We start from the raw sequence: 70423 nt of genomic DNA, 5'->3' as shown, positions 1-70423 counted from the left end.
TGAAATTCCTAAAACGATATTTACCTGTACTTTAAGAAAATACCACAATTGTTAACAGATATTCATACTGTACGATAAAGAATTCTGATAGAAAGGGTCACACACATGCCTGTTACATTGATGCAACTCTTTGCAAAGCTCTATTTCTTCCTGTTTTATTATTATCACCTCATTTTCCAATGGTAAGATATATTAAACGTTTAATTTATCAAATGACAGTTTATACGACAAAATGTTAAATCTGGAGAAGGCTTTAACTTCTGTTGATTTAGACACGTTAAACGAAATTATAATTTCGGCACAACAAAAAGCATTATGTACAAACATCAGCAGAATCGTACTACTTTGAGTGAAGATGAAATCATGTCTCGTTTTAAAAACGCATTTAAGGCTTTTACTAAACGCTCCATGGACACACCTCGATATGTTTGTGCATCATGTGAGAGACTTTTATATAGAAGAAGTGTCTCTGAATTTAATAAGCTTAAAGCACGACTAGATATTCCAATTTGGAGAGATTTAATGGCGCATTTAGAAAAACATAATATTACTCCGCAATACATATGTCATTACTGTGAAAAAAAATTCCGTGACGGATTAATACCTGCGTATTGCATTTTAAATGATCGTATTGTACATGATCCACCTGAAGTAATATCATGTCTTAACCAGTTGAAAAATTCTCATACAAGAGCTAAAGCTTTTCAAACTGTCGTTACAATGAAACCTGTTAGTACAAGAAATTGCCTCACAGACAAATGGTACAAAAAGTAAAAGGTAGAACGTTTCATTTACCGTTACCTTTACAAGAAACATTGAATAAAATATGTCCTGATACTGATCCAATTAATACCAATCACGAATTGTACTTTATACGTGTTAGAGGTATTCCGACAAAATCAAAAATGATTTGGGAAGAAATGGTAGACGTTAACAAGGTTTTTGACGCCTTAGTGTGGTTAAAAGAACATAATCCTTTATATTCTCATATTGTATTGCCAAATACTTGTAAGGAGTTTTATTTACAAACGTCATTATTATTCGATCCAGAGTTTGAAGTACAGGAGACAGAAAATGCTACTGAATCTGATTTGGATGACAAACGCGAATCGAGCCCAAAAAGTCCAACGCAAGAAAACAATGTACGCTACTTTAAACAATGAGCGTAAGGCAATGTTAACTCAGGTTCTTGAGGAAAATAATGATGATTATTACGAGCAATATACTATTTATCCTTTATATGAAAAAAAATTATGTAAAACTGATACCGCCTTATATCAAATGTTAAAAATAGCCGATTTGCCCTTGGACAATCGTGAGGCATCTTTAGATCTATTGTGTTTTCCAGATTTATTTCCTCTTGGTATAATGGACGACACCAAGCTAGACGGGTTAAACTTCACGACCATGAATTTGATAAATGTTGTTTGATGTCCAAACATCCACAATTCAGATTAAATATACAATTCGTATTTTTTCTGTATAATCTATACACTTTTCGTCAAATAAATCGTGGTATTTATAGCAAACTATGTACAACTAAGCGTTATACGGCTTCAGAATATTAGAAGCACTACATACAGATGTATTAGAATCTGACTTGAGTACAATATTCGCCACTATAAGAAATACGGAACAATACTGGCGTATACCAAGGAGTAATTTAAGATGTATGACGCAAGAATACGGACCTGCGACATGGTTCGTAACATGGAGTCCTGCTGATGGCTGATGCCTGACTTAGCTGCGTATCTTCGTGAAGTAAATGGATGGCCTGACGATTCGACGCCCATTAGTGTACTCGTTGCTAAGGATCCCGTGTCAACGTCAAGGTTTCTTGATAATAATTTAAAGCATTCCTTGATTTTATTTGTTCCAAAGATAACCCGATCGGAAAAGTAGCGCATTACTTCTGGCGACGAGAATACCAAGGTAGAGGTATACAACATTTTCATTTATTAATTTGGATTGAAGGTGCGCCAATTATCGGGAAATCTTCTGTTGAAGAAGTTTCTCAATTTATTTTGCAACACATAACTTGTGAAATGCCAGATCCAAAGATTTCACCATTGTTATACAGGCGAGTCAATACGCATCAACGACACAAACATAACGATTATTGTCTTCGTTCTAAAAAAGTAGGACGCAAAACGATTCGTGTGTGTCGTTTCGGGTTTCCTCGTCCTGTCACGGAAACGTTGATTTTGAAAGATGTCATAAGTTCGATAGCAGGTAGGAAACGATTGAAACATAGAAGTAGGCTTTATCATGTTCCTCGAAAACATGATGAGATCAATAAAATGATTATCATCCTGTCTTCTTACGGTATTAGAAGGAAATGTCGATATACAATACGTAAGTGAAACATCCACGTTGCTTACTTGGTATATTACTAAGTACGTAAATAAACCAGGAAAATGTGAAATATCTGATGCTGTCCTTGATAGTAAAATAAGAAAAAGAAATCATTGCGTCAAGAACTTTGGAATTTTACTTTGCGAGCCACGAGTAATAGGGAATGTGGATCTCTTGAAGCCTGTGATGGAATGTGTGGTATTCCTTTATGGGGGACTGATTCAAAAACGACTATAAAATGGTTAGATGTTAATCAGATAAGACGTAAAAAAGTTAAAACTTATAAGGAAATTGAAGCTCTTGACGGAGATTCTACAAATATATTTTGTCCATCTATAATAGATGAACATTATCCACGGAGACCGAAAGAATTGGAATCTATGTTTTTATATGAGTTTGTACAGTGGTATGATATTTTGAAAAATAACCACGAGGTAAAAATATTGAATACTACACGATGGAGAATGGTTATTATCTAAAACGGCGACAGCGTGGATGTCTTATTAATCACTATAAATATAATGTCAATACGCAGCCGGAAAATTATTTCTTTTTATTACTGCTCATGTTTAAACCGTGGCGGAAAATGGAAGATCTTAAAGATGGATGTGATACATATACAGAAGCATTTCACAAGGGAAAGTTATATCTTACGGAAGCATTGCAATATCATGAAAAATTAGAGGAAGTGCAAAAAGCATTTGAAACTGCGAAGCAATTAGTTGACCAATATTTAAATGATTTGGAAAAACAGCATGAGTCTCAAGATGATCCCGATAATCCAATAGGTGTTCAAAATATTGAGGCTGGTGAAGCGATGCAAGATTTTAAGGATCTTGGTGACAAATTAGATCAGGAAATCGATGTATCTGAAATGATTTCAAATATGAACGCAGATCAAAGAAGAATATTTGACAGAGTGATCAACGCTGTAACGATATCGCCGGATGATGAACAATTTAAACAATTACTATTATACGTTAGCGGAGAAGGAGGTACTGGTAAAAGTTTCTTAATTAAAACAATTAAATGCTGGATAAAACAAAATCTCAACAAGGATACTGCTGTAACAGCACCTACTGGTATAGCGGCGTTTAATATCGCTGGTTTAACAAATCACAGGCAATACCAGTTACCTGTTGAACATGCCAAAGATCAGTCTCCTAAGTATACACTATTATCTGATCACGTTTTGAAAGTTTTACGGGCAGATCTTAAAGATGTTAGTCTTATTATAATTGATGAAGTGTCAATGATATCTAATTAACTTTCATGTATATACATTTACGACTATGTCAATATTTGATACCATGGATGACGATTTCTTTGGTGGAAAGCATGTTCTTTTATTTGGAGATCTGCTTCAATTACCTCCTGTACGTGAAAATTTTATCTTTGTTCCACTATTAAAAGCAGAATTTGATAAATATATTGGCAGTGTGGGGACTACTCCTGAGGAATGGTTGTGGCAAAAATTTCAATATGATGAATTGACGATCAATATGCGTCAGCAAGGAGATAGATCTTATCGTGAATTACTCTCGAGAGTTCGTGTTGGTTTATTGACAACTTCTGATTCTGAGATTCTCGAGAAAAGAAAAATATCATTGAAAGGTCAGTCTTTCGATGCAAGATTATACGAATTGTGTAATTTTATTGATAATTTGCCGCCTGATACTGTTTGTTTACTGCCTACTCGTTATTTGTGCGATGTTCTTAACACTGCAATGCTAAGTCGTATTGCTTCGAAAGAAATATTATTAATTGCTGAAGATACGGTTGACTGTGATAAATATATTAAACGAACAGTACAAAAGCGATTGACGGATAATGAAGACGATGATACTAATACAGCTGGGCTTTTGAAACAAATTACAATTAAAATTGGAGCGAAAGTTATGATAAGACGCAATATTGATGTCACTTTGGGCCTCGTAAATGGTACAATTGCTACAGTTATTTCTGTTGTGCAGGATACATCTACCGATTATGTAGAAAAGCTTAAACTTTTCTTACCGTCTGGTTTGGAGTATTCTATTGAAAGAGTAAGTGTCAAGTTTAAAGTAATGGAGAAAGCATATGTTATCAGAAAACAATTTCCCATAACTCTCAGTTATGGCATAACCGTTCATAAAAGTCAAGGATTAAGCTTGCGAAACGCTGTTATGGATATAGGCAATTCTATATTTAGTTGTGGTCAGGTATATGTTGCGTTATCCCGAGTAACGTCTCTGGATGGATTGCATTTAATTAACTTTGATCCTTCATCTGCAACGGCAAGTGAAAGAGCTATTACCGAATATAATCGGCTAAAACGAAAATTTCTACCGAAAGCACAAACGATTACTATTTCGAAAAAACGTTTTCGAAAAGTAAGAGATGTTCCGTGGACATTGTCGAAAATAATCAATGCCGGTCAAGAGTCAGACCAACAAGCTGGAAAAAGTACTGCTGAGCCGATACCTGCTTGCAAAATAAAGATGGAGTTTCATGCTACGCAAATTCAGTAATACAATGTTTCTTGCAGTCAAGTATTATTAGGAAAGTGTTGCTTAAAGTTGATAAAGATGATTTAAGTATATTAGCGCATAAATATGACAAACGATTACCTAATTTGAATGCTGATGCGATACGGACAGATTTAGGAGAGCGCTTTACGAGTCGTGATGAAAAACCGGCAAAACGAGACGCTTTTGAATTTCTTATTGCCATTTGCACAAAATATAATTACATAAGAAATTTGGTCGGACATCAAGTTACTTGTACTACTAAGTGCATTAGCAACTCATGTGGTTATACGACAAAAATTATTACTGATAACAACATAGTTGTTCCAATTTCTATTAATAATTTGAAGAAGAAAAGTTATAATCTTAATAATTTATTAAAGGATACATTTTTAAATTGGGGTCCATTATACGGAAAAACATGTCAATCTTGTGCAGGAAATCTAGTATTTAGAAATGAATTAACGTTGACGAAAGAAATAGTTATCATTCATTTAATTTTGTTCTCGTCACAGGATAATAAATTAGTGAAAATACCACAGACATTTAATTTAACTGCCATACCAACGACTAAGATATCGATAGCTAAACAGCAGTATAAAGTAATAAATACTATATTTCATCAGGGTACATCTATTGAAGATGGTCATTATACAAGTATGTGTAGAGAAAGGACATTTTGGATTGAATTTGATGATGGAAAAATTATAGAAAGAAAACGATGGCCTACAGGTGCTAAAGGTATTTATATATTATTTTTGGAAAAAGTTGATAAGAAATAATTTATACAAGCAACATAATATATAATTTATACAAGCAACATAATATATAATTTATACAAGCAACATAATATAGATGCATATTTTACATAAAAGCAATGTCCGGCAATGTATATATATATATATATTAACAACTTCAGACACATTTCTTTATAAGGTGTAATTTTTTTCTGTTAAGATTAAGATGCGTAACACTACAAAAAGGCGTGATATCCGTACAAAATTACCTTTTTCAAAAAAAGGTAAAAAAATGCGCCAAGTACACGCATAGTAGTATATATGTATTATGTTGTTACGTCGAAAAAAACAAAGTGCTAGTATTATACCTCGAAATAACACCCTGTACATACTGTTTATAAAATGCGTAATACTACAAAAAGGCGTGATATCTGTACAAAATTACCTTTTTTAAAAAAAAGGTAAAGAAAGGCGCCAAGTACACGCATAGTAGTGTATATGTTGTTACCTCGAAAAAAAACAGTGGTAATATTATACCTCAAAAAAATCTAAGTAACAAGTGGTAGACGTAATCTTTGTATCTCGAAAAATCTCGAAAAAACCTAAGCAGTAGTATTTTTACCTCGAAAAAACCGAAGTAACAAGTGGTAGACGTAATCTTTGTATCTCGAAAAATCTCGAAAAAACCTAAGCAGTAGTATCTTTACCTCGAAAAACCCGAAGTAATAAGTGGTAGACGTAATCTTTGTATCTCGAAAAATCTCGAAAAAACCTAAGCAGTAGTACCTTTACCTCGAAAAAACCGAAGTAACAAGTGGTAGACGTAATCTTTGTATCTCGAAAAATCTCGAAAAAACCTAAGCAGTAGCATTTTTATTTCCAAAAAATTATAACTCAAGTGATACACATGACAAAATAATTACGTTACCTTATCAAAGATGAGTCGCGCTTCAAGTGATCTATTACAATTACAAAAAAGAAATGATATCTCTTTTAAATTACAGCGCCAATTACAGAGAACATACACTGAGAAAAAAAAGTGTCATCCCAAGAAATATTTAGTCCGATACGTTCAACTAAACATTTAGTTACTTAACTAAACATTAGGTGAATTAATTATTCTTGATTAAGGAAACGAAATAAATTGTTGAAACAACTAATATTTAGTTAACTAACTAAAATGTTTAGTTGAACGTATCGGACTAAATATTTCTTGGGATTAACAATTTTTTTTTCTCAGTGTATTTTTCGAGATACAAAGATTACGTCTACCTCTTGTTACTTAGGTTTTTTCGAGGTATAATATTACCACTGTTTTTTTTCGAGTTTAAATACAAAGTTTATTTTCAATAGAATAAAAGATTGAATCATGAAGAATTACAGAGGTAACAGTACAAAATACAAATATTTTATTAAAATATTTAAACCCAACAAGGGAATACAAGGTATTTAAATACAAAGTTTATATATGTATTTTAAAAGATTTAATCGCATCGCAAAGAATTACAGGGGTAACAGTACAAAATATAAATATTTTATTAAAATACATAACTTTTTCTTGTCAAAAAACTTGGCGCTGCTAGACCTGAAAATTAGGTAGGCGTGGTGTGTATATGCGAGCGAGTGATGTGGGTGTGGATGTGTGTGTGTGTGTGTGTGTGTGACGGTGAATAATGCGGCTTATGATTAAGTATAGGATAAGTTTAGATTTTTAAAGCGATTAGAATTAAGTATAGAATAAGTATAGAATAATATTTACATTTGTAAAAGGTCTCTCTCTCTCTCTCTCTCTCTCTCTCTCTCTCTCTCTCTCTCCTCTCTCTCTCTCTCTCTCTCTCTCTCTCTCCTCTCTCTCTCTCTCTCTCTCTCTCTCTCTCTTTGTGAGTATCATTGCTTGTCTATTCTCTTTGCTCCTGCTTTAAGCGAATCTATTTTCTGCCGTAAGCCGCCTTCGGGCCATTTTGTTGCAGGTATTAGCAGGTTTTTTGTTGCTTGTCACGTGCTATCATTATCTTTCTGGTGCTTGCTACCTAATTAGAAGCATTTCTGTGGCAAATATCATCGCTTGTTCTAACCTAATTCTTGGCTGTTCCTGTGGAAGACGTTGATCTCAGCTGCGCATGCGCCTATCGTTGCCGATCTTCCCTATCTACATGCTATTTTCTGAACACGTGCTATCTAAGTGACGGCTGACTCTGCGATATTTCTTGTGATCTATACGGAACACTCTGATTGCGGATCGATACTACAGAACTCTACTTTTAAGTGATTAAGCGATTGTAGATAACACATGCAGCGTACGTGTGTTAAGTGTACTAAACGGATTGCTGGTGAATCTGTTTCATGTGCTGAGTGTCATAGAGCATTTCATCCGGGTTGTGTCAAAGCTTACGTAGGTACGAAGTCCGCTAGTGCTTGTTGTGAATTACAATTTTTAAACATGCCATTTACTAAAGTATCTAACATTGTTGATGCCTCGCTTGGCGGTGCACGTATGCATTCCACTACGCATGACACTATGCATGACACTATACATGACTCTACCAATGATCTTTTGCGTGGATTGATTGCGAAGTTTTTCCGCTTTTATGGACGGTCAGCAACGTACTAACAAAGAACTAAGTGATAAACTTAATCACTTGAATCGGCTTGCTGACACCGTTAGTCAGAATAGTCAGCGCATTGCCAAATTGGAGCAGGATAACGCTGAACTTATTCGCGAAATTCACGACTTAAAATCTGCTCAGTCATTTCAGGGAACTCATGGGGGAAATGAGTTAATCATTTCGGGTTTACCATTGGCGTTATCTGTTGCTCCATCTGAGCTTGCCAGGAATGTGCTAAAGGCATTGGACGTTCCTGACTTGTCTTGCCATATTCTCGGTGTCAGAACTGTTAAGAAGGCACTGTCGGCGACTTCCACTGTTGCTGCATCTTCCGGCTCAGTCGTTGTTACCTTGGCCTCGAGTGCCGTGCGCGATATGGTTATTTCAAAAAAAGCGGGCAAAGGGTGTTCTCAAATGTAAGGACGTATGCGGTGGTAACTCAGATCGTTACATTTATGTAAACGAGTTGTTATCCAAGAGCACTTACGACATGTTACAACGGGCTAAGAGTGTTGCTAAAGAGAGGTCGTATAAGTATGTCTGGGTAAGGAACGGTCAAATATGTGTTAGGTCTTCTGATGGTCAACCTGTTATTCATATTGATTCCGACACTGATCTAGCTAAGCTTATCTGACTGGTCCGACCGGCTCGTTCCTTGTTCTTTGATCGTTCGGCTTAATCAACATGTAATTCTTCTGGAATACGTTTTGCTGAACTCAACGCTTATTCCTTTCGTGGACATATCGACTTGCTTACACGTGAAATTGGATAACATTGTTTCTGGTATAGAACTTCTAGTGCTTTCATTCCTTATTATTAGTTCATAAATTGCGCTGCGCCTTAGTTCTTAGTTTTATATACACTATTTAGTTCTCTTTGGTAATACTGCTCCTTATCTTATTCTTTTTCACTGTACTTATTATTAGTTAAGTTGCGTTAGTTCTTAGTTTTTTTTACATGGTATATTATTGAGATTGCTGCTGCTTGCCTTATGAGAGAGAGCATGCACATCATACTAACTTCTGACCGCTATATTTCGCTTTTGTTTACATCTTATTGTATCTCTGCATCTTGTAACTGCTATATTATTGTAATTGCGATATTATTGTAACTGCTATATTACTTTTTTGCCCTTTAGCCTTTGCTTGGGCATAATAAATTATCTCTCTCTCTCTCTCTCTCTCTCTCTCTCTCTCTCTCTCTCTCTCTCTCTCTCTCTCTCTCTCTCTCTCTCTCTCTCTCTCTCTCTCTCTCTCTCTCCTCTCTCTCTCTCTCTCTCTCTCTCTCTCTCTCTCTCCTCTCTCCTCTCTCTCCCTCTCCCTCTCCCTCTCCCTCTCCCTCTCCCTCTCCCTCTCCCTCTCCCTCTCCCTCTCCCTCTCCCTCTCCCTCTCCCTCTCCCTCTCCCTCTCCCTCTCCCTCTCCCTCTCCCTCTCCCTCTCCCTCTCCCTCTCCCTCTCCCTCTCCCTCTCCCTCTCCCTCTCCCTCTCCCTCTCCCTCTCCCTCTCCCTCTCCCTCTCCCTCCCCTCTCCCTCTCCCTCTCCCTCTCCCTCTCCCCTCCCTCCCTCTCCCTCTCCCTCTCCCTCTCCTCTCCCTCTCCCTCTCCCTCTCCCTCTCCCCTCTCCCTCTCCCTCTCCCTCTCCCTCTCCCTCTCCCTCTCTCCCTCTCCTCTCCCTCCTCCCTCTCCCTCTCCTCTCCCTCTCCCTCTCCCTCTCCCTCTCCCTCTCCCTCTACCTCTCCCTCTCCCTCTCCCTCTCCCTCTCCCTCTCCCTCTCCCTCTCCCTCTCCCTCTCTCCCTCTCCCTCTCCCTCTCCCTCTCCCTCTCCCTCTCCCTCTCCCTCTCCTCTCTCTCTCTCTCTCTCTCTCTCTCTCTCTAGCAGCGCCAAGTTTTTTGACAAGAAGAAGTTATGTATTTTAATAAAATATTTATATTTTGTACTGTTACCTCTGTAATTCTTTGCGATGCGATTAAATCTTTTAAAATACATATATAAACTTTGTATTTAAATACCTTGTATTCCCTTGTTGGGTTTAAATATTTTAATAAAATATTTGTATTTTGTACTGTTACCTCTGTAATTCTTCATGATTCAATCTTTATTCTATTGAAAATAAACTTTGTATTTAAACTCGAAAAAAAACAGTGGTAATATTATACCTCGAAAAAACCTAAGTAACAAGAGGTAGACGTAATCTTTGTATCTCGAAAAATACACTGAGAAAAAAAAATTGTTTATCCCAAGAAATATTTAGTCCGATACGTTCAACTAAACATTTTAGTTAGTTAACTAAATATTAGTTGTTTCAACAATTTATTTCGTTTCCTTAATCAAGAATTAATTAATTCACCTAATGTTTAGTTAAGTAACTAAAATGTTTAGTTGAACGTATCGGACTAAATATTTCTTGGGATTGACACTTTTTTTTCTCAGTGTATGTTCTCTGTAATTGGCGCTGTAATTTAAAAAGAGATATCATTTCTTTTTTGTAATTGTAATAGATCACTTGAAGCGCGACTCATCTTTGATAAGGTAACGTAATTATTTTGTCATGTGTAGGGGAGACCGGGGCTAAGCCGACACTATTTTTTCAAAGGCAATTTTTAATATTTAATTAAAATTTTTAGGCAAATTCAATGGTACATATTTAAAGAGTGTTTCTTCAGGTACAAAATTGATTCAGGAAGTTTTGCTGTACGTCGCTTTGTTTTGCCGCCAGGAAAGGAAAAGTGACGCGAAGACAAATTTTCGAATTGAAAAATGCCGGGGCAAACTCGACACTCCGCCGGGGCAAACTCAACACTTTGTCTGATCGACACAATTTGATCTGGAACTTATTTTTTACTGTCTGAAAATGAAAATACATTGTTTATTGTGTATTTAAAAAGTACAAAAATTCGGAATAAAGTAGCTAGAACAATCATTTGAAATAATGAGAACAAAAATTGTTGAACTTTCAATTATCTTCATCTAAACTCATGTCTGAAAAACAATTAATGCAGGTAAACTCGCGATCGGACGTGCGCATACATTTGTCATGAGCTATACGGCTGCATGACAAGCATCGTTTGTTACTGGGAGCCGACGAAACGGCGTGGTGTTGACTTTGCCCCGGACGTCGTTTTTCACTTTTGTCACTTCAAAAACATGAAAATTTTGAAAATATCCAAAAACGATTATCGGATTCATATAGAGCATCAAATTTCCCATCAAAATCACTTACCGGTAGATTCGCAAGAGTAAAGCTCGATGAAAGAGTAGACATTTTCGAGAGATCAGAAAAATTACTTTTCACTATCAAAAACGCTTATGTCGCGTTAAAAATTACACTATAACTCAGAATGTTACCAAATTCCGTTGATAATACTGGCACATAAAGACGCATTTACAGTAGGAAAGGCAAGTTTCTACGATAGATTTAAATTGGCAAAAAGCCTAGTGTCAAGTTTGCCCCGTTGTCGGCTTAGCCCCGGTCTCCCCTATCACTTGAGTTATAATTTTTTGGAAATAAAAATGCTACTGCTTAGGTTTTTTCGAGATTTTTCGAGATACAAAGATTACGTCTACCACTTGTTACTTCGGTTTTTTCGAGGTAAAGGTACTACTGCTTAGGTTTTTTCGAGATTTTTCAAGATACAAAGATTACGTCTACCACTTATTACTTCGGTTTTTTCGAGGTAAAGATACTACTGCTTAGGTTTTTTCGAGATTTTTCGAGATACAAAGATTACGTCTACCACTTGTTACTTCGGTTTTTTCGAGGTAAAGATACTACTGCTTAGGTTTTTTCGAGATTTTTCGAGATACAAAGATTACGTCTACCACTTGTTACTTAGATTTTTTTGAGGTATAATATTACCACTGTTTTTTTTCGAGGTTTGGAATACTGGGTCGCAACTTTCCAACTCCCTTAAAAAATCTCTTCATTCTCGCATCTTCTCCCACTTCTGGACCCCGTAATAAGGCTATTGCAGATCTACATCTGTTAGTGTAGATCAGTTGTGAGTGTACCATAAGAGGCTCTACCTTCTTGGAACTCTTCTGTTAAAAATTTTAGGACCTCTGTTAATGTTCCTTGAAATGGATTAACGTTATTGTCTTTACAGAATTTCCACCATTTTTTGAGACAAGAGTTATATTGCTTAATCGAGGACTCCGTCAGTGAAGACAGCATGATGTCCGTCGCCTCTATTGGTACCTCTCTTAGTTCGAACGCTTTCCTGACAGCACCCCGGCTACCAGGGTAATCCTTTTCCAAAGAGGATGCGGTCTCCTGTCGATAGAGCACAACAGATATTTATTTGGTTTCAAATAAAGAGGTTCAGAGCCCAACATTGACATGTACACCGTGTACCATGCCTGAGCCGGCCATTTAGGGACAACCACGATACCTCTTAAACTTTCCGCCCCTCATCTTTTCCAAAACTCGAAGAATAATCGAGAACGGAGGAAATGCGTAAAAATGAAATGCTTTCCAGTCAATTGTAAACGCGTCGATAGCTATCGCCTCTGGGTCTCTTACCCACGAGATATAATGTGAACATTTCGCATTTGTTCGAGATGCAAATAAGTCAATATCTGGTGTCCCATACCTCTGTGCTAACGTTTGGAACGCTGTATTTGATAATGCAAACTCCGTTTCTGGCTCAAGGCGTCTCGACTCAAAATCTGCCTCGACATTCTCTTTGGATTATATATATGATGCGAAAATCCAAAGGTCCTTCTCTTCGCACCATCCCCAGATCTGTTTTGCCAACTTGCTCAGTTTTTTAAACTGAATTCCTCCCATTTTGTTTATATACGCGATCGCAGTATCATTGTATTATCAATACGTAACAAGATATCGCTACTACTAATTTTTGACGCGAAACATTTAAGACCAAAAAACGCTGCCAATAATTCGAGATAATTAATATGACATTTCTTTTCTTCATCATTCCAATATCCGTGAGCGCGTTGGCCTTGGCAAAAAGCACCCCAGCCTGAGGATGATGCATCTGAGAATATTTCTAGAACAGGTTTAAAACTTTTAATCGGACATTTTGCAGCATTAATATGTATGGTCGTGGCCAAAAAAGTTGTCCGACTTTTTTTTATAAGTTTTGGAACGCACTCTGTCATGTGAGAGTTGATGGTCCCTGCTCACGGCCATAACCTAAAGTTTCGCAGTGACACATTATCGGAGCAGACGGGCAGTCTATACAAGGTGTCAGAAAAGTTTAGAATACCAGCAAAAGTATAATAAGCACGTGTATTTGACGTAAGGAACAAAGCCCGTCATAAAGAGGAAAAAGGAGAAGAGGAATATGAGCAGAGAATGGTAAGTAAAATGACCAGTGACCAATATTAGAAAAGAAATGTAAGATATATTAATAATATACCTATAAGAAAGTATAAATAGATATTTTAATATAGGGGAGACCGGGGCTAAAACGTCTACGGGGTAAATCCGTCTAATCAAATATCTCGGAACCTGTATATTGTGCGAACTCGCTATTAACATTGTAAACGCTGCTTATGGTACCCATGTGACCAACGGAGTTTTGGCAGGTTACCTGCCGTGTTATGATTTTTACGAGGGCAAACGTGTTTTCGTGGTGAAAAGTGAAATTTTCTGCGCGTGGAAATTTTGTAATATCTGCAATAATATTTGCTCTCTAAATCTCGAGGTACATGATTATAAATGCATGCTGATTATAAAGAATAATGCATGCTGAACACGAATCCAGTGTAGATGTCTAATATTTCATGGGCGATCAAACCTGAAACTAATTTACCCCGGGGGGTAGACGGTTTAACCCCGGCATTTTTGAGATTTCAATTTTTCCACCGTTGTCGTTTTTGCTCTATACCGGTTAAACAAAGCAACGTAGACAAAAATTTTCTATATAAATTTTGTAGCTAAAGGTTCACTCTTTACAGTGGTATACCACATTTGACTACAATTGTTTATTTTGTTGTTAAAAATCGGCACTGAAAAAAAACAGACGGTTTAGCCCCGGTCTCCTCTACCTGTAAAAAAGAAATTTATTGAAGTATAATTTGTTTAAACTAATAGATAGAATATGATAAAATCACATTAGATTTCAATGTAAATTAATAAAAGTCTTGTTAACATTAATTGAATTAAATTGAATGTAATGTAATCCTGTCATGTTCTATCTGTTATGTCGAACAGTATATTTTATTACAATTGGAAAAATAATATGCATGAATATTACAGAGGAAACAGTGGTTCGAGCTGATCAACTTGTATAGCAACTTCATTAGCTTCCTCGATAGTATCAGCTCCTCCAAAAACATCGTCGATGTATCTACCTTTTCTCATAGTGGGGATAGCCAGAGGGAATCTATGTCCCTCATCTTTAATTAATTGCTCAAACGTGCGGAGAGCTAAGTTTGGCGAACATATAAGACCATATATGATTGTTGTTAAAACGTAAATAATGATTTCACCTAAAGAGTTCATCCATAAAATTCTCTGAACATTCCAGTCATCAGAATGCAACCGGATTTGCCTATACATTTTTTCCACATCTGTGAAAAACACGTATCGGAATAGTCGAAACCAAATTAACACATTAAAAAGATTGTTTTGTAATTTTACCCCCTGATAAAGAATCTGATTAAGCGAGATACCGGATGTGGTTTTACTAGAACCATTAAAAACGACTTTTAATTTTGCACTTGAACCTTGTTCTCTATAGATTCCGTGATGAGGGAGGTAGTAGACTTTATTTGGTTCGTTTTGAGTATCTGTGACGCATATGATCAAGGTCTTTATACTCTTTAAGGAAGTCTGAGTAAGATTTCGCGTACTGTGGGTTGTTAGAGAATTTATCAAATACATTGTTAATTATTCTAATAGCCTTAGTTTTGGAATCTCCCAATTTTTCAGATGGTTCTTTGAAAGGAAGGTTAACGACATATCTTCCTTCTGAGTCCCTAGAATGAGTCTTGATAAAATAGTCCTCGCAAGCTTGTTCGTCAATTGATAATGCCGAGGTGTTGGATGCAGAGATTTCCTCAATTTCCCAAAAGCGTTTAATTAAACTGTGTAGTTCGTCATTAATTGTCACGTGATACCCGTGAATTTGATTATTCCTACCCGTCGAGTTTGTCAGTCCCGATATAATCCACCCCAGTTTAGTAGATTGAGCAACTGGTGTGTTTATGGTTCCTCTAACTATGCCTTCTTCTATGAGATATCCATATATGTCGGCTCCTAGAATTAGATCAATGGAACCTGGCTTAGTGAAATTAGGATCTGCTAGTCTAAGATCTTTTAAATGAAGCCATGCTTCTTTATTATGTTGAGTTGAAGGGAGTGAAGAGGTTAAACGTGGTAAAATATATGAATTTACTTGGATTTCAAACTCTGAATCGAAATGCGGTTTTAAAGTGAAGGATGTAAACCCTTTTGTTTTATTGGACTTTTGTGCGCCTATGCCTATTATAGACGGAGAGCTGGCTACAGAGAAGGCGACATGCCTCGGTCCACGAAATATCTTACCTGGAAAAGGTTCGATTGCTGCCGGCAAAGCGAAAGCTCGATCGTCAGAAGGCGCGCTGGGGGCTAAGTGGGTGGGCCGCCCGCCCAAACGTGTAAATTTTTCGACCAAAAAAACTGTCGACCGGCACGGCTGAAAATTTACATAGGTATCGAAGAGTACGAGAAAAAGCAGGGAAAAAATTGTCAGAAGAGTAAGTGGGGGCTAAAGGGTTGTCAGAAGCTGCCAAAGTTGCGAAAAATTTCGGCAAATTTACATGTTAAGCGAAACTTCTGACAATTTGCATTTGTATTGTTTACGTATAGAATAAACTAAGTGCAAAGTGTCAGAAGGCAAAGTGGGGGCGATCGTGAGAAAATCGGGTGCAAAGTGCGAGAGCGTCTTTCGGCGCGCGGCGCAGCGCCCAGTGGACCGATCGCTTTTCTCTTGATTTTCACACCGTACTTACATATTTCATAGCACTACTGACAATTTATCTGAATATTCATAAAGGAACTATTACTAAATGTCAAAAGTCAATTAAGAAGAATTAATAAATTTAATTAATTTTTTATCGTAACCTTAGCAACATTTTGCGTGATTTTTATTATCTTTAATAAAAGCATATTGACATGTTGAAATATAAATGAAAAATAAATTTGTGAATTTTCGAGTTCGAAAAGTATGAAATATACAAAGAGAAAGTTTTATGAGGGGATTGTAGATGAATATCTCTGAATGTCGTTTGGCCGTTGACCTGCGTTTCAGGTACACGAAGCGCGCAGGTTCTTGCGAACATCTGCTCGTTTGTTTGCTGCCTCCCTTCTTCTTCTTCCCTCTCTCTTTCGATCCTTTGCTCTGAAATGACCGTTTGCCATTTGAAAGCAGAAACCAGGGCGAAAGACGCTTTCGGAGGAGATCGAGAAGGCAGTTTGGTCTTGTAACTCAGACGCTGCAACACGGTTAGCCCGGAGATTTAATTTTTCTTTTTTATTTCGTATTTGTAAACGACAAAATGAGTTCTAAGTTATCTTGTGTTTTTAATTGTGAAGCTGTTTCCGGTAAAATTATGAAATTTACCGAAGAAAATTTACAACAGTGCCGCGAAAAACTTCGTATTCGTGTTACATTAAACATGAAATACAACGACATCGTTTTTCCTGACTGTGTGGACGATGTTCATAGATATCACTCCTCTTGCCGAAAAAATTTCATGGCAATCCCGAAAAAATATATTGACAAATACGAAGAACTTCAAAACGAATCTACCGAAATAAATGCTAATCCCACTGTAGTTGCTGCAGCCTCGACGTCATTTGTAAGTGTCTCAGGTAATTTAAATACTTACTGTAACAGTTTACAGCATGTCTAAACAATTTTGTATAAAAATTAATTTATTAATTTATTAATACATTAATAAATTAATTTATTTATTATTAAATTAATAGATTAATTTATTAATTCATTTTGTTTGCGATCGAACAAAAACCAGCGTCGGTGAATTCATACCGCGAATCAAAGAAAATCGCTAATTTTAAATAATTTCGGTTTTTCTGCCTTTCAGTGTAAAGTCGGCTAAATTCTATGTCAAGAATAGATTTGTTCGAAGAAATATCCGAATATTTCCTGGTAAACTTGAAGGGCAGAAAAACAGAGTTCAATTGTTGCCTATGCTGATTCACTCCTTTGTCTCGGGTGCTCGGTACGCGAGGCATACCTCGGGACAAAGCGAGCGAACGATATTCAAAACAGCTGATCGGCGGCCGGCTTCGAGTTCAGCGTGACATTCATTAATACGAATTTCTCGAGACGTCGACAGTTGATTGGCTCAGTTGAATTTTCAGCTCGTTACCGGGGGTCGCGCACAATTTATTTATTGATTTATATTTTTTATAACACTTTAAATTATTCAGATATTTATATTTTGTCAATATTGTAGAAGTATTAATAACGGTTTTTTTATTACCACGATACGTAAAAAAAATTCATATTTTATTTAAACATTATAATTTATACATTTTCAGACAGCGCCAATATTGAGAAACAAACGGAATCAACGCAAGCTACGTCCATGCCTGTTAGCCAACAATACGATGAACATCAAAACAAATCCAAAGTAAACAATAATCCTGCTTTAGTTGCGGAAGCTTCGACATCATTTGCAAGTGTCTCAGGTAATTTAAATATTTACAGTAATAATTTATAGTATGCGTAACAGTTTTGTATACAAATTAATTGGTACTGTTTAAATTATTCAAATATTTATATTTCGGTAATAATGTAGAAGTATTAATAACGTTTTTTTTTTACAATCACGATACGTAAAAAAATTTATATTTTAAATTATCTATTTACAGACAGCGGCAGTATTGAACAAGGAATGGAATCACCGCAAGCTACGTCAATGACTGTTGATCTTGAAGAGGATAAAGCAAGTGGCAAGCAGGGACCAAGTGTCCAGGAGGAAGCGAGTGGCGATGATATTGTAAATAATGAGGAAAGTGGTGAACAAATTTGTTTTTTTTGCGATAAAAACCGAAAAAAGTATAATTATCGTGCGTTACCCCTTCACTCATCGGTGGTCGAAAAATTTTGAAATGATATTTTTGCAATTGCGAATGCTTGTAGGGATCGCGAAATCGAGAGCAAATTAGACGCTTTAAATGTAAATAGTAAAGTTTATTATCATAACCCATGCAAAAAAACATATATTAAAAAAAACGTTATCGAGCCAGTAACTCCTCATACTGATTGGCATAAAAAACAAAAATTCTATGAATCGACATACGCGGATATTTGCGGATTTGTTGAGGAACATATAATAAATAAGAAAGAATGTCATTTATTGCAATTTGTCACAGAGTGTTATAATGAAATTCTTGAAAGATTGTATGTTCGAGAATTTAAATCTTTCGACGTGAAATATACTTCTCAACATCTTCTAGAAAAGTTGCGCAAAACTTTTGGCGACAAAATTCAAGTCATTTTAATGCGCAATAAAAAATTAATTGCTCCTAGAGATGTCGGCGTTATTACTGAGGAAATTGTCTCTGATTTTCATGATTTCGAATTGCTATCTCGCGCTGCGTTGATTTTAAGAAAAAAAGTTTTATTAATAACGAAAAAAACACTTCCAAAAAATTTGAAAGTCAGCGACATTATTGCAGGAGAATGTGAAATTCCAAAAGATCTCGCGGATTTCATGCGAAATCTTCTATGTGGCATCGATTCGAGGACGCAAAAAAGCTCTGATTGCGCGCGTAAAATAGATTCTATTTCCCAAGATATAATTTATGCGATACATCACGGAAGAATGAAAACCTCGAAACATATGACTCTAGGAATGACGCTTAAAAGTATAACAAGTAGTCGAAAAGTTGTCGATCTTATGAATAAATTTGGGCATTGCTGTAGTTATAATGTTGTCGAGGAGCTCGAGACAGAAGCTACGTCTTCTGCATGCAATGCATTCAACGTTTCTCCTGAGGATGCTATACTAGCTCCAAATTATTGTACAGGTGTTGCGTTCGATAATTTTGATCGTTTTGTTGAAACGACTAGCGGCAAAGATACGTTGCACGATACGGTCGGTATTTTTTATCAAAATATTAGCGAGATCGATAGCTCTGCGCAGAATGAAAGTTGCGATAGTATAAACAGTTTAGAGTATCAATCAGCTGCCAAGAGGAGAAGAAGCTTAGATCCGATTGTGCCCGAATTGCAGCAGTACACTAAAAAACCGGTTTTTCGCGAGAAATTATTACCAATTGATAGCGGTTTACGTGTAGTATCAGCCAGTAAATATGATTTTTATAAACAATTAGATATTGCGTGGGTTTTATCGCACTACTGTAAAGTATCGAATACTCCAATGTGGGTTGGGTTCAATCATAAAATCACTGAAGATAACAGTGTAAAACAAAAAATCTCTTATCTTACGCCGATCAATGCATCTCCCACGAATCCCTCTGTCGTATACGAAACGATGAGACAAAGTCAACAGATTGCTAGAGAATGTCAACAGACTTACATGCAGGTTACATATGATTTAGCGATTACAAAAATCGCCTATCAAATTCAATCAATAGAAAAACCTAATTTTGATGACCTTTTTATACATATGGGTGCTTTTCACATAATGATGGCCTATTTTAAAGCTTTAGGAAAATTCATCGACGAATGCGGATTAACTCATATGATGGTCGAAAGCAATTTGTTGGCTAGTGGCTCGGTAAATGGTTTGATAAGCGGAAAACATTTTAATCGATGCAAACGATTACATCCATTGGTTTCCTTAGGTTTACAAGTTTTACATATTGAACAATTCCTTAAAACTTATAAGATAACTATTTCCGAACATGTAATAGATTGTTTAATAAAAGTGCAGTCAGAAAAGTTATCTAGCGATGAATTGACCGAAACAGAGCTTGTAGTAGTAATTCAAAAGTATTCAGAATTTAAACAAAACACACTGAATGGAATTTATGGAAAGACAGCACAGTATTATGTTATGTACATTGAATTTGTTAATTATTATTTAATGTTTACTAGAAGCATTCGCGTAGGAAATTTTGATCCGTACAAATTTATAATCCCTAAGTTATGCAATTTTTTTTTATGTTTAATCAAAACAATTATGCACGATGGCTCTTAAAATATCATAATAATTTGTTAAAAGTTGAACAAACGCATCCACAACTTGCCGAAGAATTCAAAAGAGGGATATTTGGGATAAAAAGAACATTCACTTCTTTTTTGCGCGCGCCAGTAGATTTAACACTAGAGCAAACCGTGAATGCTGATGCAGCGAGAAGATTGACGGGCATAACGCATTTTACTAATTCGATAAGTGCTCGACAGCGATGGGCAAGGAGTCATGACATAAAATCGACAATAATTTCATATGTGTTTGATATTAGTGGATTTAAAAAAATTCAGGATGCGACATCTAGTTTGAAAAACATCAAATCATGAAAGATTCTGCTAATTTACTTGCATTTATCAATGTATTAAAAAATAATGTGAATCCTTTCGATTGCGCAGAAATGAACAACGATTTATTATACAATATAAAAACTGGTTGCTGCGCGTCTGAAGCTGTGGCTGATTTTCTTCTAAATGTTGAAAAAAAAGGACAGGAATTGCGAGATCAATTTATTTTCGAGTGTTCACAAGATGATTGTCGATTTGAATCTGTCATAAAGCAGAATAAAATAATGAATTTTACAAGTTGCAACAAAAAGCAAAAAATAACTGTTACGTCCTGTTGACTCCACGATTTCTTTCTTTCGTGGGATCGCTCATTTCATCACACAAAACAGACGGAAACCGTAAAATAGCGGTTATCAATTGACGAAGCGGATGCACTCCAACTGTCATCGCTCATTAAATAGTAAATGACGAAACCTTCCAGAAGACTCGAGCCTAATAAAATAGGCAAATTATAGACTTGTTTGTCGCATTCCATTCTAATTCCACGAAATGAAGCACGAAATTTCAATTATCTCGAAATTTCGTGGCATAGGGCGCAACAAATTAAAAATGCCATAAGGATCTGGGTGACCTCTCGGGTCACGGGGGAGCTGATCTCACGCTTTTCCGTGAAACGCAGATTTGACCTAAGACCCACGGCTCGCGGCGATTGATAAAGTTAAGCCTCTGGAAGGGACTGTCAAAGGGCAAGTGATAACGTACTCGCCAATGAATAGCCGCTAATTAGAAATTGCTCATAGACAATGACGATTTTTGGGGAAACTCGCCAGGGGATAGGCGGAAAATCGAAACCGACGTCACGATCAAAGGAGAATTCCACCAATCAAATCAGAATAAAACATAATCCCGCCTCCTTAATTTTGTATAAAAATCGCGACTTTGCGCACTTGGAGGCACTTCTGATCCAGTCCGAGACGTTTTATCTTGAAGCCATATTTACCAGCGTACTTTTTACTCAAACGTGAAACAGATTTCTGTTGCTCCCGCGGTTTCAACAATCGCGAGTAGATTCTGTGCGCGTCAAGATCACGTCGCAGTCCCGAACCGAGTCAAACCTACGTTGGGAAGAATCCGCCGCAGTCACCTCAAATTCCACGATCGCAACCATCAATAGTAAGCCCGAGATACCCGCTCGCTTGTCATTATACATCTTTACATAAATATATATATATGTATATACTATATACGAGAATACATATATATATATAAATTTATCTTTAAAACCTCCCCCCATTTCGGATTCAAAATCATAAACTAATTTTTAGTGTACTCGCAAATACACCGCCGCAAGTCCTTGGGCATAACTATCCGGAATCGGATAAAACGAAACAGGCGCGCTCGTATAGTGGAGCGACAGCTCCTTGCTTCATTTTTAAGACGCAAACAGTCTCCGCATATCGACCACTCTATCCTTGATTCTCCCCTTTCGCCATCTCCCTCACCTGTCTGTTGTTCCCTTGCGTATCGGGTGTTCCCCGATACCCCAGAATCATCCCCCTTTTTGGAACCTTCCTACTCTCCAGTTCCTTCCGAGGAACTTGCGGAGTTCCGGGAGAGATCTCCAACTTTCAATTTCTCCCCGGTTCCTTTCGTATATCGAGAGGAATCTCTAGACAGAACTGGTTCCCCCGCGCTCTCTACCTCGACCACCCTCTACCGAGACCGATCACCCTCTCCCTCCTTCTCCGACTCGAGTATCGAAATACTCGAGGAATTCTCCCCCCGAACCTCATCCCCCATAAAAATAGTTTACGAATATATAAATTTATAGTCAATTAATAACCATTCATTGTACCGTAATCATAATCTTACGAAACCGTAAATTTTAAATAACTATTTCTTTGAAATAATTCTGGATATTCTACACTAATGACTATATTACCAAATTAATGTTTGTTTATTTTATACATTGTCTTTTGTATCCACACATACATAGCCCATACTCTTTCTTCACAATCTGATGTAAAATATTAGTTAACTTACCAAATGTATTCTGGCGGGCAGGATAGCCATTTACTATAGATTCATTTCCCTTAAAATCCTGCTCGATGACCTCCGTACCATTGTAACACCCGCGCCTTCTACACACACACACACACGCCGCACTCACACGCATTTATGTAACACAATGATTTTCCATTTTGTTCTTTTCTTGTAATAAATGTGTAATAATTTTAAAATGATATTGGCTTCCCATTATTTAATTTAAGACCTCGCCTCACCGCTACCTCTCTAAATCGCACAAGGTCCGATCCCCGGTAATAGGGATATTACATCCTTGACCGAAAACAGGACCGCGAGTGCACGAAACTCTCAGCTGGCATAATAGCGTCCCTTCTGGACGTTGACCCATCACTAGAGTTGTCCCGAAAAATGCATTCGACTCGAGGCACGCGCCCTTCTAGCGTGAACCCGAGAGAACATAAAGATCTCGTTGCGTCTTCCCATACCCCCTCCCTTGGATAGCCTTTCCTTCGCTATCCGTCGAACCAATATACCTAAATTCCGGGGTTCTGACGTAACATAACAATCAACCATAAAGTACAGGAAGTTCGCATGCAACGCGATTTATTCGGTCGAATGTTAGGGATTTCTATGAAAGAGGCGACAGATATAGAAAAAATGTTTTCGTTCCCGATGACGCCGATGCCTACTTCATTATGTCATTTAGATGGCACGATTTGTAAAACAGAAAAATCGGCTATGATGAAAATTCTGCGAAATGACAGTGCTTTACCGTCCCACATCGATGTTGTAATTGTAGATGGTTTTTTTTAATTCACTCTATGAAAGATGTACCACAATTGTTCGGCAACATTTTAAAAAAAATTTTACAGATTCTTACGAGTTATAATGCTTCATGTGTGCATATAGTTTTTGATCGCTACTGCTCGCCGTCTATTAAAGATTATGAACGTTCGTTGAGGGGAGGTTTCAGATGTAACCATGAGTACGTCATCTCTGGTCCGGAACAAGCTAGGACACATGATTTTGCCAAAGAACTTAGGAACGACAAATTTAAAGAAGCTCTTGTCCTTTTCCTAATTTCACACTGGCAAAGTAATGATGTAGCCCCTTTTATAGGAAATAAGACTATTTTATTAAATTTTATTCATTGTTATTCGTACAGCGTCAATGTAAATGGTAATGTCGTTTAAGCGCAGAATCCCGATTTTTTTTGTGTTTCGCACGAAGAGGCTGACACTAAAATTGTTTACCATGCGTCTAAAATAAATTCAGATTGTAATGTTGTAGTCAAGTGCTCGGATACAGATATTGTTGTAATTATGTTAGGTAATTTGCATAAAATAACAGCGAAAATTTATATTGAATGTGGAGTCTCCAGTAGTCGGCATGTTATCGATGTAAATGCGCTTCACGAATTTTTAGGATTAGATCTATGCAAAGCATTGCCGGGATTTCATGCGTTTACCGGTTGCAATTACAATCCTGCATTTTTTAGGAAAGGTAAAAAGCGTCCATTTAAATTACTTGCAAAAAAAGAAGAGTTTCAGAAAGCATTCGCTAGCTTAGGAGATACGTCGATCGATATGGAAGATACTTTTGCGAAAATAGAGTAATTCGTTTGTAGCATGTACGGATATGAGTCGAATAAAAAAATCGATAATGTTAGATTTCAAATGTTCCTCCGAAATTATAAAATTAAAAATACTGACAAAGCTTTTTTAAAAAAAAATTTAAAAAACTTCGACGCTTCCTGCTTGCCACCTTGCTACACCGAGCTTCTACAGCAAATGAGAAGAGCACACTATATTGCACACTTGTGGAATAATGCAACATTATCGGATCCAATCAAATTCGAGCCCGATACTTCAGGATGGACATACATTGAAAATAAATATGATTTTCTATGGTTTGAAGGCCTACAGTTGCCACCATCAGTCAAAGATATCATTTTGGATAATGAGGATTCGGAAGGTAATTTTCAATTCGCGACTCTTGATTGTATACATGATTTATTTAATTTATTTAACTATTTATTATTTTCAGTTGATGGCGAGGAGTCCGAATATGATAGCGATGAAAACCCTGAATTTGAAGAGAGTGTGCAAGATACGGAATATGAAACCGATTAATTTTTTTAAAATGTACTTTCTTACAAATAAAATTTATTTTTTTAAATTTCTTATAAAAATGTATATCTACTCAATTGACTTTTGACATTTTAATAATAGTTCCTTTATGAATATTCAGATAAATTGTCAGTAGTGCTATGAAATATGTAAGTACGGTGTGAAAATCAAGAGAAAAGCGATCGGTCCACTGGGCGCTGCGCCGCGCGCCGAAAGACGCTCTCGCACTTTGCACCCGATTTTCTCACGATCGCCCCCACTTTGCCTTCTGACACTTTGCACTTAGTTTATTCTATACGTAAACAATACAAATGCAAATTGTCAGAAGTTTCGCTTAACATGTAAATTTGCCGAAATTTTTCGCAACTTTGGCAGCTTCTGACAACCCTTTAGCCCCCACTTACTCTTCTGACAATTTTTTCCCTGATTTTTCTCGTACTCTTCGATACCTATGTAAATTTTCAGCCGTGCCGGTCGACAGTTTTTTTGGTCGAAAAATTTACACGTTTGGGCGGGCGGCCCACCCACTTAGCCTCCAGCGCGCCTTCTGACGATCGAGCTTTCGCTTTGCCGGCAGCAATCGAACCTTTTCCAGGTAAGATATTTCGTGGACCGAGGCATGTCGCCTTCTCTGTAGCCAGCTCTTAGACTATAAGGATGATCTACCCGAGGAAATTGACTGCTATGTTAAATTAACCATTGCCAATTTACCTGCCACTAAGACTCTCTTAGATAAAATACGCGAAAAGCAAGAATCTGACTTTATTTGCAAGACTCTTACAGATTATTGTTTGAAATCATGGCCTCAAAAGAATAAATTACTAGATGGTTTATTACCATATTACCAGTTAAGAGATAACTTTTCCTATGTGGATCACCTTTTGCTTTATAATTCTAGAATAGTTATTCCTCTTTTGTTACAAGCAGAGATGCTCTCTAAAATACATCAAGGTCACTTTGGCATAAATAAATGTAGAGATAGAGCGAAACAATCAGTATGGCGGCTGAGTTTAAGCTCACAACTGAAGAATGTTGTAGAACTTTGTACGAAATGTATAGAAGAAAAATCGAATTTAAAAGAGCCTTTTGTTAAAGAGGATTTTCCCAGTCGACCCTGGCAAAAGATCGGTATTGACCTCTTTAAATTGAATACCTGGTATTTAGTTATGTCTGACTATTACTCTAGATATTTAGAAATTTTTAATTTAAAATCTTTAACTGAACAGGAAGTCATTGAGAAATGTAAAGCTGCATTTGGAAAATTTGGAATACCGGAAGTAGTCAGGAGCGACTGTGGAACGCAATTTGCAGCTAAATTTAAAAACTTCGCACGAGAATACGATTTTATTCACGTTACAAGCTCACCAAAATACTCACAGAGTAACGGTGCGGCGGAAGCAGCAGTTAAAATTGCAAAAAATATTTTAAAGAAATGCGAAGATGTAAATCTAGGGTTGTTAGCATATCGAACAACTCCTTTAGATAATGGTTTCTCTCCGGCGGAGTTAATGTTTTCGCGGAAAATCCGTTCTACCCTTCCTACTTTATCAAAGAACCTGGGATTGTTTGTAAAACATAAGGAAATTTATCCTAAAGAAGTAAAGAGAAAGGATAGACAGGAAAGAGATTACAATAGAAGACATCGTGTTAGAGAATTATCTCAGTTTAAGTTTAATGATAGAGTTTGGATTATAGATACTCGCTGTTATGGTAGGATAGTAGATAAGGCGGACGGTCCAAATTCTTATTTAATCAAAACGGATAAATGTGGAATATTAAGAAGAAACCGATGGCACCTCGTTCCGGCACCTCCAGAACAGAATACCAGCTCGGAATTTACAGCCAGTCCTCCGGTTATTATAGAAGACAATCCACCGGAAGAAGCAGTAACGCCGGGACAAGAGCCAAATGGGAATAACCAGGCTTTAGAGAACACTTCAGGAACAAGTTTCCAAAATGTCGAGGAAGCTTCATCAAATGCACCCAGGAGGTCCAGTAGAAACACGGGACCACCGCGTTACCTTAAAGATTACCTTGTAAAGTAAAAGGGGGAGATGTTGTGTGAACTAGATAGGTTTGGGAACGCGCTAATTGTAAGACTGATGTAGAGATGGCGTTGCGTAGGCGGGGCACACAGAACAAGCGTAGCGTGCCTTTAGAGAAGTAATACGAATAAAGCCACGTACTTATATTCACTCTCTCCTGATAATTATTACTGTCCTCGGTAACACTACACATTCGGACTCACATTTTCAATCAGTAATCCAGACATCTTAATTCCGTCCTGTAAGATCTAGTTTTTTATTTCAGTTCATTTATTTTCTATTCTATCTTCAGGACAAATTACTGATTTGATTTGCTTTCATTTCAACTAATGTAAAAACTTTTTAGTTACTCTCAATTTCTTTCACGTCAACATATTTTCTTTTTTTGTAAAGATAACTACACATATGATCAGTATATTAGGAACAAGTTGTGGCGCAATTTACTTGGAATATAAAATAACCATTTACTTTTACTTTTAATCATTTATTTTTAATTTAAACGAATTGACTTTGTAAAAAAAATGCATTAATGACAAACTGCAGGTTTCCTAAATCTTAATTACACTGAATCAATCTATGTTAATTAAAGTCTTGGTTATTACCGGTAAAATTGATAAATTTGCTGTAATTTATCACATTTATCACCGTATGTTGAAAATTATGCGTAATAACCGCTAATTATGTATAATTATCGAATTTATCACTTTTACAGTAACATATATATCATATAGAATCAATTTTAGTCGATAAATGCTATCATAAAAAAAAATTTTTATTTTCCGAAGTTGGGACCACGCGCACTTCATTTTTTACATCAAAAACAACTTATCTGTAAAATTTTAGGTTGATCGGGAGCAGGGGTCATTCGGAATTACACCCAAAAGTTTTGTTTGAACAGTTTTTTTCTGCTGTATATTAATTTCTATTACATCAAACACTACAAAATTCACTTCGGTTGCTTGCACCTAAATGATGTATGTTATTCTTTTGTTATTTCTTTCTGACAACAATACTGCATTATTCCATCGTAATCGACGAACTATGCACATTGTGAACATTCGTTTATTTCAATTTTGCATTTTTGCAAATAATAAATCGTGTTTCAAGTTTGAACTAGTTGTTTAAATATGCACGGTAGTTATTATTGTATGATTAAAGAAAGGAAAGTTAGTAGTATTAGGCTTATAAGAATATTGTTTTAGATGCATTTTCATAGAAATTATACTCGTGTTTTCAGTAAGATTCTATAAATCCTTCTTATACCGGCCAATGCATTATCTGCGCACGGAGTATGTGTTCCAGGCATTATATAAGATTCTCGAGTGTTTACAAATATTGTATGTGCTATTGACAAAGTTAAATGTTTGCATATGTCAGTAAATTCACATTGTATAACATTTACTGTAATTAATATATAATTAATTATTTTATTGCCACCGTTAGATTTTATAAATGTCTTATAATGTTTTATAAATATAAAGATTTCTTTTAACATATGTATAAAATAATTTATTGTAAATCAATAAAAAATTATATGCTTTTTATAATTTAATGTTTTTAATTTTCCCTAAAAAAAATATATTTTAGTATTTATTAATGGCTACATAACAAGGCTTGCTGCAATTTGGCGTCAAGCTGTGTCATCAAGATTTGCTCTGTATTTGGTGCCAATTTGCTGTTAAGTATTGTTCTCAAATCTTGTTTGATATTTGATATCAATTTGGCGTCGGGTTTTGTCAACAAACTTTGATAGCAATTTGTCAACAATTTGCTGTTAGATTGCTGGCAAGCTTTGCTCGGTATTTGGTGTCAATTTGGCGTCAAGTTCTTTCGTCAAGGTTTGCTCGCAATTTGGCACTTTGCTGTCGAGCTTTTGTTGGCAAGCCTTGTTCACAATATGGCGCAAATTTGCCGTTGAACTTTTGCTGCCCTGTTTTGCTCGATATTTGGCATGTACACAAGCTTGTTGGCATGTCAAGTCATGTACACAAGCTTTGCTAGCAAAACACAAGCGTATTGCAGACACAGATCGCACCGAATTTGTCGACAAGTTTTGCGCGTATTTGGTGTCAAAATGGTTACAATTTGCTAACAAATTGTTTACTGGGTATATATATATAATGTATATACATATATATAAAGTTATATGCATGTACAAGGTATAGCATTTAAATTAAATTGTCTTAAAAAATTTCAAAATCCCAAATTTTTTCATAACATTAATTTAAAAATTTATAATAAGGAACTCCCCCGATGGGTTCCTACCTTGCCGAAGCCTCGGGGTGGGTGCGCGTGGTTCGCGGGGCGCGGGGACGACGGGACCGCTCGTCGGACCCGGTGATCTCGGGGGCTGCGGGTGGCCGCTCTGAGGCGGGTGGGGGGGCTTAAAGGCGCGCACGGGGATTACCCGCTCAGGGGTGTAACCGGGCGCGCCCGACCAAAAGGAACCCCCCAAGCCAAGGTGTGAGCAACCGTGCTGATGGCTGCGTGGCGCAGGGGGTGCTGCGTCACTAACGGTGCCTCCCGGAAACCGGGCGACCTCCGGGAGTAACCCCTTCGGGAAAGCCAAGCCCCGGGCATTCGCGGTTCTGCCCGGGTGATATCGCGCGACCGCGGTACTCGTGGGATTAAAAATGGAAAAAAATATAAACAACAATGAGTATGAGGAAGTCCTCCAGGGCGTGGCCACCTTAGGTGACGAGCGACCAGAGGAAGCTAGACCGGGCAGCTTGGGGGAGGAGCCGAATAAGGCCCAACCACAAACTGGTAAAAGCCGGAAAAGATATAGTGGAGCGGCACGTCGTCGCTACAGAAAGCAGAAGCAGATGGAGGGGAGCAGCGGCGCTGAAAAGCCCGCTACAGAACTGAACTCTGCTTCTGCAGCAATGCAAGGGACGGGGGAGCGAGCATCCGCTGGGTCGTGCAAACGACTCAGATCGGAACAGAGCACACCCAGTCCCAGCACTGCACAGCTGGAAAAAAGGCCTAAGATCGCTGTAGATCAGAGGACTTTTGCCCAGACAACATCCGGCCTAGTAAGGGTGGCCATGGTACCCATGGAATACCCCGAACGAAAGCTGGACGACAAAGAGGCGGCTCTCTTGAAGGAAAAAGTGAGGGAAAGTATCCTCAGCATTGCAAGGGGTACTAAAGCTCCCACCTTCAAGGGCACCGCAGATAGGGACGGTGCAGTTATTTTTAACTGCACCGATGTAGAAACCGAAGGGTGGCTTCAAAGCCTAACTTCGGTAATAGTTTTAAACGGGTTCCGGCTGCGTGCGATGCGGCTCGATGAATTGCCTAGGCGACATCGAGTGGTAGTGCATGTAGAGGACCCTAAGATGCCTGTCAAGGAAGCGATAGAGCTACTTGACAGGCAAAACGAGGGTCTCCAAGCCGCGGACTGGGTGGTCGCGAGGGGCAGTGAGAGCAGGGATGCCGCGAGCACCCACTTTGCTGCCCTTATTGGGGAGGGAGCGTTGAGGGCTCTTCAAGCGCTCAACTTCAAACCCTTCTGCGGACTCGGCCAGGCGACGGTTAAGTTGCCTGGGGGTGATCGCGGAGGAGCTTCAAGTAAGAAGGAGGACAAGACGGGTACTGCCTAAAAATGACAGACTCGAATGTCCCCTTCATTCAAATTAACTTGCATCACAGCAGAAGCGCCTCGGCGGTACTAGCCAGGTGCGCAGCTGAAATGCACACAAAGCACTTATTCCTCATCCAGGAACCGTGGCTCATTAAGGGACACATTAGGGGCCTGGGTGGTTGTGGTAGGCTATTTAAAGCCGACAATGCAGAACGACCAAGGGCCTGCATTGTAACAAAAGGACTAGACGCTTGTCTATTACCACAATTCAGTGACGGCGACTTGGTCGCTGTAAAACTGAAACTCAAAATGGACGACGGGGGGGTCAGGGATCTGATAGTGGGGTCTGTTTACATGCCCTACGATTCGGAAGAACTGCCTCCCCAGAGAAACATGATAGAGTTAGTGGCCTATGCGAAGGAAAAAGGGCTAGAGCTACTCTTGGGGTGCGATGCGAACTCACATCATCTGGTGTGGGGGAGCACCGATATAAACTCAAGAGGGGAAAGCCTACTTAACTTTGTCATGAACACCGACTTACAAATCCTAAACAGAGGAACGGAACCCACCTTCCTGGACTCTAGAAGACAGGAAATGATAGATATCACACTATGCACAAGGGGCGTGATGGATCTGGTGGCGGGATGGAGGGTCTCGAATGAACCTTCAGGGTCCGACCATAGACAGATTCGATTCAACCTTGTGAGAGTGCGAAAAGAGGAACAATGGGGGAGAAACCCCAGAAAAACAAACTGGGAGGGCTTTAGGGCTGACTTAACTAGTCGGCTAAAAAAGGCACCGACCAGATTCCACACAAGAGAGGACCTAGAGGCAGCGTCAGACTTTATGAGTGATGCAATCAGGGAATTCTTTGAAATGAACTGCCCTTCGGAATTGAGGAATGCGTCGACTGGGATCTCGTGGTGGAATGGGAAGCTATCGGGACTCAGGGCTGAGGCAAGAAGACTATTCAATAGGGCCAAAAATGTAAATACGCCGGGAGACTGGGAAAAGTACAGAAACGCTCAGCGTACTTACAAAAAAGCGATAGTTAAGGCGAAAAAGATGGGGTGGAGGAACTTTTGCGACGGTATCGAGAGTGCTCCAGAAGCGTCCAGACTCTGCAAAATCCTCTGCAAAGAGAGTAACCCACAGTGGAGCTGCCTTAAGCTCCCTAGTGGGGAATTCACCGAAACAACTGAGGAGACTCTGAATCATCTCATGGAAGTCCACTTTCCGGGATTTCGGAAGTCCTCCACAGCCATGGAAAACCAACAACAACCTAGGGCTACTTATAAGCCCAGGGCATGGGCGTTGGCGGCAAAGGTGGTTTATCCACAAGCAGTGGAGTGGGCAGTTCGCTCCTTTGAGCCTTATAAGGCACCGGGACCGGACGGCATACACCCCATACTTCTACAGGAGGGACTGGGAGAAATGATAGGCCCATTGACCAAAATCTTTAGGGCAAGCATTGCTCTAAGACATGTCCCCCAAACATGGAGAGCCACTAAAGTGGTATTTATTCCCAAGCCCGGAAGAAATGGACACACCAGGGCTAAGGATTACAGACCTATCAGCTTAACATCTTTCCTGCTAAAGACCCTGGAGAGACTGATTGATAGGTTTCTCAAGAACGGACCACTAGCAGACCATCCTCTGGCTAGTGCTCAATATGCCTACAGGGAGGGCAGGTCCACGGAGACCGCCCTACACCACCTGACGGGCAGGATAGAGACACAGCTAGAGGCGAAAGGATATGCTATTGGAACCTTCTTGGACATAGAAGGGGCTTTTGATAGCACCTCGAACACAGCCATCAGGGAAGCGCTGATCAGACACGGGGTCCCGGAACCGCTAGTGGATTGGGTAATGAGTATGCTGGCGGGGAGGAACCTAACGGTCACGCACAACGACACTATCATTAGTGGCAAACCGGGCAAGGGGTGCCCGCAAGGAGGGGTTCTATCTCCCTTGCTGTGGTGCCTCGTAGTCAATGACCTTCTGATGAAACTACAAAGAAAAGGTTTCCTGACCTATGGGTATGCAGACGACATAGCCATAGTGATCACAGGATCCTTTCTAAATATTTTAAGGGATCGAATGAACGATGCTTTAAAAATCGTACAAAAGTGGTGCGAGGCCAAAGGTCTGATGGTTAACCCATCAAAAACCAATATAATGATCTTCACCAGGAAATACAAACCAGAACCTATTGAGCCTTTTAAACTCTGGGGAAAGGTTATCCCGTTTACAACATCAGTTAAGTATTTGGGCCTGTTTATAGACACCAAACTTAGCTGGAAAATACACCTTGCAGAAAGCAGAAAGAAATTCTACTCGTGCATGTGGATGTGTAGAAGAGCTATGAGCAAGTCTTGGGGCATCAAAGCTAGTATAGCATTATGGCTATACAGGGCGGTGCTGTTGCCGAGGCTGCTCTATGCGTCTGTGATCTGGTGGCCCAGGGCGAGGAAAGTGGAGGCAAAGAACCTGCTGAAAAGCCTACAAGGGAGTTACCTAAGGGCTGCAGTAGGGGCTATGAAGACCACACCCACGGAGGCGCTAGAAATTGCACTCTGTATACCACCACTGGACCTTGCCGTGGAACATGCAGCCAGGAACACAGCATACAGACTAAAGTGTCAGGGAGAATGGAGGAATACAGGCCTGGGACACACAAGGCTCGACCTACTCCAGAAAAACCCTTTCACTCTAAAACAGGATAGAATTCTAAGGAAATACCAGTTGGTAAAACGTTTTACGATACGAATACCAACCAGAAAAGAATGGACGGACCCGAAGAGAGTCAGGGATCCCAATGTGGATCTATGGTTCACCGACGGGTCGGGCATCAACAACTGCTTTGGAGCAGGATTTTATGGGCCGAAGGATGACCACAGGGAGAGTATTCCTGTGGGAAGCCACTCAACAGTATTTACTGCTGAGATATTGGCTATCCTGAGGTGCACGGAACACCTCCTTAGTAACAACACGAGGGGAAGGAAGATAAATATCTGCTCAGACAGCAGGGCAGCTATACTAGCGCTAGCAAAAACAACCACCGAATCAGCATTGGTTTGGGATTGCATGCTGGCGCTAGAGAGACTAATGCCCGATTTCTTCACCTCTAGATAAGTTCTAGATAACTTTATCCAACAGATATCTCCCAGAATCGGTTTTCTTCACCTCTGTAAAGTTGGTATCCGACGGATAAAGTTATCCTCTACCCGAAGTAGCGGATATCTGGCAGATATTGATTTCTGGCAGATATTGTAACCTAAAAAGTTACAGTTGTAACCTAAACAGTTGCTGTTTTGAGAACGCTTGTGAAAAGACAAACATATAATAATGGATTTGCTCGTGGATCTTATTTTTGAATCTGATGATGATATTGATGATAATGATGAATTTGTCGAAAGAAGACCCTATGTAATAAGAAATAAACCGAACAATTTTCAAGTGTGGGATGACAAAGAATTTTTCGATCGATTTCGTTTGAAAAAGGATACAGTACTTGAATTGTTGCATGCAATTGAAGACCGACTGATAATACTCCGGAACAAGTATGATTCTGTTCGAATAATAAAGTTAATTTATGAGATAATGATGTATTATTACTTAACGAGTAGTTGTTGATTGAAATTTTTTTAATGTAATTATAGGTCAAGATCATTGACACCGATCAATCAGTTGTTGTTAACGTTGAGATTTTATGCCACGGGCAATTTTCTGCGTGCCTGCGGTGATTTTAGTGGAGTAAGCATTAGTACAGCTTCCCGAGTCATCGCAAAAGTATCCATGGCCATAGCTTCGTTATCAGCAACAATGATCAATATGCCTCAATCTAATGTGGAAATTCGTACAACGCAACAGGCATTTTATGATATGTACAAATTTCCAAGGGTAATTGGATGCATCGATGGAACCCATATTAGAATACAATCTCCCGGTGAGTTTATAAAACTATGAAATATAAATTATGAACTGTAACAAAATATATAAACTATGTAAACTGAGAATACTGTATTTACTGTACTTACATTAAGTTCACAAAATAATTTTGAATTCTTATTTACTCCTTTTAAGCAATGACATTCATAAGAAATATTTTTAGGAGGTGAACACGCAGAAGAGTTTAGAAATCGAAAAGGATTCTTTTCTCTTAATACCCAAGTTGTTTGCGATCACAATATGAGAATTATTGACGTTGTGGCTAGGTGGCCGGGTTCTGTTCATGATGCTACAATCTTTCAACACAGTCGACTACGCCGAAGATTAGAAGAAGGCGAGTTTCGTCCGGGAATATTACTTGGAGATAGTGGATATCCAATCAAGAAATATCTTCTTACTCCTCTTTTGCATCCAACTACTGCAGCAGAAAATAGTTACAACAGTGCTCACATACGAACGAGGAATATTGTTGAACGGGTATTTGGAGTTTGGAAGCGTCGATTTCCAGTTTTAAGTTTAGGTATGAGAGTTAAAATAAGGACTGTGCAAGACATCATCGTAGCTACAGCAGTTCTACACAACATAGCCAGAAATAAAAACGAAGAAGAACCTCCTGCATATGTAGATTTACCTGACGAGGAAATTGGAAATGGCAACTGGAATCAACGAGAAGTTCAAGTGGGAGATAATAATGTCAGACAAGCACTCATCGATGAGTATTTTTCAAGGTAAATTTAATGTTTTTAACGAAAGTATAAAATATTCATGTTTTAAACTAAAAATATTTATGTTTTAAACTAAAAATAACTTTTTGATGAGTATTTTTCAAGGTAAATTTAATGCTAAATTTAACGAAAGTATAAAATATTCATGTTTTAAACTAAAAATATTCATGTTTTAAACTAAAAATAACTTTTTTGTATCTGATCTTTGTTATGTAATATCTTACAAAGCTTCTTTATATATAATCTTTTCTTTATATATAATCTATTCTACGGAATATCACATAACTTCTTTGGCACTTTACAGAAATGTATCACTCTTATTTTGTAGATTACGCAACTAGAACCTGCCTAACGGTTATTCCAAGTGGTGCCATATGGTCCATTATTAATTACTGCAAATAAAGAGTATCATGTTAACAAATCTATTATACTACACGAATTGTATATTGTACAAATTATCATGGAAATATACTTACTAATCATCATCAATAATCTCGTCATTCTCGTCATTCTCGTCATTCTCGTTAATTTCGGATTTTGTGTTGAATTTATGTAGTGTTTGTCTCTTAATCTGCGCATCCAACTTTAAATTTTCGATTGTCAGTTTCGTAATTTTTGACTTATCTTCTATTTCTTGCACTAATAATTTTTTTTGTAACACCAAGAGTTCGTTTCTCAACTGCAAGTTCTGTTCCGTAATTTGAGGATTTTCAGTAAACGGCTTGATCCGTTTGTTTTTAAAAATAAACTTAGCATCAGTTCCTACAATGATTAATTATGGTTGTAAATTATTTCTTTTGATATTCTGTGATATTTTATACCTTTTCGTTTATTAATCTCGCGAACAGAATCCACAGCATCGATTTTCTTTTCCATGTGGGGTTTTTCGGTATTCGCCGATTTTTCTACAAAAACACATTACGTTTAATACTTTTCTTAATATTCCTTAAGAAAGGGGTTCTTAAGGACTCTTTCTAACATCTTGTGAGATTGTCAAAGGCGAAAAATGACAGGCTGAGAATTCTTGAATGCTATTTTCAAATAAAAAATATTTGCATAAAATAACACTTTAGATCACTTCAGCATACTTTAAAAATATTCCGAGCACTATTCTCTTTCCTTGACAGTTAATAAACAGCCGTAAAATGAATGTAATACAAGCCTAGCCACGCGCATAAACCTGCATTTGTATTATATTCATTTTATGGCTTTATGGTTTATTAACTTTGAAGGGAAAGGAATAATGCTCCGAGTATTTTTGAAGTATGCTGAAGTAATGTGGTGTTATTTTATGCAAAAATTTTTTTATTTGAAAATTGCATGCAAGAATTCTCAACGTGTCACTTCTCGCCACTGACGTTACGATCTCACAAGATGTTGGAACGGGTCAGGAACCTTAATATTTAAATGATGCAAAATTAAAACAAAATCTTTACCTGAACTTATTAATGGCGCTTTAGGTACTCCCACATTTTCTTTGCCAACATTTTTTGTTCTTTTCAAAAACTGAAAAATATCTTTATAAAGTGTTAAAATAAAATTCATATTGTTTTCCAGATCAATGTTAATACTTTCAATAACTAACCATCATTTTCGTCGTCTACAAACAAAATATCTGCATCCGCGATATTAGGTTCTGATTCTAAAAGAAAATGTAATATTGTTACGAAAAAAATCTGACCACTTACAATTAAACATTTAATAGCATTACAGATTATTAACCACCTTCTTCTGCATCCTGTTGTGTCGTCCACTGTGTTGAACCACTTTGACCTGGCTCTGAAAGAAAATGAGATACTGATAACGTGATATGTTATATGAAAATGTTTTTCTTATTTCATTTTTCTGCTATTATAGAGTGTGGTAATTACCTGCATACTGTGAGTCTTTATCAAATCTGGACTGGAGACCCACCATGGTGTTTGGTGTCAATGATAATATTTTTTCCTCACAGGGAGTCAAAGGCACTGGGCACTGACCACCACCAGTTTTCGTTTGTTCGCTTTTGAGCAACGAGCATTTTTTGCGGATATTTTTTTTTACCGTATCATATTTTGCACGAATTGTTTTTGTGGAGCGAGGAAAATTTCCCGAAACAGCATTAAATTCGTTGCAAATTTTTTCCCAAGCTTCGTTTTTATCTTTCCACGTTGTTGCATCGGTTCTTTTATTTTCGACTATATGTTTATATTTTAATGTAATGTCGATTAACAAATCGACCTCAGTCTTTGTAAAATTTGCTCCTCTTTTCTCCATTTGAGCCATTTGATAATTGTTTTCTTCAAGAGACCGTAACGTAAGAAACCGGGCATTAATCGCAAAACACACAATTATAACCTCACCTCGCTTATTCGCTGACAGAACGGTATATTCGCGGACAATACGGTGTAATTTATAGTAACATTCTAGTACCTTTTGTGTCGAAAGTGTTGCGTATTGACCGGAAGTATAGCATTCAAAGAATAGCTATTCGTTAGATACGTAACCAGAGGTTTCAATGAAGAAAACTAATTTTAAGTTATCTAACGGATATCTTTATCTGGAAGATAGCTGTTAGGAGGTGTGAAGAAATCGGGCATAAGTGGACTAAATAAAGTCACCTTGGTATGGGTACCTGGGCATCAAGGAATACCCGGAAACGAAACCGCAGACTCACTGGCTAAGAAGGGAGCAAACGAAGCACCATCTGACCAGGTAGCGGGAATACCCTTCGCAGTAGGAAAAGAAATCATCAAAAGCTGCCTGAAAAGGGAGCACTTGTCCAGGTGGGAGAAATTAGAAACCTGCCGCCAGGCCAAGAATTTGATGAAAAACAGCAGACCAGGAAGAGCTAAAGAATTACTGGAGCTGACTAAACAAAAACTGAGAATGGCGGTGGGGCTGCTCACTGGCCACTCCGCCTTACTCAGAGCCCATTTATTCAATCTCGGACTCGCGGAACAAAAAGAGTGCCGCTTATGTGGGGACGAGAAAGAAGACAACGTGCATATACTATGCCATTGTCCGGCACTTGTATGCAAAAGATATAAAACTTGGGGACAAGCGTACCTAAGTCCCCAGGATCTGGCAAGTGCTAGGGTTATAGATTTAATAAACCTGGTACAAGGCTCAGGGCTAATCTTATAGACCTAACAGTTAAAAGAGTGGGGAGGCACAAAGGATCAGTTAGATCTAGGTACCGTCAGGGGCCCTAGTGGAACCACCCCCTTGTCTACTACTACTACTACTACTACTACTATAATAAGGAAAAACAGGGATTTGAACGATATAATACAAGTATATCTCTGGTGCAATTTTTTGCTCTTAAAAAAGGCATATAAGGGTATATCAAGACAAATTTATATAGTGCATAAATATAAGCATAAAAAAATTGATTAGTTCATATGCATGTGTATGGACCATTCTATTTCCTTAATGCATATGCTTATGCACCTATGCAAGTTTGTCTGAATATGTCCTAAGAGATTTAATTGCTGCCACTTTTCCACGATACCAATTGGTTTTCTCGCTTGGCTCACTTTTACTGTAAAAGTAACTGTCAGCGCAGGAATTGTATTTTGACAACTTGCAAATAAAAGGTTATCGTGATTGATTTTGATTATCTTAACAGCATCTTTTATGTTGTGTGTTTCAAATATGTCAGGATCAGATATGTCGCATCTTTGCATTGAAAAGACTGCCTCCTCTCTATTCTCATGCTGACAAGGAGACCAGGTTTTTAGCTTAGTTTTACAGAGTGGGTGCTAAAATTGTCCACTCAAAAGGTAGGTTTTCATGGGCAGTGAAATGCAGCAGCAGTGAGCAGCAGTTTAGTAATTTCCTAGAAATGTTTGGCTTACTTCCGGCGCAAATTTTTGCTGCTTGAAATTCGGGCTTCAGTATTGGCTGTATAGGACTAATTTCATGAGCAGGAAAAATTTGCGCCGGAAGTGAGCCAAACATTTCTAGAAAATTACTAAACTGCTGCTCGCTGCTGCTGCATTTCACTGCCCATGAAAACCTACCTTAATTCTCCTCCTTTCTCAGGCCGGGCTTGGGACCGTCCAAGGCGGCCCTAAGAGCAAAAAGTCGACTTTAAGTCGACTTGAAGCCGACTTCTACCGAAACTGACTTGGCAGAAAAGTCGACTTTTTTAAGGACGAAAGTCGACTTCAAGTCGACTTGAAGTCGGCGAATGTCTCAAAAACCGCCGATTAAAAGTCGACTTTCCGTCATAACAAGAAGTCGACTTCCCGTCATGACGAAAAGTCGACTTCCCGCCAACTTTTAAAATCGATAAAATAAACCGCCGCGTACGTCTGGAGGTCGATTGTGTATCTTGAAACGAGGTAAAAATGACAAAAGTTAACAGATTTTACTAGATTTTGATAAATAAAATCATAGATACGCTAATAAATTTTCTCACTTTTGTAATTTTTACCTCATTATTTCAAGATACGCAATTGACCCCTTGCTGGAGGACTAAAACTGATGCATTTCGATTTTTTTTCATATATAAAATAATTTAATTATCGAAAAAACTGTATAATTACAATCCTAATGTTTTATTCTTAATTACAAAGGCGGCCATATCTGTGACACTTCTGCGTGCGCGGATTCCGGCAGCCACTTCTGGTAAGCTGACAACAGAACTAAAATTAAAACATTCCAGCGTTAATCGCGAAACAATATGCAAAATTAGCTATATAAATATATGTATATAATATTGGGATTTTCACTCGTGACGTAGCCGTGACGTCACAAGGCCAAGATGGCTGGCCTATTCCTGAAAATTGTACGCAAACATACGGTCTGAGGTGGTTTATCGTGCCTTTTAAACGCGTGTGATAAAAATATGTACTTAAATATAAAAGAAATATGTGCATTTGCACAGTGCACCCCTTCCTCAAGGAATTTCATGGAAGGAGAAAAATTGTTGTGCTGTGGACATTTATTAACATGCGGGATAACCTGTCAAGATGATGACAAATGGCATTTAACTGCATATTGCCTTCAAATGTCAAATGTTAAAGGTGCACCTCATGAAATAAACATAGTGATATTAAAATCAGGGAAAATATCATCCGCAAAATGTAGTTGCAAAGCAGGGATGAGTGCAAAATGCAAACACACGGTTGCAGTTTTGCTATATTGTAATCGGTAAGTACATATAAAAGTTATTAATGTATGTTAACAATAACACATGTGAGAAAAGTTGATTTCTTCTCACAAATATTGAAACACTTATGATCTTCCAGAGGTGCAGATTTATACCCATCTACAGCCGCGCTGTGTTGTACGTTCCAGATGCATTTTTATCGGTGCAGGAAATATTCTCAAATTTATCGACATCATGTCTAAAAGTTTACATTGATTAGAAACAGCATACTACTACATGTGTTATTGTTAACGACTCCCTGCGACTCCAGCGTTTGTAATATTGCTTGAGTGCGTGGTATCAACCTGAAAAAATCGTATTGAATTGATGTAATCTATTCGATGAATCAACGTGAAATCGAAAGGAGATAGAATAACGATTTACCTGGCCCATGACTTGGTGATGCTCCCAGGTGTCGTCAGCAGCGACGGGATAAATCGTTTCAGCTTAGGGCACACTTGACCCTTCAAGAAGAAATAGCCGAACCACTTGACACCGTCCACGGATGCTCTATACCCATCGATGGTAGTGCCCATCCGGCCTTTCCGAATGTACCAGACACGCGGCAAATGATCTTCCCAGTTCCTTGATTATATCTATAAATGAGAATAATATTCGATCATAATGAAGATTAATATCTTTATAAATAAGTAGGAAAAACATTATAAAGCAAGAATTGTGATAAAAATACCTTGGCGGTGGACCAACCAATGCAATGGTTCACTAAGATGGCATAACATGGGAGCGAATTTCGGCAATCATTCGGGTTCTATCGCCGTGACACCTCTCATGTACATCTTATTCGTTTCGTACACCTTTTGATAAACCACCTATTCCGGACTGATTTTCCGTAGAACGCACGAAGAATGCATGAACACAGGTTCCTCCATTTCTGGTGTTCTGAAAGATGGTTAAGAATGGAGAGCTGTCGCATTCAATAGGTCTTAATTATCGATGATAATTAATAACACACCATACCTAACCTGTAAGCATTTTTCCACTTGGCCTTATCCTGATGCTCTTTTACCTCGTCGGGCGAAACCTTTCTCGCGACTTGATCCGCCATACTGGCAAGAACTATCTGGCGCAGCAATTTCGCTTCCATGTCGGTTGGTAACGGCATTCTGTAACAATTCCTCGCACTCGCGTAAGCTCTGCTCCTCCAGCCTCCTCGAGATTCGCCGCCATATTGATGATGCATGACGCGCCGCTTGACTGTTTTCCTTCTTTTTATAAGTCGATTATTTAGAAGTCGACTTTTAGTCGACTTTCCGTCATTTTTAGAAGTCGACTATTTAGAAGTCGACTTTTAGTCGACTTTTCGCCATTTTTAGAAGTCGACTAGAAGTCGACTTATAAAAGTCGACTTACCGTCGACTTTCCGTCAACTGTGCTCTTAGGAGGGGTTAAAAAAAACCACACACACAAAAAACAAAAAATATAAATATAAAGTTAAAATGAGAGAATCGTGGTGCCGGGAGTGGGTCAAATAAATAAAACTAGAGTTTATGATTATATATAAGTCTATATTATATCACTCCCTGTATCACACCCAATAAGGTAGTAGCAAATAATGGACACGCCACGCAAATAAGTTAGTCACACGCCACGACTGCTCAGTGAGGCAGAAGGATCTAGAATAGGCACGCCGGGGCCCTTCTCGGCCCGCGCAGCATCGGCGCATGCCCGTGGAGGGGAGAGTAGGGGAAGAGAGAGAGACAAGAGCAGGGCGCTCCAGTATTCTCACCCTCCCTCTCGACCGCTCTTAGTCTTTGCTAGTTTAAACTAGGTCCTCGCCAAAAGCACGTCTCACGCCTCATCTCTCCGCTTACTTATTTCCTGTAAACAAACAAATATAAATTACTAAACAAATTAAGATTTAGTATTCATAAGCTCGCCTACTAGACAGCTATGTAATTCAAAAGCAAGAGGCTTTGTAAATAAATCAGCTAATTGATCTTTAGATGCTACCCATTTAACCTCCACATGGTTCCTTTGGACGCACTCAGTCGGTTAGAAATCGCATAGTTACAATAATAAAAATGTAACACTTTTAATTAATAACAAGTAGGAATAGAATGGGCGTTCTAACTAGGGAGCTCCGAGGGGGGGAGAGGGGGGTACCGCGGAGAGGGGGGAAACCGCGTTCGCGTTTTCGGGTGCCGCGGGGTGAGGGGGAGGGGGGAACCGCGTTCGCGTTTTCGGGCACCGCGAGGAGAGGGAAACCGCGTTCGCGTTTTCGGGCACTGCAAGGAGAGGGGAACCGCGTTCGCGTTTTCGGGCACCGCGAGGAGAGGAAAACCGCGTTCGCGTTTTCGGCGCGCCGCGGGGGAGGGGAGTCCGCGTACAACGGCCGCGTCGGTCCGCGCGACGTCACACGGCGCGCTCCCGTTCGCGTTCTCTCTCCCCCGTTCGCGCGGTCTCTCTCGCTTCCGTCACCCGTTATCTCTCCCCCGTTCGCGCGCGTCTTCTCGTTTACGTTCTCTCTCCCGCCCGCATCATCTCTCACTTGCCATCTTCATCATTCGCTTATTTATTCGCATATTCTCTGTCTCCCGCTCGCGGTCTTTCTTCATTTCTCTATCTAATCGCGTTCTCTTTTTCCCGCCCGCGGTCTTTCTTCTTGAAAAAATTAGTTTGCTAATACTGAATTTTTTTGTTTCTATAGGCGAAGACAGTTCGAGTTTTAGATTTCCGTAAAACATAGTTTTTTCTCTTTAAACCCTTACATAATCTAACAAGTATATAAGAAAATTAAACAAAAAATCATACTTTTATTTACTTTTTTTTTTACGTAGGTGAAATCTTCCATCACTGGAATCCCCACAGAGGGTTACGGCGGCAACCAGTCAGTAGGTCCGATCGGGGAGCGCCCGGGGCAACCAGTCACGAACCCCCCTCGGGGTGCGCCACCGGCCCTCCGGGGTTTGATAAAAACCAGTGACCCCCCTTTCGGGGGGAAGACCCCCTGCCCCCGGGGCGGGACAGGGGAGTGCCGGATTCTACGCGCGCAAGGCAAGCCCCACGCGCGCAGCCTACCGGCTAAAACACCTACAAGTGACCCTAACACTGTGCACGTGAGGGGGGACCCCGGGAAACGCAGTGATCACATCCGTGAGTCCCCCCGCACAACGCCCCTTTCGAGCGTTTCCTAACCTAATCTAATCGGCGACGAATGAGTGCCACCACCCTCATCCGTCGTCCCCCCCATTCCGGAGTTGCTCCTATAGAGCAGCGGACGAGCGGCGATCCTCGACCTCTCATCCGCCCCCTGGGCGAGTGAGGGGAGGAGGGTTCGGCCCCTCTCCGAAGAGAGGGGTCCCGGTTCCTCCCCCCTTTGCGCCCCCTTCGGGGCAGGCGGGCGCCGATATCCGGAGAAGAGGGCTCGTCGAACCCCCCCACCGGAACCCAGCCCCCTGCCATCGCGGGACGGGGCGGGACGCATGTGGCCGGAACACCTTGGGGAATCAGCCCGAGCCCCATCCCCGTCCCGCATCCTCCGCCAACCTGCTCGGCACGGATAGGAATGGCAGAGGGGGGACTTCCGTCCACCCCCGTGCCATCCCCTCCCCCCGTCTTTGAACACATTCCTCATAGCCTAGCTGGAGATGCCAGGGGACCCTCTGTATTTTGAGGAGTCCGCTGTTGTCCTTATCCCTTGTAACGTTTAAAACGTTTAACCGTGAGGTGTCTCCCCGGTCTATTCGTCCTCGTCTAAGGACGGAGGAGGGGAAGCCTCCTTCCTCCTTATCCTTTTGTCCGCCTCCTTTTGCCGCATCACCGTGCCGCAAAAGGAGACAAACGCTTCCCATCTCCGTATCCTTTCCGCTCCCGTTCCGACCGTCCTGTCTATGACGGCCGGGAGGGAAAGGTCCTCCCCGATCTCTGTCCGGAGGACACGGCGCTCGTCCGCCCACGCTGGACAGAACTCCAGCGTATGCTGGGCCGTGTCCGCCTCCTCCGGACAATAGTGGCAGCGCTCAGTGCGCTCTTTCTCTATGCGATGCAGGTAGTGGCCAAAACACCCATGACCCGTTATAACCTGCACCGCATGGAAGGCGAGGCGTCTTCGCTTCACGCTCTCCACCCACTCCTCGAATACGGGCTGGACAGCCGTGACGACTCTTTTCCCCCATTTGTGTCGCGGGTCTTCCACCCATTCTTTCCAGCGTTGGAGAAGAGTCACCCTCCCCTGTAGCTTAATAGCCATTCTAATGTCCGGCGGGACAAACCCCAACCTTTCCCTGACTTGGCACACCTCCTCATACGTGTCGGCGTGATATCTCGCCAGGAGGTGTGCCGGTGGGATTCCCGCCAGAACTGTCGCCCTCATGTGGGCAACGGTCCTATAAAACCTGGAGGCTCGTACAGCGATTATCCGCTGCACGGCCTCCATCTTTCCTCTTAAGGTGGTAGATCTACCCACTTTCTGCCACCATATCGGTGCTGCATATAGCAGCACCGAATGGACCGTTGCCGTATAGAGGCGACGCACGCGCCCGCTAGCTCCGCCCAAATTGGGCAATATTCTGGACAGGCAATTTGTGTGTGTGCTACCTGCCCAGCCTTTTCGGTCGCGCGGGCGACGTGCTCCCCAAAGCTACGTCCGCTGTCCAGCCACATCCCAAGATACTTGTGATGAGGAGTGGGAGGGACTACGACTCCCTTCACTCGGAGGCTGAGCCACCTCGGAGGTGGACCCCACTCCCTACGGTTGTAGAAGAATGTCATCTGGGTCTTCTAGAGTGCCACCTCCAGGCCCAGCCTCTCTATAGAGCGCACTACTCCAGCTGCTGCTACGTTGGCCAGCCTGAATAGCTCCTGCCAGTTCTCCCCGCTGACTCCCAGGTGTATGTCGTCAGCATACCCCGAGAGCCAGCATCCCTCGGGGAGAACCGTCCTAAGGACCAGGTCGTAAGCTATTATCCACAGCAGGGGCCCTAGCACGGACCCCTGCGGGACGCCACACTCTATTTTTTTTTGTTTACGCGGAAGAGGGGAAATGCTTCGCGCATGCCCGGGCCCCGGCCGCCCGGGGTATGTGGGGCTTGCACCCACTAAAACTCCTCTCCCTGACAATCAGCACATCGGACTTGAGTCACGTTACACGGGAGACCTGGGGAATTACATCGCACAACGAGACAGTCCACACGCCAAAGGCGTCAGGAAACACGTAATTAGAAGACAAAGGACCAACGGTAGGTCGAGACCCTGGGACATCAGCCATCCCAGTGGAAATAACCCTAGTCGCGTGGCAAGACACAAGTGACACCACGCGACCACCTCAGAGACGCCCCATGATATGACCGCGGGCAGTCATATCATCGAGGCTCTCCTCATTGGTTGCGAGAAATTCCAGAGAGAAAGAACCAGTGTCCCAGAAGGAAAGACGTATACGACCACAGGACGTATACAAACGAAACGTACAGGAACACCCTCTACCCGGAGAGGGGTTCCACATAAACCAAAACGCGAGTTCGCAAACTCGCAAAGACAGAGGGAACATATACCCGCCACCACAAGAATTGGGAACAAATCCCACCCCCCAAGCCGCGCACTGCGGTAAAGAACAAAATATCGCCCCTCTCCCCCTAGGGGGGGGGGACGAAGAACGACAGAGAACTTAAACTCTGAGGCAAAATCCACCCCGGACCGCAGAGACCCCCAGGGGACGACCAACCGACGCCGGCCGCCACGAAGAAGCCCCAGGCAACCATTGCCGAGCAATGGTGCCGGCGCCCCAAACAGCAGCGAGCAACCGGCGCCGGCCGGCCGACCCCAGAGGGACCCCGAGAACCCGAAGCGGCACCCCGAGAAGGAAAAAGTAAGCGTCGCACGGCGAGGGACACAGGCAACCCAGAAAGGCAGCGCACGCCGGCCCACCCCGGAAACCCCCCCCCCCAGGGATCCGGGAATGTCGCTTGCACGACACACCGGACCCCAAGAGAGACGGAGCCCGAGACAGACCAGCGCCCACCACCTCCAGAAAGACACCAATCACCCCACCAACAAACGCACGCCGCAAAAGAATTCCTATTTACAATTATAACAACCTAGCAAACAATTATTCGTCGTCGTTATCAATGCCAGGGGCCGCACCCTGCTGCCTAGCACGCTCATCGTCCTCTTTACGACGGAGGACCCGCTCCGCAAACGTCGACAACGCGCGCCACGCTTCACGCGATCTACAAATTTGGTCCACGACTACAGCCAATGACAAATCCAGACCGATGACAGCTGTTAACTCAGCACGTTCGAGACCCCAGTAGGGGCATGACGCTAAAGTGTGTTCCGATGAATCATCCCCCGAAGAACAGTATCTACATACTAAAGTGTCCTCCTTGCCAATCCTATGGAGGAAGGATCCAAAACACCCGTGACCCGTAAGGAATTGGGTGATACGGAAAGTCAGGAAGCCAGATCGCCGATCGAGCCACATATCAAAAGATGGGGCAATTGCATCTCGCGTTCTTCTGCCAGACAGACCATCGCAACGAATGTGCTCCAGCCATTGTTTCCGCAAGGTAGTCCACTCAGCGTTCCTCACCTCCGAGGGGGAGTCAACGGTGTACGTGCCACTCTCCTTGAGCTCCCGCAAACACAAGTACGTACGTCGAAGATAGTTTGCGTATAGGTGGACTGGAGGAATCCTCGCAAGTAACGTTGCTGCCTCGTACGAGACAGTGCGGTATGACATGGTGGTGCGCAAAGCGGATAACCTAAGTGCCTTGCGCATAACTCGCTGCTTATTCTCAGACGATAAGGCCTGACTCCAAATTGGTGCAGCATATAAAGCGATAGACATGATGACGTTGTAGTAAAGCCTACGCTTATTTTCTACCGGTCCTCGTAAATTCGGCAAGATGCCGCACAGCGCTCTACTTACTTTGGACACCTTCTCTATGATGTAATTAATATGCTTACTAAATGACCATTTGGAGTCGATGATTACTCCCAGGTATTTCATACTTTTAGTTATTGGAATACTAATACCTTCAAAGTCAAAAGTAGCACCGCGTGGACACTGTCCAAAGAACATAGCCTCAGATTTTGGCCATGAGACTTTGAGACCAAGAAATCTTATGTTCTTCATGATATACTCGAGACATTCCGTCGCAAGCGCGCATGCAGCGTCGTAGTCGTCCTCCTCGATGAGCAGCAGCGTATCATCCGCATAACAAATTATGTGACACCCTTCAGGGATGAGCGTCCTCAAGACCAGGTCGAAGGCCAGGTTCCACAGGAGGGGGCCCAAAACGGAGCCCTGTGGGACCCCCCTGCGAACCCTCCTCGTACGTCTGGTACCATTAATCGTTCTAAAACGCACTCTTCTGCCTCCGAGATACGCCTCCACAATACGGCGGAGGTATTTTGGAAGATTTTTTGTCCTTAATGCGTATCTAATACCAGGTAACCTAATTGATTGAACGCATTAAATATGTCAAGGGAGAGTGCCAGGACCGTCTTCCCCCTCGCACGAGCCCCCGTGATAATTTTCCTTACGTGAAAAAGGGCATCCGTAGTAGAGCGCGATTTTCGGAAGCCAAACTGATTTTCGGAAAGATTATAACGCGGATTTTCTTCCAGCCAGTCATTTATTCTATTGGCTATAACTCGCTCGAATGCCTTGCCGATCTCATTTAGAAGACATATGGGTCTAGCCTTAGGTAAGTCTCCCAAGGGGGGGGGCCTCTCCCTTAGGAATCAAAACCAAATCGGCAAGTTTCCAGCTATACGGGAAGATACCATGTTTCAAATATAAATTGAAACATTGTGCTATACGGTCTATCATAGCAGAGGGAAGTCTGTTAAGAACTGTGGCCTTAAAGGCGTCAGGGCCAGAAGCGGTATTTGACTTCTTTTTACTTCTTATGACATTGATAACCTCTCTAGAAGAAACTGGGTATCTCTCCGCTTCGCAGTCGCCAAGGTCCACCGGCACGAGATCATTGCCGGCAGGAAAGAGCCCATCCAATAACTGACTGAGTATTGGAAGTTCCAAAGTGGATGACAAGCCCGGAGTGGATTTTCTCAACCTGTTGAGAACTATTTTGTAGGAAAGTCCCCAAGGATCCTCGTCAAGTTGGGAAATTAACTCCTGCCATGAGCTAGTTTTCGCACGGCGAATCTCGATCTTCAGTCTCCTGTTTGCTTCAATGTAGGCAGTCCTCTTCCGCTGCAGGGTTTCGGGTGAATCCCTTCGACGTCCTCGGGTCCACAGTCTCCTAGCAGCAATAGCCTCAGATCTCAATTGAGCTATCGTTTCGTTCCACCAGTATACTGAGTTCGACTTCCGAGCGCTAACGCGCGGAACGGCGGCACGGCAAGCATTGGAGATACAATGGTGTATCCAACGGTCGGGCTTATAATTAACCCTTAACTGGTAACGTCGGGTCACTCGTGCCCTGGCGAAAGTGACTGTCCCCTGTAGCTCGAAGGGAGGGGAGGGGGGCGGGACCAAACTATACTGAAAAAAATTGTATACTACTAAGCTACTAGCTCCCCAAGCGCCGACGGTCTAGTGCGTAAACAGCCGTTGTGAGAGCCAGACGAAATTTTGAAAGTGCACGAGTGACCCGACGTTACCAGTTACGTTGATTAAAAATAGCAGGTGAGTAAAATGTTTATTTTAATTTGGATGTTTTTTTTACTAAAAATTCATGTAAATGCCGTATGCCTGTGTGTGAAGAGCACAGACATTAGTTATGTTTTGACTGTGCACAATAATTTAGCCTGGATATTACTATAATTTTTTCATATTTTTGTACTTTTTTATAATTTTGTAATAAATAATTGTGATTGATTACATTTTCATGAATAAAATTGATTAAAAATGAATAAAATGTGTATTTTACTGTAATTTGTACCTATTTACGTACTTTCAAAAAACGTGATTTTGAAGCTCAAAACTTAAGCATCCCATTAATTTATACATACTTTTAATATTTTTTTCTTTAAAGTACTATTCTTAAACTTTAATTTTCCATTTGAATTTTTAAAATATATTAATATTTGCCAAAGTTACGATTTTTTGAAAAAAATGGTCCATTCTTCACGTTTTTATTTGTTTATATAAATATATTGTTTAAACAAATGAAAAAATCGGCAATATAGCGATTGATCCTTAAAGTAGGATAGTTAATAAGGTAACATGAATTTTTTCAGATTTTTTTAGAACACTTTAAAGTATTTTTTAGGCGTCGGACACGAGTGACCCGACGTTACCAGTTACAGGTGCCGAAAAAGACGTTACAAGCGAAGGGTTAATCAGGAAGTCATCATCGGGTGGAGTGACGGCACACGTCCAATCAATCGATGCCTTATATAAGTCAGCGTCCATCTTACGGAATATCCAACGTTGTAGACGAGGGCACACAGGAGTGCCCCGCGAAGGGGTAGAAACGCAAAAAGTTATATATCTATGATCTGAAAGCGATTCCAAATCAAGACGAACCTTCCAATCCGTGAGTCTATTTATCAGATCAGAAGAAACCCACGTCAAATCCAACACAGAGGCCCCCTGGTGGCTCTCAAAAGTAGGTGCGTTTCCTATGTTAACAAGTCTTAAGTCGTATTGTGCAGCCCACGCAATGAGAAGATGACCCTCGAGATCAGTACGGTTGGCTCCCCAAAGATGAGCATGAGCATCAAAGTCACCACATACGATGACTTTAGCGTTATCAGAGACGCTTGAAAAGAGAGTAGTTAACTCATCGAGAAATGACGAATATTGATTAATATTTACATTGGGTGATATGTAAGACGAGAATATGTACAGATTGTTATACCTGATAACCACAGAATTAGTGCCTTGTGCCACTAATATTGCGGGGTATTCCGCGACCCGAGCATTTATATAAATAGCAGCCAAATTGTTTTTGGAAGTAAACCATTGCTGAGTGTCGGGCATGCGGGCAGGCTCCGATACCACGCACACCGCGGCACTCAGTTCGTTAGCATGTAAAACGAGGAGGTCTTGGGCCTCTGTGCTACGATTCAGATTTGTTTGTATAAAGGTAGCCATCGATTACCGGTTGTTTCTCATATCAGCTCTGGGCTTAGCCGGGTCCTTCTCAAAGCATGGTTTTGTGGAGCCGAGGCGATGGTTACTTTGCCTCCCCATTCCAGCGCAGATGACACAATGCGGGTCACTCCTACAGCTATCAATCCTGTGGTCTTGAGCTCCACACCAGAAACAATGACCCGTGCGGTCCTCCTGATAGGGGCAGATGTTGCGCACGTGACCAAAGCGCCAACATTTAAAACATTGCACGGGTCTAGCTTCTAACAGCTCGACCCGTGCAACCGTCCAGCCAATTTTAATTTTACCCTGTTTGGCTATATTTACCGCCGCGGCAAGCGGACACTTTGCTCAGACGGAGAAGAGACCGTTATTCATAGGACGGATATTTCCAGTTTTAATTTGGTCCATGTCACAGCCGCCTATAGTAGAAATAACATTTGCAATATCCAAGGGCGTGGTTGAATCTTCCATATTCCAAATACGGATTTCCCCAGTCTTCGTTGGTCTGGTGACTCTCGCGGATTCTCCTAGAACGTCTCTTAACTTAACGGCTAGGGTATTGGCCTTTAGAATACCGTCAGTGCCAGGGATCTCTATGACGATTCCGCCGTTGATCCCCTTCCTGATTCTAGAGGTTTCTATTCCCAAATTGCTTAGGGGTATTTTCTCACGAGCCTTCTTCAATACATCCGAATAGGACGTCTTGGAATCCGTATTGGTGATTAAAACAGCGGCAGTTCTCGGAGGTCTGCGTTGAGTACCGCTGCGTTGAATTCCCCCAGTCAAACCAGATGGTTTGTCACGCTGTATGCGTCTATTTCTCGTCTCTGTATCTGACTCACTAACGACTGGGCTTCGAAAGGTCTTGCGAGGCTTCCCCGAAGCAATCCTGTGATACGACTTGTCCGATTGTGCAGTCAGGATTTGCTTATTGAGCTGATGTCGTCGTTCCATTAACCTAGGGATTTCCTTGTTCAGATCCATAATCTCTGACTTCGCAGCAGAAATGGAGCCGTCCTCTGAGTCTGCTACCCAGTCAGAGGATGATATCCGACGGGTATTTCCAAGTCGCTTACTATCGTAAGGAGGCCGTCTATAGTTATTGTCAGCGGTACCACCAGTGTCGCTATCTTTTTCCGAACGAGACTCAGCACCGGGCTCAATGAGCGTCCATTTCCTTGATAGATTTTCTTTATTAATAATCTTGGGCTTTGCCCCACTTCTGGTCCTAGTTCTCGGACTTCTTTGGGGAAGTGGCCGAGGTGGAGGAGGAAGGAAATCAGTGTCAATTCTGTCCTCATGCTGCTCACAAGGGGTAACAGTGGGTCCAGGATGAGATAAAAATATCGAGGGCAACTCCGTTCTCGTATCACCCGCATGTACAGAAGTTTCCCCTGCACCCAATGGTTGGGAAGTTCCAAACTTAAAGACTTAAAGACAGGGGGACTCAACCCAGTCTTGGAGCTGTTTTCCAATGCGGTCATTTGTTGTTAGAGGCTTTTCATCTTCTTCTTGAGTTCGTTCTTTTCCTTAATTACGATGATATAATCCTGCTTTATTTTTTCTTCTGCCTTCTTAGAGGCATGGAGTTCCTCAGAGAGCTTCGTCACCTGTCTCTTGAGTGAAGAGATATCTCCTCCATCGTTGAGTCTTTCAACCAAAGTCTTGGTTATCTCCTCTAAATTAATTAGACCCTCTTTCATCGATCTGCTGAGCGGACCAGCGAATCTCTGACTCCCTTTGCGAATTTTATTAACTTTGTCAAAAAATTCAAAAACAAATTCTGAGAGTCTCTCCGTGTCCATCGCGCGAATTTCATCACCTTCTAAAACCCTCATGCAGGTTGTTGCTGCTAATGTACCAGAAGGCATAGTAGTACCCCCACTAAGAACCTTGACCTTCTTTCCTGCGATATATTTGGTTCTCTTAAGGGGAGTCTTATTCAGCGGCGAAAGTTCAGGGGGGAAATAAGCCTTCCTTTTTTCGCTTCTGAGGGAATATTCCGAACTGATCTCTTCCTCATCCGAGTCAGGGACATAGATGGGACTGTCATCCATGAATGCATCTTCTTCTTCTTGATTTTTATCCATCGCCGAACCATCTGGAGAGTCCTTTCGAGCAGGATCCTCCAAGGGGGGATCAGAGCTCTGATCTCGGTCCATACTCTCCAAGTAATCTCCGTGCAAAATGGATCTGGCCAAGTCCACCGCAGGGGACCCAGCCAGTGGCAGCAACGGTGTATATTCTTCGGTTGACTGCTGTGGTGACATTCGCGAGTCAGGGCATGTAGTAACCAACAATCGCCTGCCCTCTTCCACGGTAGATTTTTCACCACCGGCGCCCGTAAGAAACGCCGGTAGTGGCCCTTCGCTCGAAGATATCGACGGGGCCCCCAGGGACGATAGGGGTGGTCCCGCCGGTCTCTGACTTACCGAGTCGCCTGAGACGGTAAGAGTATTTCCGTTTTGTGTGTCAGCCATGTTCGTATAAATTTTGGTTTTTTCTCGGGGTGGCCTTCCCCTAGGACTATGCCCGGACAGGCGCAGCTCGTCCATGCTGCGCCTGTATAATGATCGAAGTTGGATCACCGAATAGTCCCCACGCAATCAGGCGAAACGTAAGGGAGATAGTGTTCGTATGTCTTCAAAAAGAAGACCCCTCCTTAAGTTTGCTCAAAATTGAGCCCGAACAAATGTATGCGTCAATTCCGTGAGACATCACATAAGTAGATTTACAAATATGCTGAGCAAGAAAAGTTACCTTCTAAATCGCCTGGTATAAAGTCTTGAAATCTTGTTTTATTTTTTATTTATTTTATTTATTTTGCCTTATTTTATCTTGTTTTGTTTTGTTTTATTTGTTTTATTATTTATTTCTTTATTTAAAATACCAGGCAATGTACAGAGGAATTAATAGTCTCGCAAACTTAAATACATATATGTGTATTTATGTCATAAAATATATTTACAACAAATTTCAGGTTTTATATTCGAATTTAAATATATTCATCAATTATTCATAAATTTGTTATATAAATAGACAATATTAGATATTAGAGTCTATAATAACATGTCTTAAATATGTTTAGTAAAATAATTTCCAGTTTCTAACTGGATAAAAGTAATTTTAAAGAATAGATCTTTAAATCAAGATTACTATTTTATTTTATGATAGATTATTATACACATATAAGTAACCCTGAGTCTCAAATATTATCAAAAAGTTACTAGACAATGTTAAACTAACATGTCGCAGCATGTACAATATAATGAATTTCCAGTTTCAGAACTGGATAAAAAATAGTTCAATACATATAAATCCTAAATGATTAAAGGCATGATTCAGATACCCTATTTAACGAGTTCTAACAAATATCACACAGAATAACTGAATTCTGCTCGCCTAGGGTGACTCCCACACATGAGAATCAACCCTAGGGAAAAATCCCTAGATTATAGATGGTTTCCCATCTTGTGTCATGTAACATTCATAGACTCAGGAGTACACGCGCGCGCGTATCGATCTTTATAACCTAGTACGCATACAATTAATCTATACTATTATTATAAAGCAACAGGGTTTGCAGTTTTTTTGTTCGCTATGATCTCGAAAACCAATAGACCAAATTTTTACCAAGCCTATATGAAATAGGGGTAGAATTTTCCGGGGAGTGTTATAGGGTGTATAGTTTTTCGTTACCGATCTTTTGGAAACCGGTTTTTGTAATTTTTTCAATTTTTCGGGAAATAATTGACGGAATCTCAAAGAATTGTATATAAAACAGGGGTTGAATTTTCCGGGAAGTGCCATAAAGTGTATAATTTTTTGTTACCGATTTCTTTGGAAACCGGTATCAGAAGTTTTTCGAATTAGCCTTTTTTTTGTTCGCTATGATCTCGGAAACCAATGGATCAAATTTTTACTAAAAGTATATGAAATAGGGGTAGAATTTTCCGGGAAATGTTATAGAGTGTATAGTTTTTTGTTACAAATTTTCTGGAAACCGGTTTTTTTTAATTTTTCTAATTTTTCGAGAAATAATTGACCGAATTTTAAAGAATTGTATATAAAATAGGGGTAGAATTTCCCGGGGAGTGCTATAAACTGTATAGTTTTTTGTTACCGATCTTTTTAGGAACCGGTATCTTTTTGGAAATTGGTTACGAAATTTTTCCAATTTTTTAGGAAATAATTGAGTGAATCTCAAAGTATTGTATACGACAGAATTGCATTTCAGTCGATAAAAAAGTAATATTTTTCAATTTATAGCATTTTAGAGAGAGAGAAAGAGAGAGAGGGGGAAAGGGGAGAGAGGGAGAGAGAGGGAGAGGGGGAGAGAAAGAGAGAAGGGAAAAGAGAGAGGGAGAGAGAGGAAGAGAGAGAGAGGGGGGAAGAAAGGGAGAGAGGGAGGGAGAAAGAGAGAGAGAGAGAGAGAGAGAGAGAGAGAGAGAGAGAGAGAGAGAGAGAGAGAGAGAGAGAGAGAGAGAGAGAGAGAGAGAGAGAGAGAGAGAGAGAGAGAGAGAGAGAGAGAGAGAGAGAGAGAGAGAGAGAGAGAGAGAGAGGGGGGAGAGGACGAGAGGGCGAGAGGGAGGAGAGGGAGAAAGAGAGAGGGAGAGGGCGAGAGGGAGAGGGAGGGGGAGGGGGAAAAGGAGAGCGAGAGTCTTATTACATATGTCCTCCGGGGCGAAGCCCGGGTAACCAGCTAGTTTATAATAAATATCAAGTATTTATAACCACCTACCGTAGTGTTTTAGGATATAGGTGCGGAGTGCAAGTAATTAGAGTGTATTATATATATATATATATATATATATATATATGTGAATATCGACATAAACAACGGAAAGGTTTCGATATATAGTGTATGTGTTTCGATAATATCATAAATAAATAAGGAGATTTACTGGTTGGTTATTAACATTGTTGTTTATTTCTTCTCTTATCCTTGTCTCCTGAAATAGAGCAATTTACATATGCATCGTAACATCCCTGCACGCGGTCAATCATAATAAATATAAATATGCAACATACATATATAATTATAAATAATAAATAAACTCATGTAACTTTTTTACTATCCACGTGCAGGAAAAGTCAAATTGCATTCTAGACCTTACCGCTTTAAACACAATATATAAACATTCAAACAAATAAACGAAACTGATTGCAAGACTGTCATAGATACTAAAAGTAAGAAATTCATGTCTGTATCACGAGAAACAGTATATTGAAGCAACGATAGCGATATTTAACAAAATTTAAGCAGTCTGGATAGCCCAGCAGTATGCAAAACATGTAAGGCAGCTGATAATATGCCTTGTTTAGAGTGCACTAGTACTATAATTTCTCAAAACACATCACCGAATACTGTTAAGGAACATGTCAATTCGTAATTATGTTTATTATGTTCATTACCAACAACCCAGCAGTTCATATGAGTTGGTATAATACAGGTAACATGTCATGACAAGATAACCTCAAAAACTCAATTACTTAGAAGCTCATCACTATATGCCATAAATACCGGGTGAATCTTAATGGATGCACCAACTTTTTACCATAGGAGATGAGTTACCGACCGCAACTGTAATGAACCGAACGATCCATAGGTGACACCAGCTTGAATCGACCGCTTCGATCGACGAGTCCGAGGTGATGTACAGGCAAGTTAAAAACTGTGAATCAAATAACGTATATCGTATGTACATACTTTTCTAATATATCCAACTGTCTTACGCATTTTTCTTTTTACATATAATTTTATTTAATAACACGATTTCTTAATTCTCCATCTATGCGCAACGTATTTACCGCATGTACTACGTTTACGCGAGCGTTACTTTTGTAGTAACTTACGATAATTCACTCGTTTACGCAGAGTAAATTATCGTAAGTTACTACAAAATTTCCTTTACGCGAAGGAATTATCGTAAGTTACTACTGAAGTAACGCTCGCGTAAACGTAGTAATATAGTACGGGATCCGGCCGCGTGATTTATACGTTTATCTGTTATTTTATCGAAATGCGATTTTAATGGAAGATTACATATCAGGTCATACATCGCGGCCGGTGTGCCTAGCAAAATCTTGCCGCAAGTACCCTCAATTAGAGCTGTTTTAATTAAATTTTTTAAGACAACTTCGTTCATTCGTTTGCGAAGTAAATGAAGCGTCATCTGAAAGAGAGTGATCTAAAAAACTTGAAAAAAATAGGTTCCCACCTCTCAGTCTGCCGCAACCTCCTGGCAGCCAGATGCAAAAAGGTTCTTTTTTTGTTAATTATCAACGTTTATCGTGTATCGAGACAATTTTTACACAAATTGAAGCTAAATTTTTTCTCTACACGATGGAATATGATTGCCTGCGTAAAAGCTGCCGCAACTAGTGGTTGCCAGCATTTGAATGACTCGCTCTCGCCTGCGCGAGCTCTTCAATCTTACAATGTGTTACAATGGAATAATCACAGCAATTTCCTTGAATTTCTTTAATATTACAATAGTTCCTAAACAAGTTTTCAAAAATTCCTTTTATAAATAAATTCCGCCGCTCATTCGTCTTCCGACTCGTCTGAACTCGCAACATCATACTCCAAATCATCAGAATTATCATTCGCGTTTTCAGATCTTTCATTCATCGACACGCGCAATTTTTGTAAATTCGATGTGGCAAAATGCTACAGTCCGTGTTGTATTAAATTACGCGCTGAAGATTGCGGTTGGTTATTAGATGGTTTTTTGAAACCAACGTGGTTCGTTGGGTACCCAACGCCGTTGAAAGTCGAAGATGTATTGCGCGTGTCGATGTGTGATCTGTCATGAATGAAAGATCTGAAAACGCGAATGATAATTCTGATGATTTGGAGTATGATGTTGCGAGTTCAGACGAGTCGGAAGACGAATGAGCGGCGGAATTTATTTATAAAAGGAATTTTTGAAAACTTGTTTAGGAACTATTGTAATATTAAAGAAATTCAAGGAAATTGCTGTGATTATTCCATTGTAACACATTGTAAGATTGAAGAGCTCGCGCAGGCGAGAGCGAGTCATTCAAATGCTGGCAACCACTAGTTGCGGCAGCTTTTACGCAGGCAACCATATTCCATCGTGTAGAGGAAAAATTTAGCTTCAATTTGTGTAAAAATTGTCTCGATACACGATAAACGTTGATAATTAACAAAAAAGAACCTTTTTGCATCTGGCTGCCAGGAGGTTGCGGCAGACTGAGAGGTGGGAACCTATTTTTTTCAAGTTTTTTAGATCACTCTCTTTCAGATGACGCTTCATTTACTTCGCAAACGAATGAACGAAGTTGTCTTAAAAAATTTAATTAAAACAGCTCTAATTGAGGGTACTTGCGGCAAGATTTTGCTAGGCACACCGGCCGCGATGTATGACCTGATATGTAATCTTCCATTAAAATCGCATTTCGATAAAATAACAGATAAACGTATAAATCACGCGGCCGGATCCCGTACTATATTACTACGTTTACGCGAGCGTTACTTCAGTAGTAACTTACGATAATTCCTTCGCGTAAAGGAAATTTTGTAGTAACTTACGATAATTTACTCTGCGTAAACGAGTGAATTATCGTAAGTTACTACAAAAGTAACGCTCGCGTAAACGTAGTACATGCGGTAAATACGTTGCGCATAGATGGAGAATTAAGAAATCGTGTTATTAAATAAAATTATATGTAAAAAGAAAAATGCGTAAGACAGTTGGATATATTAGAAAAGTATGTACATACGATATACGTTATTTGATTCACAGTTTTTAACTTGCCTGTACATCACCTCGGACTCGTCGATCGAAGCGGTCGATTCAAGCTGGTGTCACCTATGGATCGTTCGGTTCATTACAGTTGCGGTCGGTAACTCATCTCCTATGGTAAAAAGTTGGTGCATCTATTAAGATTCACCCGGTATAATTAAATTCATCTTAACGACATGATAACGCCTTATAGCAGTACCAATAAATTCATATCCATAATAAGTAATCAATAATTATTTGTTGGCGAATTTTATGGTTTCCGGGCGTAACTCCGGTTCGCCAATTGGCGTAAGATGCCGGGTCGACCCCGACAGGGATCCGACGTGCGGTTAAAATAAGACACCTGATTTTGGAAGAATGCACAAGTATCGTTTAATAGTCAGTTTAGTACAAATGATGGTTGACGCACTCTCATTTGAGGACGACACTCGGCGCGCACGTGATTCGATGAGCGCTGGTCACGTGACACGAACGTGTTCGTCGAGCGCGGAGGCGATGGCAATTAAGACGCGCAATGTAGCTTGCACTTGATGAACGCACTTGAGGCGTTATACAGCAGTCGCACTTGTTCGTAACACAAGACGCGAGAATGTTCACAAATCGTCGAATCGATCACGATGATCGAGCGCACAATGGCGAGGCACGCAGGGTGACTTATACGCGAATGTTCACTGCTCGCGGAGACGAGAGCGAATTGCAGCACGCACGAACGGCGCGATAATTAGCGGTGCTCTGACAGAGCAGTAAACTCGGATGCACGACGGTATATTTGAGACCGCGTGAACCGGAGTAAACGTTAACGGAAGCACGGCGGTATACGACCTCGTGAACCGGAGTACTTTTGGCTACTGAACGCGAACTCTCGTGTTTCGGGAGCTTTTCTTTGCGCGACGCGTATCGACCAATCACCTGCGTTTCCGGGATCATGCGATCACGGCATGACAGGATCGATACGCGTCGCGAGAGACTTCGCGGTAAGGGTTGACGGGGGGAGCGGCGCGAAATCCCTTCGTTCGGAGGGCGACTGACTGATGGCGTTACCGGTACGGTATTGATCCGCGATCGCGAGAAAATTACGGAACATTATTTATTGTCTGCAATATATGTACATGTACAAGGACAGCAAAAGGACTCACTCCAATAAACAATTAGCACGACAGTATACAAAGATATTCACATTCTAAGAGGTAAAATGTTTTCGCAGATTTAGCCATTGGTTAATGTGAACGTAGCTGACTAAATTAATAAGCCTAGACAATCTAAAATTGTATTATACACCCGACAAGCGAATTTCAGCAAAGCGTTTAATATACACGCACTACTCTCAATATATACGCATGATTCCTAACAGTATGAGCAGATATAAATTAAGAAAATTAAAGACTCGCAGACAGCTCAAAATGAGACATAATGCCTCTCACAAAATTTCACAATTAAACGGAGAGAAAGTCGGTGTATTTCAGGCATTCACTAAGGTAATACATCGTATCTAATGACTGAATTATAACCAGATCAACGTCCAAAAAATTTCCTGACAGGGGATCCTGGCAGGATCCCAAAAGCTGTCCCGACAGCTAGAAAATAAACCCTGACAGCCGAAAAACCCGACGGAGATCCATTGATACACCGCCGATATCCAAACGCGCCCGTTATCGGTACGAACGTCAAATCTAGGTTATGTCGTCATTTTACAGGGGATCGACCCGACGGTGCCAATCTCTGCGCACAAGAGGGTAATCACTACACCAAGAGTCGGCCGACGGAGCCGTGCTTCACCCACGAAATACACGCCACGATCAGCGATCACCGCGCCCGTCATGCGCCCGGCCGTGTGGCGTCACAGGGTCTTGGCGTATGCCATTTTCACGAACACAGCGTCATTATCGCGAAAAGTCGGCCATTTATCAAGATATACATAAAGATTTAAAGTTAATGTCCATGATGCAAGATCACTCCCGATGTGAAAAGTTGCCACGTACGTGACGACAAAATGGCCGTTGGCACATAAAGACATGAATTTACACAGTCACTCAGTACATTTAAGACTCACCGCTAATTTGTTTATAATAATTGGCTTAAGTAATTAATGGGTTCCATTGGGGACCTGTAAAAACTCTCAAAACCGGTTTATTCTTCCCATCCGTTGAGTCCCTCTCGAAATTCACCGCATATCATCTCACATTCGTGAAACAGGAGCCTGTCGATCCTGTCAATAATTATGCAATGTTAATAGTATGCATGTTACGATATGCGTATATGTTCCAAGAGATGATTTAGCATCTAATTCTCTGGGATATCAGAAGGATTGAAAGTATATCGCGGAGAATTTAACGTGGCACAATCACTCCACTAATCACGTGCGCGGGCGCGACCGTGCACGACGTGAGAATGTTAATATCAATTAGAGTCATAGTTTAAATGTATCAATTCACAAAATATATATAGTTCAGCGTAGGAATACGCCGTAAGTCACCACATATCTATAATAATGCTCTCAAACAGTGTATCCACTTTTATACGGCAATCTCACAACGGCACATAGTCAAACGTGTCAGTACTTAATTTCGACTAAGTTAATAAAAATATATAAAAATATATATAATCTAAGGGTCGTGAGCACAGTTCAAAGTATTTTATGCCGTTATTTATTAGTAGGTAATACGGTTTGCCAATATTTTCCAATATTTCCAACGGATATCACTGCGGCCGCGAATATGGGCGTGCCTATATAAGATTTGTTAACGTTAATATCAGTCTTAATTTAAACAAATCCAGGCACAAAAAGTATATCATCCGGCTTAGATTTCCAGCGCGAATCGCCCCCCCCTCTCGTCCCCCGCCCAACACGGGTGGTTTCTCGGGACTTTCCAGGGCTCCGCCGCGATCCCCAAACCACACCCGCGCTCTGTCATAGCCTGACAAAATAAGTCCTGGGCCGCGCGGGCGTGGTTCAGGTTAGTTTGGAGGATCCGCTGGGCCATTAAAGGCGTCCAACGGAGTCCTCCACTCCTTCCTCGCTGTTGTTTTTTGGCAGGAGGGAGTTTTCCCTCACTCCCGTTTCCTCCAGCACCTCCGTTTCCATGGGGGAGGTCTCCTCACTCCCCTTGTCGAGCTTTTCGCTGGGTGAGGGGTCCGTTTCCTTCGCCGTCGTTTCACTCGTGATCGCGGGCTTCTGGAGATCCGGTCTTCCTCCTTTCTTTACCCTGGGAGGTCTTTGCTCCTTGGGGGCTTCCGAGGAAACCCCGGCTATTACTCTGCCCCCTTGGGTGACCTCCCAGCCCGATACCGCAATATCGTTCGTCTTGGTAGGCTTAGCTTTGGGCTTAGGCTTCGGCTTCACTGTGCCCGTTGCCTTCTGAGCCTTCTGAGTCTTCTCGACGGGTTTTCCCGTCGTCCTCTTACCCTTCTCCTTGCGGCACCCCCGGCACGCTGGTCCCCCGACGCGATGATCGTGGGGGAGCCCCTTATTTTCGCACACCGCGCAGCGCACCGGAGCCTGGCAATCGCAGGCTGAGTGACCCGCTGCCCCGCAACGGTAGCACGCCCCGGTGCGGTCTGCCTCATTGCGGCATGTCGCCCGGGTGTGCCCCAGCTCCAGACATCTGTAACACTGGAGCGGCCGCTTTTCCAACATTACAATTTTAGTTGGCGACCACCCCAGTGTTACTTTTCCCTCCCTAACTAGAGAGTTGGCCATGGCCAACGGGCATTTTATCACCGTTGTGCATAGCCCGTTGCCAGCCATCTTCCTAATTGGCCCCACCGTAATACTGAAGGGGCTAGCTTGTCCCCTCACCGCCAGAGCCTCCCTAATCTCTGCCTCAGACACGGACTCCTCGAATCCGCTGAGGCGAAGATCGGCCGTCATTACTGGACGACCGACCCTCACCCCCTCCTTACCGGACAGGGTCTCCCTCATTTTATTCGCGAGGGCATCCGCCTTTTCGACGTTGCCCTGTCCGGTAATCTCGAGGCTGATCGCCCCCGTAGCCGTTCTTCTAACGTTCGGGGCTTTCTCTATTCCGAGACTGGCCAAATCGATCTTACGCCTGACCTCGCCCATAAACTCTGCGTATTGCTCTTCTGGGCAGGTTAGCGTTACCGCCGCTGTACGCGGGACCCTCCTTCTCTTCGACCCTGTTGCTTGTTGAGGGGTCGGTATTTTCCCTCCACTCTTGGGTTGCGCTGCGTTGGCCCTTTTCGTTTGAGGACCTGTCGTCGCGCCGGCTTGTTTGCGGGGCTGATTACTCACCTCCGCTTTCTTAGCCTTCCCCTTGTTTTTCTTGCCTTTCGCCACCTGGGTCCACTCTTCCCCTCCATTCTTGTTCCCAGTGGCGCTCGGCGTGTCTCCTCTTCTTCCTTGGGACTGCGCCCTCGGTGCAACCTTCGTGGGAGTCGGGCGAGAGCCCGCCTTTTGTCCCACTGCTTGCGACCAAAGCTTACCTTTGGCCGGCTCGGGGACGGGCTCTATCGTCCGATTCTGCATGGCGGTCTTTATCTCCCCTCCCTTGTCCCTTCCCCCTTTTTTTCTGGGGGGCGGGCGCTTTCTCATTTGAGGAGAGAGACTTGTCCTCGCTCTTTCCTCCTTTTCCCCTGATGTTCGGGTTCAACTCTGCCAGTTTGGCCATGAGTCTGTCTTCCATGCGGTTGACCTTCTCTTCGACGCACTGTACCAGCATCGTCGCCAGTCTATCCTCCATACCCGGTCGGGGGGCTGCTTCCTCGTTCGACGGGATCGTCGACGCAGCCTTTGGAGGAATGGCTGGGTCAATAACCTTTCTTCTCCCTTGTAACGGAGGTCTGATCGCCGGTGGCATTCCGTTGGCGGCGATCTCCTCCATCACTTGGTCCCTCGTGCTATTAATCTCTTCTTCGTCCTGATGGCCTATCGGGTCCATGTCCACGTCTTCGTCCCCAAGCCTCGTCGGACTGGTTCCCTCTCTGACCGGCGATTCGGTCCCCGAGGACGAAGAAGGAAGCTTCGTTCTCCTCTTCTTCGTCCCCCTCTCGGTGACGATTACTGAGGTCGCGGCCGAGCTTCTCGTATTCGGAGTCGGGTTTGGGTTAGCGTTCGTTATCCCGCCCCTCTTCTCCAATTGCAGTTGTAACCACTCCGTTCTTTGCCTGAGTTCCTGCAGCTCGTGTTGGTTCTCAATGTGCTGAGCTCTCATTTCGTGCAGAGAGGCTATCTCTTTTTCTTGAGCGGTTACCCGCTCCCGCAACCTTTCCATCTCGGCGTCCTTCGCGTAGCCGGTCGCTGGATCCTCGTAGTTCTTTACGAGCAGATCCAGTGCTGCCTTGATGGTAGCCGCCGACCTATTAAGACGGCCTCGATACTCCCCCTTCAGGGAGCGCGATTTTTCGGCCACCAAGTCGATGCCGTTGACGGCCTCTCCGATGACCGATGGCAACGCCGCCAATGGGGTGGTACTCAACTCGTCCTTGGCCTTTACTTCTTCAATCTTTCTGTTGATAGAAAGATTGGCCGGTACGATTGCGTCTCTCAGGGTCTTAAGCTCCCGAGCCCGTTCTACCAGCTCCTCCTGAGCCTTACGGAGCTGTTTCAGGTAATATTTTCCGTATTTGGCTGGGCGCCCTTGGCCGCCCTCCGCCTTGACGTTGCTGATATCCGGGCAATTATTGGCTCCCACCAGTTCCGTCACCCTTGACCTCGCTTCATTTAGGATCACCCTCGCTTGGTCAATCTCCCCCTTATTTAGCCTCGCAGGCTCGATCCTCTCGTCGGCTGAGTCCTCTCCTACCTCAACCTCATCCGTCTCCGTTTCCGGGACGGTACCTGTCCTCCTTGTCGCCGACCTAGATCGTTCTCCCGAGCTCGACGAGATTGCCGGCACGTTTCTTTTCTGTAGAAAGTCCGTGCTCCGGGAATCCTTCGCACGTTTTTGCGCCTCTTTGCGCTTGTTGTCCCGGCATGTCCTCTCCTTTTTCATGCGAAGAAAGTGCTTCTTCTTGGCGTTAGCGATGGCGCTAGCCTTCCCAACGCAGTTGGTCGCGTTGTCGGCTGTTTCCTCGCCGTCTTTCTCCTCCTCCGGGCTCGAGCTCGTCGGGCTCGAATCTATCGGCCCATCTACCTGAGGGACCGTACCCGGTGCTCCGAGGTGCACCTGATGCACCGAAGCCTCCTTTTCGTCGACCAGCGAGCAGAAGGGATCGAATGGGACATCGCTGCCTCCCTCTCCCCTTCCCCCGCTTCCTAAGCTCGTCTTTTTAAGGGGGTTAAAATTGTAATTATCCATGAAAATATAATCTCCCTAGACCCCCCGCGGCTTGTCTTTCAGGGCGTGCCCTTGCAACCGTTCGCTTAGCCGAGGCGCCGGGAACACGCCGGAGGTAACAACGGCTCCGGAACACACGAAAAGTAGCAGGCTAGAGCATACAGATTAAGAGCGCCGGATACGCGAGTCCGAAGAGCCCTTATGGCTAGCGTTATCTTGAGAAGACAACCGTAGAACCAGCGAAGGGGACCGGGGTCAAAATGACCCACACGGACGAACCGCGGGAGGCGGAACGAGCAAGACGGCGATGGGGACCTATCGGGAGGCACGAACAAGGGAGATGCCACCGGTCGTAGCGCGAATCCGACAAGGGGCCCGCGATATAGCGGTACCGCGCCAGGATGACCCCCGAGAGCGAGCCAAGGGGGCTAGCGCGGGTAAAGAAACACGCGGAGCGAATCAGGGCGCGCCGACCGAGCACGTTGACGCGATCCACACCGAAATCCGAATCCCGAGCGCTAAGTTAGCGGGGTCATGCGAGGTACCCCGCGAACGGAGGCGCGAGGTGACGAGACGAGGGGCGGTTATCGGGATCTGCCAAAGGGGCGACCCGGAAGCGAACCACCCGATCCGCGACGCGCTGAGGTCACCGGGAGCGGAGATAGCGGGGACACACCGCGTCCCCCGCGAATCGGGGCACGATAATCGAGTCGAGGAACCGATCGGCGGAACGCACCCAGGGACCCCTCAGGGGCACCGCGACATCGGCAGAAGCGCGTTCTGACGTTCGGGGGCCGAGATACCGGGGACAAACAACGTCACCCGGAACTCGGAAACCGAGAGTCTCCGGAGCGAAAGAGGGGACGGAGAGGTATCGGGGGAGGCGCCGGAAGAGATCCCCGGGGTCGACAAAACCACTCGGCGGAGTGGTCGCGAAACACGGGAACCGGGGGCCCGGGGCACGAGACTCCCCAGACAGATGCGTGCGGACGTGCGGGAGCCCCGGTGTGAGAACCACGGGCGACAGGGAATGCGAAAACAGTACAAGAAAAGAGAAAGTTCGGGACATCTGGCGCGGAAAAGTACTGCGGCGCAGAAACTACCGAGAGTGGGATCGACGGTCCCGAAGTGGGGACGCCGCGAGAGCCCGAGGACTCGTGGCAGTCGCTCGGATATCGTGGTCGCGGTAACACGTACTTAAGATTCTCCCTAAGAACTCGGCGCGTAGTTTAGCGCAGCGGTATATTACAACCGAGCACTCCCGCGTACCATCGCGTTAAACATAACTCGTTTTACAATAGCGAGCGGTAATTAATTACCAATTGTAACGACGTTCGACGAATGTGTCAGCGTGAAGCGCATACAGTGCGGCGATTTTGTAATCAACCACGACGATCTGAAATAAATCAATCGTTTGTTAATATACGCAGTGTCAAGTTAATTTGAATTACTTACCTGCTACATACCTTGTCCCACGGCATCGATTCAGCGTAGTCCAGCGGCGTTCCAGTATGCGATAAGGCGAGGATCTGGGACAGTCAGCGGCAGTTGAAATCCATCCGGGGCGAGAAGCGGAAAGGGAAGGCGGTCGATTAGTTGAGCACACTCATTTTCTACTTACCCGTTCCGACGACAGGGGTGTCCATCGTTGTCCAGCGAGGTCCAGTGGCAGCGGCAGCAGCGGGGCGGTGATCCATCCAGCGTTGAGAACCTGAAAATAAGAGAGAATTAATGAAGTTTTGTTGCAACGTCGTACCGTGATTTCGATAATTACCTTCTCGGTAGAATGAGGTCAAACCGAGTGGCGACCGTTTGAAGGACAAATCTGGCTGAAAAGTTGATTTATCGCGTGGTCCACGTGCCCATAAAGTGACGTCCGGTCACAGTAAAGAGGCAGCGGAACACGCGGGAACGCACCCACGGAGCATTACACGCGAACGAATCTGCGGGCCAACCCATCGACACGGCCAAAGGGGAGGTCCATCGGGGAGGAGTAGGCAGCCGTTTAGCACAGCCAGGCGAACCGCAAGTCGAAAATTCTCTCGAATGGCGACCGTGACAGGACGCGTATGCGTCTGTGGTGCGTGAGGAGAGCGCGGAAGCGCGAGAAGCGAATCGAGTGCGCGAGTGCGTAGTTACAGCGACCCGTAGAGGCCACAGTGCGGAGCGGCGGCCTTCGTGTCAATAAAACGTGCGCAACAAGTGCGAGGTCGTGCGAGGCGCGACATAAAAACTCGTCCGAAACGCGTACGGGTGCGAAGTGCGTGAAAGGGAACCCGCGAGAGCCGAGGGCGCGAGGAGAAGAAAGAAGAAGCGAAGGTGCGGCACGAGCACCGAGGGAGGATACCGGCAGAGCCGAAGAAAGAAGGGCAACCGCCCGAAGAAGCGTATCGATCGGAAGATCGAGAATACCCCAGGTGAAGCGAATCTCGGAAGAAGAGAGACCGCTTCGTGACGCCAACAAGACGCGCGGTGAAGGAACGCGGGGTGGCAACGCATAGCGCGCCGGCTGCCCAAAACCACGCGTTGAAAAGCCGAGCGGGTGATTACGAACGACATCGAATTCACGAGTGAGTAACCGAAGGGCGGCCACCATAGGGTCGAGATCAAGAACGAGAGGAAGGACGAGTTGTACGCGGGGAAGCCGTATGGCCACCGTGGTACGGACACCCTCGAGAATCAATACGAGGTCGAGAGCCAACGTGGAGGATCAGCGGGACGAAAATCCCGAAGACTTAGCTACTCAGGTTCCAGGGGACGAGAACCCCGGGGAGATCGAGACGACCACGGTCGATCAAGACGACAGTCAAGCAGCGGCCATTAATTTGAGCCGGGAAAGGATGATGGAGGATAGATCGGAGAACGAGCGACAGCTCCAATCGCAGGTGCAACAGCTCGTGGCCTAGTTGGAGGAGGTGGCGGCGGAGAACCGACGCCAGCGCGAACTGATCGCAACGTTCGATACAGAACGCGGCCTATCGGGAGGAAGCCCCGTACCGCGAGTGGACGAGCGCGCGTACCGAGGTCCAGCGACACGAGAGGAGAAGGGTATTGAGGTCCCGTTACAAGCCCGACTCCCAAGGGGGGGTTGGATCAAGAACCCTTTCGACGAACTCGCGTACAAGGGTAAAACGGACCGACAAAACCCGATACGATTCCTCGAAAAATTCGAGAGACTCGCCAATTACGAAGGCGTCGCGGAGGAAGAGCAGATGTTCTACTTCGGACGCTGCATGAAAGGGGCGGCCGCGCAGTGGTACGAGCTGCAGGTCGCGGAGGACATACACGAAATGAAAACAAGATTCAAGCAGCATTTCTGGGGGTGTCAGGCCCAGATGCGGTTTCGCCAGCAAGTGTACTTTGGCAGGTATCGGCCGGGGGAAATGTCCCTCACCGACTACGCATTGGACATGGCGAGACAGGCCAAGACCCTCGTACCGCCCATGACGGACGAGGAGATCGTACAAACTATACGCGAGCACTTTGACGGGGATATAGCAAGGGAGTTGCGGCCGTCGGTGGTGCGGAGTGTCAGCGAATTAATAGAGATGCTGGACACGATGGAAAACGAGAGGGAGACGAGACGCTTGCGCGCGGGCGCGCGGCAAGCCAACGAGAGGGCACCTAATTGCACGGACTACGGCAGGGCCACGCCCACGGCCCGCGGATACAACGCTACCGGCGACAACCGTCGAGACAATTTCACCAGACGCGACGCGGCGAAGGACTCGCCGCCTACGAAGTCTGCCAGCTGGCGAAAGACGGAGTCACCGGACAGCCGAAGACGAGGCGGAGTGGACATCGTGGAGATGCCGGAAAGTGACGATCAAGAGGCAAAACCAAGAGTAACGAGATATGCGCGCGACAACAGTGGCGCATACCGAAGGAAGGAAGCCCCGCGCGAAGACTACCGCGACAAGGCGCGAACGAAGACGGACGAGAAAGGCGGACGAAAACTGGCGGCCATCACCGCCAAAGGAGAGTTGTCGAACGCGCCTCGCGAGGAGGAAAGCGAGTCCTCTGAGGGGAGCGACAAGGAGTGCTGCGTGATCACGCGACAGGGAAAGAGCAAGTTCCGTAAGGAGATGAGCGAGACGATTGGGCTCGAGATAGGAAAGATCCGAGAAATACAAGCGCCATGGGCGATAGTGCCAATGGTGGAGATGCAGTTCAGGAAATGCTCGGTCCAAGCACTCGTCGACACGGGATCACAAATCACCGCGATCAAGCCCGAGACGTGCCGGAAATTAACGGAAGCGGGCGAGGCGATGGAGATCATCCCCGTGAAGGGATTTAACATCGTGGGAGCGTTCGCCAGGAGAGGAGTGCCGGTAAAGACAAAGGCGAGAATCATGTGCCGGTACCGGGAAGAACAGTTCATCCACGAGTACTACATCGTCCGAAAATTACCGGTAGACATGATATTGGGGGCCGATTTTCACGCCCGATACCAGCTGCGCCTGACGTATGACCGACAGTTAAAGGTGGCGTTCGGATGCTCGCTCGAGACAAAATTGAAGGAGGCACAGCTCAGGGTCTGCGAAAAAATGGAACGGTGGCAGGCGCGGGTCACAATCGACAACGGTGAGGGGACACCCGCGGTGGGGGGACTGCTCTACGATATGGTGATGCGTAGCGCAATCATCAGGGCGAAGGAGGAAATGAGAAGGCGAGTCCGAAACGAGCTCATCGGCCCAAGAGCGCCGCGGGAAGATAAAAGGCCCGCACGTCGGGAGCTCTTTGCGGAGGGTCACAACGCGAGCGGGAAAACCGAAGATGACGGGGAGCCATCGACGGTAAAAAGGGCAGCGGTCCGCGTATTATACAACGAGCCGCACGATAGCGACTATGTGCCGTCCACCAGCGGCGAAGAATCTAACCCGACGGGGAGCGAAACCTCGAGCGAAGTGACTCTGACAGACCGAGGAAGCGCCCGAGTGACATTCGCGGACGAATGGGAGCTTGTGCCGGTAGTGACGCGGGACGCGAAAATTGAGCGGTGGAAAAGGGGGCCACCGAACGAAGAAAGTTCCGAAAGCGGCAGCGGCACAACGCGAACAACGTCACCCGCCCGCGAGCGACGATTTGCGAGACCAACGTACCGCGAGAGTGACGACGAGGTCACCCAGATCGCGGAAGACCCAGTGAGCACCCGAACGAACACGCGAGTGACGAACAGCGAAAGGCTCGTGAGACTGAGGGCGCGTCCTTGGAACGGTGTCGCAAAACGGCGCCGGAGCGTCACGGGGTGTGTCTCGTACGTTCGAGAAGTGACACGGACCGGTGACGCGCGAGGACCGCGGACAAGCGCACGCGGACAAAGCGCGCATCGCGAACCGACATTCGGCGGGCTCGCACAGCGAGAGGGTCATTCCGGCTGCGATCGCCGTAGGCGAAGGACCAACGACGAACCGGAGCCAGGAGAGATTATAGCCGGAGCCATCCGCAGAATAAGCGAGACTGCAGCGATGGAACGACAGCCACGCGACGACCGACGTGCAGCGCCGGGAGGTGCAGGACGGAGCGGCGAGCGGGCGATGACGGAGACAACCGCGCCGGGGGTCGACATGCAGATGGACGCCCTCGAGCAGGAGATCCGAGCGCTTCCGGCCCCGGAACTGATCAGGCGACTACAGGCGGGGGTCGAGCGAGTGCGACGGCACCGCGAGTATGTGCGGGAGCGTCGAGACGCGGAGAGGGCCGTTCTGCTGATGGAGCGGTACCTGGCGAGGGTCCCGGACGCCGAGGCCGGAGCGTGGGAGGAGACCCGAGAAGCGCGCAGCCGCATGACAGAGGTCATGCGAGAGGTCATGGAGGCCGAGCGTGAGCGAGGCAACCAGGTGCACTACAGAACGGTGCATGTGCTGGGCCATATAGACGACGAGGAGGACGTCGCGGAGGTGACCCTGATGGCGGCGGTCAGATGGCCGTACGGGCAGGACGATACCCGGTCGCAATTCGACCTGACGCTGCGGTTCCGCGGAGAGGAGATGACCACCGAAGTGGACATCGGAGCCCGCGAAGATGCCACGGGGCGGACGCTGACGCCAGAACACCCGGCGGGAGCGGGGGAAACAACAGCCGACGCCAGCATCGACCGACCAAGATCGAGGACGAGCAGCGGGGCCGCCTCGACGATGATGTCGCTCACCTCGATGCAAAAGGCCAAC

At 43.0% G+C, this 70423-nt stretch overlaps 1 protein-coding gene and 2 long non-coding RNA genes across 3 annotated transcripts; 2 read left to right on the top strand and 1 right to left on the bottom strand.

Annotated features, from left to right (window-relative positions):
- Positions 1-24115: 24115 nt before the first annotated feature.
- On the top strand, positions 24116-24826 carry LOC139779908 (uncharacterized). The gene is made up of 2 exons (XR_011720053.1): positions 24116-24622; positions 24695-24826. It is a non-coding gene; the product is annotated as an uncharacterized lncRNA (long non-coding RNA).
- Positions 24827-34086: 9260 nt separating this feature from the next.
- LOC139779903 (uncharacterized) lies at positions 34087-35576 on the top strand. The gene is made up of 3 exons (XR_011720047.1): positions 34087-34357; positions 34523-35087; positions 35413-35576. It is a non-coding gene; the product is annotated as an uncharacterized lncRNA (long non-coding RNA).
- A 128-nt stretch (positions 35577-35704) lies between these two features.
- Positions 35705-37455, bottom strand: LOC139779901 (uncharacterized). The gene is made up of 7 exons (XM_071718393.1): positions 36956-37455; positions 36810-36863; positions 36670-36726; positions 36521-36601; positions 35906-35989; positions 35765-35846; positions 35705-35723 (listed from the first exon to the last, which is right to left on the bottom strand). The coding sequence occupies exons 1-7, from the start codon at positions 37347-37349 to the stop codon at positions 35705-35707; spliced, it is 771 nt and encodes a 256-aa protein (XP_071574494.1). The 5' UTR covers positions 37350-37455.
- Positions 37456-70423: the final 32968 nt, after the last annotated feature.

The sequence above is a fragment of the Temnothorax nylanderi genome, unplaced genomic scaffold (genome assembly GCF_030848795.1).
Source record: "Temnothorax nylanderi isolate EJ_2023f unplaced genomic scaffold, tnyl_v1.0 TNYL_tig0249_pilon, whole genome shotgun sequence".
Taxonomy (NCBI): Eukaryota; Metazoa; Arthropoda; class Insecta; order Hymenoptera; family Formicidae; genus Temnothorax; species Temnothorax nylanderi.
Note: the sequence above shows the minus strand (reverse complement) of the source record. Positions and strands in the feature narration are given on the sequence as shown.

Excerpts from the sequence above, each read along its gene's own strand:
- LOC139779901 (XM_071718393.1), bottom strand. The coding sequence starts at position 37,349 with ATGGCTCAAATGGAGAAAAGAGGAGCAAATTTTACAAAGACTGAGGTC. Across the intron at positions 36,864-36,955 it reads TAAAGACTCACAGTATGCAG|AGCCAGGTCAAAGTGGTTCA; the intron begins GTAATTACCACA and ends ATTTTCTTTCAG. Across the intron at positions 36,727-36,809 it reads ACAACAGGATGCAGAAGAAG|AATCAGAACCTAATATCGCG; the intron begins GTGGTTAATAAT and ends ATTTTCTTTTAG.